The following is a 71,866-nucleotide window of genomic DNA, read 5'->3' on the forward strand; positions in this document are numbered from 1 at the left end:
CTTACAAAAATTCTAAAGTTGATGCTGATGGCCTTCGGCGAATCGGCTGGCTTGGGTAGCGTGAGGAACAGGAGCAGCAGACAATTAGTGACTTGGGTGAATCGGATTCTGATGATGACCTTCGGAAAATCGGCTGGCTTAGGTATTATTGGTAAAGTGAATTTGATTACTATTCTGTAAGATGGTGAGTGCTCGATCACGGGAAGGTTCTCACGTGAGTTTTTAAATTTTTTTAATGACTTGGCTCAAAACGACGTCGTTTTGGCCAAGTCATTTAAAAAAAAAAAAAGGCTTTTTTCTTCCTCCCCTGTTTTGCACAGCGTGCCATGGCTGCTATTCTTCTCGACCGTTGCCCAGACTTGGGTGGTCCTTGAGGATCCTTACGACTATTTATCTGAGCTTCCGGGTGGTCCTGGGACCACCTTGATCCCTTAATAGATCCGCCCCTTGGTACCTATTATCAATAAAAATGATAATGATAATGATTTGTTCTCTTTCTATTGCTTTTTCGTATGCATGTTTTATTTGTGTTAAAACTAGTTGGAAATTAATTAATAGACTTGTTTGGATTATAACATTACATGGGCAAAAAAAATAAAATAATAAATCATATGATTACATGCTAATAATTTTAGCTGGGCCCATGAATCTCCCAATGACCTATTTGCTTCTCCTACATTATCCGTGGAACATCATCAACAATCATTTCAAGCACTTTCACCACGGAACCAAACATGGAAATGATACTAATCAAGGTACCATAATGTGAGTTCCAACGTGTGTCACTGGCACGCTTGGGACTAGTTTCTTGATTTAAACCCTGGCCCGTTATAAGACAATCGTTTTCAAAAGCTTCCATAAGATTCTTTTGTAGTTACTCTCTCAGTGCATCACGACGCTTACAAGATACTCTAACAATAGTAACCACACTATTTGCCAATGTGAAAAAAGTGACAATATCAACATTTCCCTTTGCCACCGCAACAAGAGCTAGTTGAAGTTGAAGTGCAAAACAATGAACATAAAAAGCACAAGGATTTTCTCTTAATATCCTTGACTTAATACATTGAACTCACCTTTCATGTTACTAGCTCCATCATAACCTTGTCCTCGTAGCATGGAAATACTCAAGGTCCAAAACTATGTCGTTTATTTTTTTGGCTCTTGGTGTTTTTTTTTTTTAATTAGACTAAAGGTCCAAAACTATGTCGTTTTGACAAAGTAATATTTATTAAAAAATAATAAGAAGATCCACTCTTCTTTCAAACATTTTATCAAACAGTTAAAGGGCATGTATGGAAAATCGACACCTTTTGCATCCTGCTTGGTGAAGCCAATAATGGGTCCAGGTTGGGTGTCGACTGCTTGGACCTGTGAGACTAGTAGAGCCTGCTGAATCTTCATCTTCGTAGAGTTGCTGGTGGCCCCTAAGTGCTCGGATTTAGCGAAGATGCCATTAATTCGAATCGTCTTGGTTGGCGGCTCCTCGTCATTGTCTGCATTCCTTCTAAGCTACACAACTGACTTGTCCAAATATCTGTCGACCTTACCTTCTTTCACAAGCTTCTCTAGGTAGTTCTTCCAAGTGTAGCAGTCATCAATTGTGTGACCGGGACCTTAGTGGAACGCGCAGTATTTGATGTGATCCAACTTGGAAATATCTCCCTTCGATTGTTTCGGCAGCTTGAACCATAACTCGTTCTTCATGTTGCGAGGATTTGGTGGATCAGAATTGAGAATTTAGAGTAGTTCTTAGTCTTCAAGCCTTCTTTGGTCGTGGGTCGGTTCTTACGTTTAGCCTCTTGCCTGCTTTTGCTGGACTACTTCTCGTCCTCCTTCCTTTGAGCCACTGTCAACTCTTTTCGAGGATGCTTCGGTGCCTTGTCTGCTCGTCGAGCCTCGTCCCAAAGTGCATGCTTCTCTGCTAAAGCAAATGAGTCTACTAGAGTCAGATCTTATTTCATGATCATTTCTCCGAACAACAGGTGGTCTGTTGGGTGTCCTTTTTGAAAGGTTGCACTTGCTATCGAGTCGTTGCATCCGAAGATCTTTGTCTTCTCTGCTTTGAACCTTTTCACGTAGTCGCAGAGCGACTTCTTTAGGTTTTTCTTCACATTGAAAAAGTGGTCGGACTTTTTCTTGATCGAGCAATATGAGGAGTATTCTTTAGTGAAAACTAAGGAAAGATCATCAAAACTCTGGATGGATCGTGGCGGAAAGGTGTGAAACCAATCTTGCGCCTCGCCTTGTAAAATGGTGGCGAATATTTTGCACATAAGGGCATCGTTGTTCCAATAAAGGACCATCGCTCTTCAGTAGTGCTTCAAGTGCCTCTCCAGATCTCCATCTCCTTTGAAAGATGTGAAGTGTGGCATGCTAAACTTGCGTGGAGGCTTTGCCACGCTCCGATAGTCAATATGAGCAGCCTTCTAGGCAAAGCGTTCATTCGCTGTTAGGCCTGCAATGAGCATTATCCATATCACATCGGAGCAGGTAGCACGACAAACGGAGAGAAACAGTCACTCAATCCAGCTCAAGTTCAACCAGCAGCCTACGAAGAAATCCCTCGCCTGCTAGGAATCTACCTCATGCACCGTAGCCGCGGCATAGACGGGTCGAGCATGGAGAAGAGCAGCCTAGACCAGTAGGTTAAAACCGAGGGCTCCGCTACCCCAACAAAGGCAAATTCAGGAAGAGGTAGAGATGTTCCTCAATGAACGGTTGAGTGATTTCCAACGCAACAAAGTGGCCGATGAAGCACTACAGCAGGATATGACCAACATGAGTAGGTCACCCTTCACGAACAAGATCGAGAAGCCAACTCTAATCTTCAAAAATGCAGCGTCAAGGTATCTATGGACATTCACGGAACTTTGGAGGTCAGCACCCAAGTTATCTTTGGACGTTCACCGAAGTTTGGGGGGTCAGCTGACCCTTCCTGCCCCTTAATGCATCAGCCTCTGGTGGAGGAGGGGGGCTTGGGTGGTGGGGGACGGTTTGAGGTGTTAACGGGTTTGGGAGGGTGGGGGGATAGGTTGAGGATGGGACGAGTTGGTATGGGATACTAGGAGGACAAGTGAGGTGGGGAATGGATGGGTTTGGGCGAGAGCAAGAGGGACGATTACAAAATTTTTGAAAATATTAATTACAATTTTAGATATATTATAAATTCGTAGGAAATATTAGAAAATTTTAACAAATATAATATATTTTTTATATATTATAAATTTGTACGAATTATTAGAAATTTTTAGGAAAGTTTGGAATTTTGAAATTGTTTGCAATTTTCCTATAGATATCGAGGTCGCGCAATATCCGCATAAGGTTCGAAGGAAGAGTCATGGTTGAATGCAGCCCACGACATTTGTGTGCGCACACCGAAGTCCATGCAAGGTTGAGTCATGCAATAGGAGCCATAATCCGCATGAGGTGCCCATTACAATCTTTAGATGGAGAAATATCTCCTCTGAGATGAAGCATGTGTTGATGGTAGAACTCTCGGTAAAGGTGTTTTTTTTAATTTAGCATTTTTAATAATCTTAATTATTTGAGATAATTATTTATTTAATAAATGTATTTATAAAAATACACTTCTTGTTTGGGATAAAATCTGAACTTTGGGCCAGAGAGAAAGTCGGCCCAAACCCAAGGCCCAGAGGAAAACTTAGGAGGCAGGAAAGAGGCTTTCGGCTGGGCACAAGTTACAAAGGCCACCTGCTTACCTGCTCAAAGACCACAGGGGGTAGGCTATTCAGTCACTACACAGCCCAATAAAGTACTTTATTGGTGGCATTCATGTAAAAAAGCTAGTGAGTCATCACCAAACCGCATTCGGGCACCACTATTGCTACAGGAACCCAAGCTGAAGTCGTCTATAAAAGGAGGAAGAGAAGACAGAATTAGGGACACTCAAACAAACAAACAAAAGCCAAAACTCTGCTCAAGCCAGATTTGCCTTCAACGAAGCTGTAGTCAGCACAAGCCTTCATCCCATTCGGGATAAACCTTCCCAAACCCCTGTAATAGCTCTGCTACCTTGTTCATGGTGGTATCGATTCATTTTGTATCCTCTTCTCCCCCGTCTACCCCTCTAAAAGCTTTCAGACATCTGACAGAGCCACAAAGATAGATTTTGTAAGAAGTTCAGCCTTGGCCGATAAGGTTCAAACTTACCCGACTATCTTTGCTCTGTCTTTGTCTTTTCTTTCTTTTAAAAGCACAATAACATGTTATATATTCCCAGTTATATACAAGTTATTTCTAGCAAAGTCATAATGAAAATGAGTCTTCAGCACTTGAATCCGATCTGAATCGCGTCAGAGTTCAAATCAGATCTAAGTCTTAAGCCCGGCGGGCATGTAATTTAAAGATCAGTTTAAAAGTCCTTGGCCTCAAGGCATAAAAAAGAACTCTATGTGGACTCAACCCATCCACGACAATCCTTGATAAGCGAGAAGTCCGAAGTTACTTGGGGCGCAAGTAATCAATCTATTTCTCCGTTTTGTTGCTATTATATCTTGATTCGTAGAAAAGGCTTAAGCATGGAGTGAATTCTGATAGAAAGCCTCAAGGCCTACACCTAAGGCCCCACGAAGGCATCTATTTAGCTTCATTTCATGTTGCGGTCTAATTGGTCCAAGTATAAGGATTAACTCTGATAGGAAGCCTCAAGGCCTATACCTAAGGCCCTACAAAGGCACTCATTTGGGTTCGTCCTACCTCTTGGATTCAGATAATCAAAGGTATAATAGTGATAAGACTTTGGCAACCATAAAAGACCAAATATGATACATCCAAGCGCTGGTTTAGTTTGACAGGAAGCCTCAAGGCCTATACCTAAGGCCCCACAAAGGCACCTGTTATATCTAACTTGGTTTCTCGGGCGTATACATATTCAATCAAAGCTTAACACCCATTCAACATCTGCCATACTGAAGATGGCAGTGGCACGCCTGAGCACGACAAAGTTAATCTTGATTGTGAACCTTAAGGCCTACACCTAAGGCCCCACAAAGGCACCCTTTCAAATTAACTCTGTCCTTCTCTTTCAGAATTGCCCGACGAGCCTTGCCCGAAGTGTGTCTTGCCCGACCAAGATCTGCCCGACAAAGGCTTGCCCGAGCGAGCCCGAGAAGAAAGCAGAAGTACGACAGATACCCTCAACCGACGCCATTCTCCCAGGGGAGCTGTGTGCTCGTCCGCCAGGAGATTCCTGCGACGAACACTTCTTTTTTGTCTATCTCAGAACAACTTCAAGATCGACCTAGAAGTATCAAAATACATAACCCAGTTGTGAAATGAACGGTTCATGGAATAGAAGTACGAGTTGTGCAACCACTCGAGGACTTTAGAAATTCATGATCAAGCTTTGACCCATCCGCTCTATTGTTTTGCGTATAGAATGGATGAGTGACACTGGCTCTACGATTATTTTGAGAATTTTTAAATTCTCAAAATGTATGTCTTCTGGAGTAAAGCAGTTGGACGAGTGAAGCAGTTTCCAATCGAGAAAAGTAGTTCGTTGATGGTTTTCAATTTTAATATAATTGTACAAACACTTTGGCATTATTAATGAATAATTTCTTTGTTAATATGATGATATTAATATAATTACATTTAAATATAATTTAATATATTTTTATTTTTTAATATTAAATAATGTTTGCCTGACGAATGTACATTTTCAATTTTATTTTTCTTAATAAAGCTTACCTGGCAAAGGCAAAGCTTTTGTCGGGTAAAATAAGGTTTATAATTTTTTTTTTCGAAAATTTATACTTTGCCCGAGGAACGTAGTTTTGCACGATGAAATGGTCGTCAATATTTGAGTCGGGCAGAACTACTTTGTCCGACAAATTCAAAATCTCGTCGGATAAACCTTCGAGCAATAAGCTTTGTTCAATTAAATTTTGTCGTAAAAGTTTAATTTTAAATTCAGTTAGACAATGGTCTCGTAACCGGTTGTCAACCAGAAATAAAGGGGAATTTTTTGTTGTTGGTGAAATACCTCGCTCACCCTTTCCTGATTCGACTAGGAGAGCTTCTTCTTATTAAGTTCAGATTCCGAAACCCTAGTTACTTCCAATTCCTTTCTCTCCAAGTAACTTAGCAACCCTCCATCCTATTCCTATTCGTAATAGGATGCTCCATCCTATTCCTAATCGTAATAAGATTATTCCTACTCCTATACACAGCGCTTATAAATATCACTAGTCTCTTGCTCTCTCTCCCCATCAAAACTTGGGCAAACATATACAGAAACAAGAACCACGCACGTACTTCACTTTTCTTTTTGTGTTTGTAATGGCCGGACCCCTTGTGCCTTATGCTTTCTGCTTCCAAACCCTGGACCAACAGATCATCAGTTTCTTTCTCTACAAGATGGCGGTTAAGCGTCAGCCGTTAGCGCCACCACACGACGAGTATGTGCATGAGGAGGACCTCTTTGACTTCAAAGAACCATGGGAGATTTGGGAAGAATATGGAGGAGATGAAGACTTATATTTCTTGTGCGAGCTCAAGAAGACCGGTTTGCGCGTCCATCGCAAGATTGGGGAAGGCACTTGGAGCGAAAAAGAACATGAGCTGGTTTACAATGAGAACAGAAACCCTATTGGGTGGAAGAAAAAGTTCCGGTACGAGAATCGAGGGTCAGATGACCACGGAGGGTGGATTTTAGATGAATATAGTCTGCTTGTTGGTGCTGACGGCCGTGCTCAAAAGGCCTCAAAGGATCGCTACGATTTTCCTTTTGTGATTTGCCGGCTGCGGAAGAATCGCAGAAGTTGCGGGAAGAAGAGAAACAACTGATGATTAAGTGATGAGAGATTGTGGATTAAGATACAAATTAACTGATGACATTGAAAATCCGTAACAATCTTTTAGAGGTTGTAATTTCGTTTCTTCAGTAGTATTATTATATGTAATATGTTCAATAATATAAAAGTTACATTTTTTTACACGCAAACCTGAGTTTAATCAAGTTGCGTGGTTAGTGTTGAAATTTCTCATATCGGAAGAATGAGACAGAAAATAAGAGTTTGAATATCCTGAACATACTCCACCTAATACCGAGGTTTTTTTATAATAAAACCCACACATATCGGATGTGAGAATTAACAAACTGGAGATAATATTGGTGTTATTGAAAGTGGGTTTTTGACCCGTCTCTATGATAATTTGACAGTTAGCAATGTGCTTTCACAACAATAACCGAGTACCCAAATTTGAATCCCTACTTCTCATAGTTTAGATGAATTTAATGTAACAAAAATATCTTATACGAGATTTGTCTAAACTTCAAGTTATTCAAGGATTAAGATTTAGTTTTCCATTTCCTTAATCTTTTGTTAATTCTACTTCTATTTTTTTGTCTCACTACCCGCAAACCGTTTGGAACTGTAGTCTACAAACAGTTTGCGGATCATTTGATGCATAAACAGAAGGGACATATTGTTCTTATGTCACGGAAGCACAGCAACTGCATGAAACTCATCTCCTTCAAAAGCCAAAACAAGATTGCTACCAGATTGAAGTTATTCGACGGTCGACCAAATCCATCGAGCAAGGAACAAGGCCTTGCATGGTGGCAATTTCCACTCGTTTGCACAGTTTTCTGAGTTGGCTAACAACTTCTACAACCGGTTGCCTTCGAATTTATCCGGCGCTTGGACTAGGGGCTCACGGACGTAGAGATGGCCATTGCAGCGTACTGCTCGGAACTTCAGTATCTTGCGAACCCTGTGACCACGTACGTGCAAAGTACTGAACAACACAACCAGGATGTGAATCCGTAACGGAGAAATTTGGGAAAATACCAAAATCTATACCTGTATAGAATTATAATCACTATTTTAATCTTATCATAATTATAACCAGACTTTGATATAAAGTCATCTTTTTTTCTTTCGTGTTCTCGATCATCGCTGCTGACATACCTCCCTTTCTCTCGACTGCTTCCTTATGGAACTTGAAACCCTAAATTACAATGCCAAATTAAGGTTGAATTGAATTGCATTGCAGATCAGAGTGATTGCCCAAATTCGAAACAAATTAAACACAACCCTAGAAAATCAAACCGAACCCCAAATTTGCCAACATCATCCAAACAATTTCTTTTCTGGGGACGACTTTGATACAGAGACAGATAGATTCAGGACATGGTTTTGGTTATTACATATTTGGGCTTAAGGTTTTGGTTATTTCTCCAAATTTCCCAATACTACATGCATAAATAAAGAGCTTTGCATAAATGACCTAAACCTTAAACCCAAATAGTAATGTTCATTGCGACCGATTAAGTCTTACGAAAAATGAAAGCGAGTAACAAAGGATTCAAGAAATAAGCATGCTAATCAACTAAGGTGAGATGTAAAAAAATGTAATACTTTTGTCGACAACGTTGTACAAACTCATTTGGCCCTTGGCACCAATTTACGCTGCAGCGAAACAGAGTACGAACTAACTACACAGTTTGATTTTACATCACCATCGTTAGAACACCAGGCATCTCAAGATGTACAGCTATGAACTCGTAGCAGCAAGGACAGCATTACGACACACCTGCCTCTGCCTAGGGCATGTCAAAAGTCACAACCCCCGTGCATAACCCAGAGGAGAAAAGAGACATGGTAAAATGAGTTTCTAAAAAAATAGGAACTGGTTAGTCATCATCTGATAAACAAACTATGTCAGTGGGTCCACCTGTATTTACTGGGTTCACACGAGCACTTCCTGTAACGGGAGGATTAGAAAGGTTCGACAGGTCACGGTTTGGGACCAAATTTGGGAGTGAGGGCGAACTACCTGGTGGACTTGCACCAGACCGAGAGTTCATATTCATAAGCAACCCCAAAGCAGATAAACTACGAAGAGCTGACAGATCCCCTGGATTTTTAGGCTGATGGGCCCTATTATGAGGAACAGATGGCTGTCCGGGGGCTGGAGAACGTGGAATATGAGGAAGTGAGGGAGGTGTTGCAGGGGAGTTGCTATGTGACTGTTGATTAGACATGGACGTTGAAGGTCTAAATGGTTGGAGATGTGGAGCTGGGGCACGAATCGTACCTCCACCTTGGGAGTTTCCTGTGGAGGAGATGGAACTGATGTGCGGCAGTCTTGCTGGGATGCTTGGAATAGGAGAAGTTGAAAGAGGAACAGTCTGCTGAGGTGGAGCTATATAAAGTGGATTTGTCACAGGTGCAGGTGCAGGTGGGCTGGGTAAGGGGGCAGTTGAAGTCTGCAGGTTAGCTGCCGGAGTGCTGGCCAAGGATGAACCAGCAACTGGAGAATTTCTTTGTGTATCATGCATAGATAGCTGAACCAGCTGCTGAGTGAAACTGGAATTCCCATCTGCCAGATAAATAGGAATAAGGAGCGTAAGAGCAATGACAAAAAAGCACAAAATCTGCAAGGATGGGGAAGTCAGAGCCCCTTCCACCAAAAAAATATAAACTTTATACACTTACAACAAATAGGCAGATTCAGTTTGTCAGAGTAGGCATAGTTTATGCTAAAGTGGTTTCGTAACCTATCACATACACCTAACTTCACAGCCAAACAATCAAATATTGAAACTATTTATACAGACAAGTTGAATTTTCCCCCTCGTCTCTCTCCCCACCCCACCCTTTTCTTTTCTCTCTGTTCTCCCTTGTCTGAGAGTGGATCCTTTTTTATGAATCCTTTAACCTTGTTCATTTAACATGCCATTTTTCTTCTTTTTGTACCTTCCCCTAGTTAAGTATTAATGACAGACCTAGCTTAACGTAAGAACCAAGCTATCCCTGAGTCCAAAATCCTCATCTACTACGGCTTTGCACTCCCACCAAGCAACCCATGGAATCTGAAGCTTGAAGTTTAAAATCTAAAATTCTTACCATCCCTCCTTAATCTCAGAAGGTCCAAACATTAAGGTTACTTCCCAAAGAATAAATTTCACAATCTCCAAAAGTCTAAAGGGGGTGGCTGACTTTTAATTACGTTCACTTGTAGCCGTCGTAGTTAGATGAAACTGAAAATTGAACAAAATAAAATCCAATGAAGATCCTTGATCTTCCACGGAAAATGAAAGTACCATCCAAACTACATAATTGGTACATGAATGATAAAACAGATATCTCAAAAGTTGCAATTCAGAAGTCTTCCTACCTTGCTGCACTCCAGATGCACCTGATGCCCGAAGATCCATGCATTTAGACCGGAAAGCCTCAGCCAAAATCTTGTTCATTAAAACTTTGTGGTGTATCGAATCCAATTCCTTCTTTTTAAGGAGAAATTCAGCCTCAACCTCCTGAGATCTAAGTTCATATTTTCGTTGAATTTCAGCAACAGCCTCCTCTATTTCCTTGTCGCAATCACCCTTCAGTCGTAGCTTCTGTTCAAGACAAAAATGACCTCAGCAGAAATTTTTGCTTTGAAGAATAAATAAACAACAATATATTAACTTCAAAACTGACCGCATCTTCATGAGACTTAAGCATATGATCTGTTTGTTTATTCAATCTTTCCAATTCATATTGAAGTGGGTCAGTGTATGAAGGCAGTGGTGCTTGAGATCCCCCCTGGGGTGCAGCATTTATAGGAAGACTATTAAATGCAGATGTAACAGGTGCAGCACTTGTGTCTGAAAATGACAGTTCAAATTCACTAGTAGAGGATGTGACAGGCCGCAAAACAGTTTGATTTGAAAGATCAGAAATGTTCTCAACAAAATGCATTGAAGCATGAGAAACTTGGTTAGAGGTACGGTATTCGCTAGGTCGAATTTCGACTCCACCAGCTGAAGATAACTCAGGAGCACTATTATCAGGTGTATTATAGGATGGCTGTTGCACTACAGTCTCAATGTCTGGCAATTCACGATTAGACAAATTGGATGCTACAGTCGGAGCAGATTCGGGTGCTGTATTTTCAACTTGTTGGCAAGTATTCGACTGTTTGCTGGCTTCTGCATCTTCTTGCTCTGCATCAGATGTTTCTATCAGAGTACCTTTGTCTTGGTATGCCTGGCCAGGTAAGCATTTGTCAGTATGTGAAGGCTAAATCACTCTCTCTCTCTCTGATTTTATTGGAGAACAAATTTATTACTGAACAATGAATATGAATACCTCCTCCTAACATGAAAAAACCAAGTCAAAACAAAATCATATAATGGTGGATCACTTACATGATGTTGTAAATATAAAATTTTCATCGGAAAATTACAAATCTAAGCTTGTCATAATTCTCAAGATAAAACAAGGTGACTACCATATAGATTGACAAATTCCAATAAGCAAATACCTGATCTAGTGTCGCTGAACCACCAGGAACCAAGGCCACAGGATGCACTCCAGGTGAATTTACCAGGGGCATTTCCTGATCAGAGCTTCCATTGGTCATAGTATCAACTCCATTCTGCTGGTAAGCCCCTGGTGCACTACCAGACGCTATAAGATCCACTTCACTGGTTTCTTTTTCAGTAGGTTTTTCACAGATTTGTTCATCAGATGAAGGTGGAACCAGAGAAGCAAGATTCCCTTGCCCATCATCTGAACTGACAGTCTGCAGCACTGACAAATCAACCTCTTTAGTTGGCATGTGTACTGTCACTTCATGGATTTGTTCTTCAGAGGTAGGTGACACAGGCGGAACATTGTGGAGACCATGACTTGAACTGACAGGCTCATATTCTGTTGATTTTTCAGGGATTTCTTCTTCAGATGAAAGTGGATTCACAGAGACACAATATTCCAGTCTATCAGTGGAACTGCTAGTCTCAAGCACTCCCGAATCGACCTCTTTATCTGGTATGGTTACCATCACTTTATGGATTCGTCCTTCAGATGGAGGTGGGTTCACAGAAACGTCATGCAAATCATGACTGGGACTGACAGTCTCATGTTCTGTCACTTTTTCAAGCATCTGTCCTCCAGCCAGTAGATCCACAGAGACAAGATTCCCTAGTGCATCATTCGAACTGACAGTCTCAAACACTTCTGATTCAACCTCTTTATCTGGCATGGTTTGCTTCGCTACGTGGTTTTCTTCCGGTGAAGGTTCCCTCACAGAAATGACGTTTTGCAAGCTATGACTCGAACAGGCAGTCTCAGGCAATCCCAATGGAGCCTCTTTGTCAGGCATGTTTAATGCAGCCCCATCAGAAGGCAGATTTGAGGGATGTGGTCGGCGTGGACTATCAGTTGAACAGACTGCTCTGGGTACATCCAGTCTGACCTCCCCATGATATATGGGTGATGTGTCTGCACTGGGTATCCGTTCTTGAAATGGAAGACTGGAGGTGACAACTTTCTGAAAGCCATCAGTAGAACTGGCAACTTCTAGAACATCCAGCTCCCCATTACCTGCAGCACCTCCATCAGTAATTTGCGCTTTGGCACAAGGATTCACCGATACCACACTCTCTTGAACATCACTTGAACTTTCAGCTTTGTTTTTAGTTTTACCCATGAAATCAGTACATGAAGCTGCCACAGAAGTCATATCTAACGCACCAAGTGGCCTAGCAGGGGTCTCCTCAGTTCTAATGGGGACAGTATGTGCTACAGCTTCAGCAGGAACACTTTCTGGAGTTGGAGATGGTCTTTTAATTCCTCCCGTCCCACTATGCACAATACTGTCAAAGTCATGTACTCTAAAAGTGGCAAAATCTTCATGATCTTCACTACTTTGACAGTCACTAGTTCTTGAGCATTCCAACCAAGGCTTAAGTGTATTTGAGGGTGATCTATCCAACAATTCAGCACGAGCCCAGGCTTGTACTTCCTCTACCCATCGTTTCCCCATCTCCCTCAATTTAGTCCTTGCTTCCAACTGTGAGGCCTCAAGATGCTCAAGACGTAGGTCATGCTGGTTGTTATTTTCTTCTATTTTCTTTTCCAACATCTTAAGCTTATCTGTCCTCATTGATGTACTATTCTGAAAACAAGATCGAATAACAATTGTCTCTGCTTTAAGCTCTCTTTCTAGACGCCCCTTTTCTTCCTCATAAGTTCTCAAAACTTCACTATTATCTTTGCTTTGCTTCTCAATAAGTTTTTTCATCTTCTTCTGGAGCGTTTTCTGAATTCCTTTGATACTTTTTGAGACATCTTCTTGTGCAAAATATTCTTGACTTGGTGGTAAGTCTTTAATGTCTGATTTGACATGCTGCAAGTTAGAAGTTATTGGCTGTGAAGCCTTTGCATCTGAATTCTTCAAAACATCTTTACTTGATAAATTAGAAAACTTTGGAGATTCCACAGCCTTAAAAGCCCCTATACTGTGTAAAAATGTTCTTTTCAGACACCGCAACATCGAATAAACATACTCTGCCTCCTCCTTTTTGCAATTGAAGTTAAGATGCTGCTTTGCAAGTGCAAGAGATTCTTTGTGGTCAACTTTTTGCCTCAGAAATGAAGCTGCAAGCCAACACTGGAATATAGATATCAGAAAGTCGGTTAAAAAATGTTAACATGCACATGTAACCAAGCACTGATGCACACATAAAAGTAAGGATGTTCCCCAACCTAGCATCACACAGAGAAATAAAGAGAGGTAGTACTCATATGTGGTCGAAGTTACAGTCATAGTTACAGCTACAGACATTGTGAAGGAAATGCTTGAGAATTGTGGAGTACTGAGTTTAATTGGAAAATCACAAGAAAATACCGTGTAGATTTCAAGTTTAGTTTTATGTAACTAAGCTCAATACTTCACAATTCTCCAACACCCCTGTTCTCTTTTGAGATTTCCAAACTTCCCCAAATTAACTTAAGAATTGTGGAGTATTAAGCTTAGTTGAAAAATAAAAAAAGAATACAAGATATATGGATTTAAAACACAATTATTTCTTTCAAAAATTAAGCTGTTAGTAACGATAGCATTTTTCTTGACTCAAGAAATTCTTAATATCACCTAATGGGACGAAAACATGAACCAGTTTTGACAATTTAGTGATATTCAAACTACATTGTCTTCATAGAAGTATATCCATCCTTGCTTAGTTTACTTTTTACAAGAAACTTAACCTTTCAACCCATAATAATAGTGACATTTCATGGTGGTCAGCAAATCAAGTGCACTGCAGAAGCATCACCATCACTCGAACATGATTAGCGTAGAATTTGATCAGGTCAAGCTAGGCAGAGTGCAGCACCATCATACAATGCATAATTTATATGTAAAACTGAACCGAGGATTTATAAAAGTTCGCCCATGAGCGGTAGGTCTCGGGTTCGAGACTTGGGAGCAGCCTCTCCATAAATGGGGGTAAGGTTAGCCAACATTCACCTCTCCCAGACCCTGCGTAAAGCGGGAGCCTTGTGCACTGGGTACGACCTTTATCTTATGTCTAGGCAAAGGAAAACAAAATTTATTCTTTCAACAAGCAAGACATGAGGTACCTTCTTGCTATCATTTGTAAGAGGTGTTTGTAAGCCTAAATCAATGAGTCACTATAACATATTCAGTGACAACATATGAACATTTCAGGGTAAAAGGAAAAGCATGAATACCAAGTCAATACTTAAAAAATCATTCACAACCAGTAAGATATATGATTATTGAAGGAAAGTAATATTAAAGAACTTTGCAATTCAACATGCCAACAACAAATAAGAGAAAGTTAGGCTATATAAGTGCATGAAAGAGCAAGACAATTCTAACCAGAGATATCTGAAATGCCTGCAAAATTGTCGCTGGTTCTCTATTAACATGGTGATTACTCATTACATATTCCAGAAACAGTTCGGCCATAACCTTGACAGCATCCTGCAGTGAGTAACCAAGATATCATTAAACGAGAGAACCATGTTTTCCTGGGGTGTATTAATGGAAATACCAGTTAATAACAGCAGCACATATGAACACAAACATGAAGGCAAAAGGTTGTAGACAAAAATCAAATCCATACTGAGACTTGTAAGATTCCACATAGTCTTAATATATCTGGCTTCAGAAGTTCATGGAGACTTTTCTGGGCATCACACAATTTTCTTCTCTCCTCAGACTCGAGCATGTTACGTTCCGGATTATTCACATTATCTGAAGTGGAATCACGAATTGCATCAGTTACTTTATTTGCACAGGCAGTTGACCAGTGAAAAGAATGAAGCAAATTATCTGCCGCAGCCCCAGAAATTCCTGCAAAAGATGTTTTAAGAAACTAGAAATGGGATCCAACAATTCTACAGGACCATGACATTACATCATAATTCTTGGAAAAATGCCATGACAAAATGAAACAATTCACAATATCAGTCATTTACCTTCCTTGCATCCAGGAACTGATTTCACCTCTGATCCAGGCTTCGGATAGGGTGCATCATCATTACCATTTACCACCTTCCCGAGTTTTTTTACAATTTCTGGTTTCTTCAGTAACTCATCAAAAGGTTGTACTCGTTTCCGATTCCTCTGAGACAAACCAGAACAATATTTCCACTGAGGATGCTTTGCTTCCAACAGTTTTGTCCAAAAACTAAGAGGCTGTCCTTCACCAGTATATTCATTTTTCATCTCACTAAGCAACGGAACCTCCAAACTGTATGCTCCTCCAGTTTGTTGAACTCTTAAAATCTTAGAGTAATTACATGAGCCACTGTTCTCGCCATCCTGAGGAAGTATGGAGAAGAACTCCTGGACAACATCTTTCAGAAGTGATTCTTCAGACAAGATATTTCTAGTAGGTGCAGGGGTGTTGCAGCCATGGAACTCATCTAGTTTATCAAGTTGATAAGGTGCCCCCCATAGAAGCATACTACTGCTCACATTCTGTATGTCACTATCAAGAATCTTCCCTTGTTTTGCACAAACTAGAACTTTCTCCTCTACCGTACAAGTTGAATATAAGCGAAATACTTTTATACGTTCAAACTGGGAATCAAGTGATATCTTTTGCAGGGCTTTTATATCATTATGTGGAATCCAGTCACTACCAAATATGATGACAATATCAACTGATGACAGTTTGATGTTGGGGAGACAGGCACGAGCCTCCAGTAAGAACACAAATCTACCAAACTCCTTATTGTTGAACTTGTTCATAGCAGCATCTTTCTTAGAACGAAGGACACCACATTCGACGCGCTCATAGGAATTTTCACCATATCTTAGACGCAGAAAATCATCCAAAATATCTCCCAGAGAAAAAGCTTTTCCTGAACCACCAATTGACTGGTAAAATAAGGGACAAAACCAAAAAGGAAGATGAGAAGAAAGAATAATAAACCAAAGAGAAGGATAAAACTAGATCCCTGTCTACAAATAAAACTCCTCAAGGAAAGAGAGACAAAGTTATACAAACTTTATATGATTTAAAGTGCCCTCAAAATACATCAAGTATCTCAGAAAGTTTTACTGTGTTAGTATTTGCACACTAACGAATCACAACAGTTTAATGACAGCAGAACAAAGGACCTACTATAACACTCTTAACAAAAGAAAAAGAAAAAGATATCTTGTCCATATACCTGTTGTCTATCATTGATTTTTCTGGCCCTTGGATAAATTAAGGAAACTCAGTAAATTCATACTTTATGGATTGCTTGATATTGTAGGGCTGGTCAGGTTCACATCCTTATTCATCTTTAATACTTTATTTGGACAGAAAAAGTGCAACTAGAGGCACATGGCAGAGAGAACACATATAATTAAATCTAAATGTGGAAGCCGGAGCCAGTTGCCAGCTAGAGATCGACTACTTATTCTTGTATGGTGGTTTTGAGCTTGTCGCTCAAGCTGTGTGAGGAGGGAAATGTTGTTTGCTAGCTGATTTTTTGGGTGGTTTGTTAAGCGAAGTAAAAATAATTACTGAATACTACAGAGAAGTACAAATTGTTGCTAGCTGATTTTTTGGGTGGTTTCTTAAGCGAAGTAAAAATAATTATTGAACACTACAGAGCAGTACGAACTGTTGTTGGGGGTGGGTAAAGTTGAGCCTCTGTTTGGCCATAAGTTAGTCAACGTTCAGGATGTTTTGTTTTGGGCGATCTTTTCTGATTGGAGTGCTGCAGTGGTTTCAAGGGAATAAATATTGTTTCTTACATTGATATATATATATATCAATGTTTTAAAAGGGGGTAAGGCTAGCCGACATTCACCTCTCCCAGACCCTGCGTAAAGCGGGAGCCTTGTGCACTGGGTACGACCTTTTTATATATATATCAATGTTTTAAAAGGTGAAGGCAAAGCCAAGGTGTTTCATGGATTGCCTCACCTAGGCGACAGCCTCGCGGTACCTAAAATTATTATAATACTCATATATTACATATAATACTTTGTAAAACAATCAAGCAATCATGCCAAGCAATCAAATATTTGACTATTATTATTATTTCTCTAATTTGCATCATAAAGTCATAAGAAACTATTAGAAACTAAGTTAGAAACATAAAATGCGCATGAATTTTATAAAAACCCAGCCGAAAATTATGTCATTTTGGGTTTGGGCTGTTTAAAAAAAATTTCTAACCCCCAAGTCACCTGAGGTGTTTAGGCTAGTCTATAGCCCACTCCTGCTGGGCAGAGGCGTTTTCTTTATAGCCCCACCCCAAAACCGCCTAGGCGAATCTTAACAACTAGTTTTTTAAAACACAGATATATATATATATATATATATATATATATATAATTTATTGTGTGCGTCTGTTTATATATATCATGTGATTTTTTTATAAGACCAAATAACAGAAAAAGAGATCTCTATAAATTCCAAACCTACAGATGCCCACAAAGAGTCCCAAAAGCGCACCTTTCCCATAAGAACACCACCTCCACACCCACAACATTCTCAAAAATCTTCTTATTCTTTGCCACCGACAAACTTGTTGCTTTTCAGATAATAATGCATTACAAGACATCGAAATGGACAACATAAACCTGCTTCCTCAATTAACCGAGCCAACAAAGAAAAATCCGCTGGAAAGTGCAACAACAAATGATCCAACCAAAATGCATCATATACTCAAAAACTCAAAAATAGGAAGCTAAGCCACATGATCCAATCAACAAATTATCTCATTCCACATGTTTAAAGGATGGGAACAACCTCCCAAAGAAGTCAAGACCAAAACTACCACATTCAATATATATATATACATAACAAATAATACTAAGATTCTAAGAACAACAGTTCTAATAAGGATTAACTACGACAAATCGCATACCTGGAACAGGATAAGTACTCTTAAATTTCGATTCTTTATCTCCTTAAGCATCAAGTCAAGAAGCTGAAGCTTGCCACTTGCTTTGATCCCTACATCCAAATACTCAACTGCTTGAAGGTCTTTAGTAAGCAAGGCTTGTAAGGGTGGGTGCACAATGTAGGGGTGATCACAGCACTGTCAACAGAGGCCATACAAGCGACTTAATTAGAAACTAGTAGGGTGGTGGAGGATGGAGAAGAAAATATGCAAACCATAGGAAAGTCACTTGCTTTGAATACCCATTGCACAAAGCACAAGGAAAGTCAAATTTCAAACAAATTCAAATAATATCTTCCTTTGTTTTAAGTTATCAAGCACAAATTAAAAATAAAAAACAACAATAATTATAGGAAAACAAAATCCAACGAACTTAATAGAAGAGAAGGTTGAAACTAATAAATGAAAACATGTCATTACAGATCTTTTCTAATTCCAATGTGTATTATGTTATATGTATACCATATACAAACAACTTGAATTATAAATCACTAAATTAAATGAAACTAAAATTACTAAATTTCCATAAGATAACTATATTAGTAGTGTTAACTTTTTAAAGGTGCAAAAACCACATATTTTATATTACCTAAACAGAATCAACATAATGAAGGGATAACTCAATAATATAATATAATATAATATAATATAATATATATATATATATATATATATATATATATATATATATATATATATATATATATATATAGATACATACATATATATATGTATGTATGTACAACAAGGACCATATCCGCGCCAACATAGTAAAAGGTCGTACCCAGTGCACAAGGCTCCCGCTTTACGCAGGGTCTGGGAGAGGTGAATGTCGGCTAGCCTTACCCCCATTTATGGAGAGGCTGCTCCCAAGTCTCGAACCCGAGACCTACCGCTCATGGGCGAAGGCACTTGCCATCGCACCAAGTGCGACCTCATAGTAAAGATAGAAAAATCAAAATGAGATGATGGGATGGTATTATCAAACCAAATAAAAAGTATGACAATCTATGACAACATGGAATTCAAAAGTTACAGTAGATGATGAAAAGACACAGAAGTAATGCTTTGATTTACCATCATACTAGAGAAAAGTGCAACCAGCTAACCTTCCGAGCAGCTAGAGTTGCATCATAGAGTGCTTTTTTTGATAAAGTTATATCTGCTCCAACACGATCGTTCTTTGCCAATGAGAGAACTAATGTGGAGTTTGACAGTAAATTTTCACAGTACTGCTCTAGCTGGACAGTTGATATCTGTACAGGAACCCAATACTCCCTAAACCTGGGAGAGTCAGGTTCGCATCCATGAGAAATATACCTTGAAAGCCTGTCCTTTAATTTAACAATAATATCACTGCAACTGCTTAGGAAGTGATCACCAGTTTGTGAATTGCCTTCAGAATCAAGGAGACACAACAAACAGAGGTACTCAGCCCTGCTCTTCTGCAATATTTAGCCTTGCATAAGCCAGCCAGTAGAAAGCAATCTCCACCACCACCCAAAAAATAAAAAGAAATATACTAACATAGAGCACGATAAAATACAAACCTTAAGTACTCCACTGACCAGGAGAAGCCACTTACGGGTACGTAGCATCTTCATCTGCACCAACTGTGTAGAGATAGTAGGGTGGTGGCACGCATCAATTATGATAGTTTCCCATCGTATGTGTTCGAATATATTTTTATCCTGCAGAATAAAAAGACAGTTTAACAACTAAGTCACTATTGTCTAAGGGATCCTACAATCAACGAAAAAGATACCTCAATAATAGCCTCTGGTGAGGTAACAAGTACTTGAAAAATGCCACCAGCCTCATCAAACTCTATTGACCTAATACTTCTCCGTAAATCTTTATTTCCACTGTAAACCACAACATTCATAGATGGTGCCAAACGGGAGAACTCATCCTCCCAATAACAAAGTGTAGAAGGAGTTGAGATGATCAGAAAAGGTTGATAGGCATCAGACTGCAAAGATCGAATAAATGCAATAACCTTCGCAATTCGTTCCTGCAAAAACACAATTTTTTATAAGTTCACTACTTCACATAAAACATTACTAGGTATGGATTTAGTCTAAAAACTAGACGTTTTCTCTTTAGTTCCCATTAAGCACCAGCTTGCTGCTAATATACGAGTGTAAAGAAGATAGTAAATTGTTCTAAAGTCCCTAATCAAACCCTTTTCAGTTAAAAGAACAAAACATATTTCAGAGTAGGAAAATTAAAATGTAAACCAGTTTACCGTTATCATATGTCAGAAAATTATGTGAAAATCCTTCTCTTTCTATACCCAACCCTTTCCTATAATTTGGAAGGTTTAGAGTACCTCCTAATGTAAAAATACTTGAACAGTTGTTCACGGTAGCTGATACAAGTGACTTGATTCAGAGGAGAACTGAAGTGTCTTCTTTTCCCATGGTGTAATGGAGGGAGTGAATGTGCTGATCATCTATTCCTCCAATGACCAATTGCATAGTTCTTGTTGGTGAGAAACACAAGGCTTTTGGTGGGGGGAAGAAGGCAAAAGCTTTAGGAAGTTGAAGTGTGCTAACAGTGCCGTGGTGATTTGTATGGAAAGAAACAAAAATGAGTTTTGAAAACTATAGTAGGGAGGTGGTTGAGATTTTATGTACCAGAGTGGTTTCACCTGACTTTTGGAATGTCCCCTTATCCTTAATTTTAGCATATTGGAAAGCCGTTTTAATTATTTAGAGATGTAAACTACGCCATGCTAGCTCGAGCATGGCACCAACCCAACACAAATAAAACAGGCTCGACACAATTGTTAAAGAGTCTTAGAGAGTTATTAAACACATTTTTCTCTTTGATCAATAATATTGTTCTATTTTCATTTATGATTTGATGAAGTGGACATCTTTCTGTTGTACTTTTATGCGCAAGAGGAAGCAAATTCTAACAAAAGTACCAAATATCAACGTCATAGGTGAAAGCGAAGAAGTAAACAATCTCAAAATAAGAACACAAGGGATTAACGTGGTTCGGCGTACAGCCTACATCCACGGCAAAGCACGGCGAGGAATTTCACTAAACAAACAAAGATTACAAAAGAGTGTTTAAACTCTCACAACCCAAATCCCACAAATTATAAATCCCACAAATTGTTTAAGGAGATTAGAGTTAGTTGGGTCATTCCAAAGGGTTGTTTCGAGCTTCTAAGCACCAATTTTGAGGCTCTAGGAATTGGGAGGAAAGCTAAAGCTTTGAGGGGTTGTCTGGTGTCGGCAGTTTTTTGGAACATTTGGTAGGAGCGTAACAAAAGAATTTTTTAGGCTTATACTGGTGTGGGGGTAGCAGATCTATGGGCAAGAGTAAGATATTGGGCAGCCCTCTGGGCTTCAGTTTCGAATGATTTTAATAATTACTCTCCTTCTCACATACTGTGGGATATGTTAGCAGCCGTAAAGTGATTTTGGTTCTTAAACTCACAAATTGACTCTCACCAAATTGCAAAACAAATGAGCCTTGAATTTGCCACGCACTCATGACTCCAAACAGTGACCTCCACCCAAAACCCAATGAGAGAAAACTCTCCAAACTAATGTTGAGGCACACCAAATAAACTAACTCTAAGGTCCCATTTATAGTGCATAGGACTTGGGTTACAATGAGAATCCTAATCCTAATTGGAAGTAAATCCAAATCGTAATCAAATAGGTAATTAACAAAATCTCTCCACCAAACAAGTAAGCCAACCAAGAGGTCAAATCCAAACCCAAATAGGCCACCCAAACGAAATAGGTAACACAAGCCTAATTTCTGCATCATCCTAATTTTGAGACGTAAATCACAACACTTTCCACCACCGTGGAACTCTATTTTGCTTAACAATAAAATTTGTTTCTCAAGAAAGCAAACAAGTAGAACAGATCAACTGTATGTGAATATATATATATATGAACATCGAATCATAAACCCCACGTCAAGATAATGTTAATGGTGAACCAAAATGTTATCTAAACAGCTGTCTAAAGTAAACTAAGCTTACCTTATCATCAACAACAACAGCATTCTCACCCGTGTGCCACAGCTCGCGTAGCTTGTTAATGTTCTCTAGACATGAATTATCAAATCTGGATGAATCTCCAGCTAGCAGTTCTGATAAATTCACTGTTAAAGACTTTTTGCTTTCAAGTATCTGCAGATAATGCTAGCATTAGCAACAGAAGAATCGTATAGTCATAAGCATACTCATATGAACAAAATGCAGACTCAAAAAGTTCCCTTCAAGGATAATCAATTTTATAAAAGACAAAAGTACTCTATATACTCAAAATCTTAAATGACAGTGAACAAGCAGAAAACACATGAAATCAAGACAGCCCACCCTTGGAACTTTGAAAAAACATAGCATCCTTTAAAGCGCACACAGAGAGTTCAAATCGTTATCCATTATAATCAATCACAGAGAAGCCTTTTGTACTCAAAGAAAAATGATATAGAAGCCCTCCACCAATCATAGAAGGAAACAAAATATCTTACACTTCAAATTTTGGAGATTCCATTATTGGTTTCAACCATGCTTAAGACTAGACAACCAGTAAGTTCCTTCTCACTTCCCACTTACAAATTAATTCAAAACAAATAAGATAGATTTAGATCTCAATGGTAAACAAGTAAAACGTGGAGGAAACTGATACCTTCAACATACTAATCCAAACAGAAATGCATTTAAATCTAGAACTAGGTTTCATATATTTCATCATATAATTCATGCCTTTGGCAGCTTATCCATTTCAGAGGACTTCTTCACCCTCTGCCGGCGCCTTTCATAATCTCTTATAAGGCCCTGACCCTCAGGTGAATCAAAGGATGCAGCATTCTCTAACTCCCAAGTAGCATCGTCATAATCAAGACCGTGCCATTTCACAAGCCATTCATACTGACAAAATAAGGTATCACCAATTTGTTCCCCGAGATAGTTTTCACGCTGCTTGGGAGACATTAATGATCTCCTTTGTAGCAGCCGATGTGGAACTGTCCACTCTTTCCTCCACCTTGTGACCTGAAAACAAAAAGGAACTGCTTAATATACGAAGAATTATTTATCTTAGAACTCCCCAACAGCAGCTGGTGTGCAATGGTCGCTTTTGACTTAAGGTTAAGGGTAAAGAAAAATGATCTAACAAAGCTATAGAGTATGATTTGAATTCTGAAGAAAAAGAAATTTGAATCCATGCAAAGGCATCTCAATCCCATGAATAAATGTCAGATTCCCTTTTTTGGGGTGTTTCACATTTTCCATTGATAGATATAACAAGTATAACAGAACATGTCCACCAAAACAGAAGTTGAGGAAAAAACGGACCTGGTTATTTCGGTTGAACATTGCCACAAGGGTAGGAGCTTCAAGAAGAACTCTACTTCTTGGTACCCATTGGTTGTGAATATGAGCAAGACCTTTGTATTTAACAAAGAACTCCTCCCTCTTTTGCAATCCTACAGGTCAACCAGGAAAAACAAAGGACCAGATATTTGTTATTAAGAATAGTCATCCTACATATAACGATCGCAACACAAAATAAAAACTTGAGAAAATAATCCAAAACACCGATGAAGCTAAAGTCCCATAATTTCTGCATACCATCAACATCAGATACCTCTACTTCTCTAGCATCCCAGATTGACTCTATTCCCTCTGACACCGAATATATACCAGATACTAACTTTTTTCTAACACACATGGGACAGTACCAAAGTCCAAGAGGAACATCATCCATAGGAGAATCTAGACAAGAAAGATGGTAGCTTGTCCTGCATCCTCTTCCATTACAGCACCTGAAATTGAATACAAATTCTAAGAACAAAAAACACATTATAGAAGCAAATGCCAATGAAGCTTAAAGAAAAAAGTTCCATATTGTGAAGGTGTTCATTTATGTGCAAGTACAACCATTACATATGCCTCATTCTAAAAACCGCGGTGTCAGCAAACATGAAGGACTTTAGGCCAGCTAGTCCGGTGTCCAACAAACATAAAAGGACTTTAGGCTGGTTAGTCAGGTGTCCAGCTTTACAAAAACTTATTGTAAAAATGTTGGCCTCATGATTAGGAAAAGTGCTGAGTGATACAATCTCGTGCGCTTAAGGTGGGCTTCAGTGAAAGAGAGGCAGATTTTGGAAGATGTACTAGTGAAGAGGTTGAAGAAGTGGAAAAAACGAAAGTAGGGTGTGTCGAAAAGCTCCATCAGAAAGGCCTTCCGCTGCATATTATAGAGTCATAGACCAATTGATGCAGTAACTTTAGTGGGGTTATTGGTCTTACTAACTTCGATTATGTGTATATTCTGTGGGTGCTGCTTTTTTGGCTCTATTTGTATCTGGATGAAGGTGGGTGCCTTCTCCCCGGATTCTTTGTACTTTGTAATCAGTTTTCAGATTTAATAATTATCGTTTCTCCTAAATGAAAGGAAAAAAAAGATTTTCCATATCATTTAATACTAAAGACACTTGCAATAATCAAATGTCACAAGAAAAGGTTACCCACAAGAGCTTCCCACCAAGAGAACAGATGTGGCATGAATTTTGGTCGCCATTTGTTTGAAATTCTACAGAAAAGTCCTTTTGCTGCATACCATTAAGCTTTTCAGGAACATCTGTCGCACTATCAGCTATGAGTTCTCCCCTATACGGATGCACCTTTTGAGAGAAATGAAAAAGACAAGAAACCACTACAAGATCAACAACTGATATAGCAAACATAAGATGAAACTAAAACCATAAGGTTTTAAGCTAGGTAATGTGCGCTAACTAGAAATTTGACAAGCAAAAGTAATTTGGGGGATCAAAATCAAATAACCGACTAAAGACACTATTATTCACATCCCCCAAACATTATTAATGATCCAAGCAAAATAACATAAACAGTAAAACAGCAAACAAAAGTTTATAAGTACAATCTCCACAGCATAATGGACATGATCCCATAAAATGTTCCATTCAACCATCTGAAGACAATATCTGTGGTAAAAATAAAAATAATGACATACAAACAAGTCATTTGGAACATAAGAAATTTTTTTTTTATATAACAAAATAAACTAGAAGTATGTCAGACTCAACTCCCAAAAATTTCCCCTTCAAATTTCTACAAGGTTACTACTGTCAAAACCATCATTAACAATAACTAATTTCCTTAACACCAAAAAACAAATTCCAAGTCGGCTTCATAATTCATTGTCCTCTACTAACTTACAATGTTTGTATAACACCAAAACTAATTGCTAGATCCAATATAATGCTCCTTTTGACATCGTAGCCACATTTAATTAACTATTATAATCACACCAGCTCTGCATGAAGCAAGAGATAAGAGATCCTCTACAAACCATATCAAAAAAATGACACCAAACATGGAAACACCTCCCCACGAAATGAAACGAGACACATCACCAGAAAGAATATAGAGATTAAAGCGAACGACAGTACAACTACCATAATATAAGCACTGGAAACCAACAAAAAATGTGGCAGGCCATAAAGAGAAATATGCTTCTTCTCTGAGAGAAACAAACTCAAATAAGATGGAACTGAACAATGGATTTTGAAAGCAGTAAAGAGCAAGAAGGTTGTGCCAACCTCAGTTGCTGATGTACTACATAACTCCTGATTTAATTTTGTGCTGCAAGAGTAAATCTCCAGCTTCGTTGGATCATTTTCCACCCTGAAAATATCACATGAGATACAGTCACACTTTCAAAATCAGAATGATATAAGAGTACCATGATTGCTCAACATTTACAAAATCTAAGACAATAGCTCATGAGATACAGTCAATGATGAAATTGAGGTTCCACCATAAAACCAATTGGCAATATGGGGAGTAGCCCAAGACCATATAAGCACATAGCAAACCTTGTCCCTCACCAATGTGGGACAACTCTCAACAGTCAACACTTTCAAAATCAGAATGTTATCAGAGTACCATGCTTGCTCAACATTTACAAAATCTAAGACAATAGCTAAGTATATATACTCGTAAAAATATCACACACCACGTAAAAATGGTTCTGTGATCAGCCTGTGTTTAAAAGATGGGATTCCATTTTGGTTGACCCTTATAACCAGTAGCCAACAGCAATACGTTGCAAAGTACCATCAAGTGGGGATTAAGGATAATGAAGTTACATTTAGCAGAAAAGTATAACCTCGAAAGTAATGTAGGAGACAGCAATAAATCAAGGGACACAAGAAGCGATCTTGATAGATAAACCCAAATAAATTAAAACACCGCACTCATTCTCACGTCCAAACACCTCAGTTGCCCTTTCAGGCAGCCACAAAGAGGGGAGAAAAATAAGTGGAAAATTTTCTGTCTGCACAGCTCCTGCCTATAGTGCAAGAATCACCTAGCCCACAACAAATGTATCACCAGGTAAAAAAATTATAATATATATAATATTCAAACGGAAGTCACATTCAACTCAAGTTTAACCAAGGGTTCAAAGACATTCCAAAAAGGGAATGTGACTCACCACTCCTTGCATTAGCTTTACTCACAAGCCAATTCTTTACTGCAATTAATTTAGATAGAAAACTGAATTTGTTTGTGGTTGGTTTCCATCTGTAATTTGGCAAGTATAACATGACAGAACTTTAGTTCCTTTACAGATTTCGGACAAGAGTTTACAAGCAACACTTATGCAGACAAAGACATACACAACAGTGTCCAAAATACTCCAGATCTCTGCCTATATTATTGTCCTGACTCTCACCGAGTTTCTTTCTTAGTACCCTTTTTCTTAGCTTTCTCGGAAGAGGATCAACTAATGCTTCAAACCCATTATTATCATCACAGCAGCGAAAAGTATTGCCACACGTGTGGGTTTACTCCTCTTTACCAATTATTGGTATCTAACTTGTCTTCCATCCAATTTTAGAAGTAAACAAACTATAGGAAGGAACCCAGAGAGATACAAACAATAGGAGGAGCTTGCTTTCCATGCTTTTATATTCTGAAAAGAGACTTTTTACAAACAGGGGACAAGGAGTCCACTTCCATACTAAAGTCAAAATAACACATTTTACATCATTTGTCAGAGCTTTTGGTCTCCTTTATCTTTTTTCTTTTTTTCCACAAACAAAGTTTGAAAGCAAACCCAGAAAGAAAGATTGCAAAAAGAAGACCCGATTCTCTGATCTTAGACCATGAACAGAACAACTTGAGAGGGATTCAAGATTACCCAAAATCTCGCAAAGGGAGGAAACAAACCATAAACTTTAACCAGTTTTGTAGCAAATACTGAAAGCAAAAAACAGTGTAGCAAGAGATATTCTCTCTATAAAATGTGTGCTCTCTCTCTTAAATCTTTCTTAAGAATCTTATATTCCTGCAATATGTCTGGGAAATTAGGAATGCGAGGCCTTTGAAAGAGAGGAATGGTGAAGTCTGATGAGCTCAAGTGTTAATGAGCTCTTTTTGTCGAAATATTGGGAGTTTTACTCAAACTCCACTTTATTATACAAGTTATAAATTCAACAGTAACCAAACAATATTTTAACACTGTTAGTTGTTGTAGTCGTTTCATGATTACACCTTACCTGTTAGTTGACTCCTTTCTAGAGGAGGATATGTGAAACCATATCTAAACTTGAATTAGCTGGGTTGTAAATTCCAGAAATACGGATTCTAAAGTGGAAAGATGGCAAGTATAATAAATGTGAAAGGGTGTTTTCATACTCTGGGCCTCCAAGTAAATCAGTGGACTAACAGACTAAATTAATTCAATGGCCAGTTGATATAATTTCTTTTGGAAACCAGCACCAACAGATAAAAAGAAAATACGATTATTTTGTGCAAAGGAATACCTTTGTCGTTTCAAACATGCACCGCAAGTTCCAACAGGAGCATCCATTGTGGACCTAGATGGCAATGAGGAGACGGCATCAGCAATCAAGGTGCAGACATCTTTACTTCCATTAACTGCAGAAGAATCAGAACCCTCATCCTCCATGTTCCTTTTTCTCTTTGAGAGTGTAACACAATGACCCGTTTTCAAGCTCATGTGGAGATCATCTATACTTCCATTGACTGTAGGACCTATCAACTCTGGCATCTTCAAATGTTCCTCACCAAGGCAAGACACATGTACCCTTGCAGGTGCATCACTGATCTCTTTTGTCGTGGCATTATAGGACGATGCCAGTGGTTGTTGACCACAAATTTCTAAGCCATCGCCATTTCCAAACTCAGAAGCTTCCTCCATGCAGCTAGGCCTTCGGCTTGAGTGGGACAAGTCCCCTCCCTGATTATCTTCCACTGTTTCGTTTGGAAATTTATTTACAGTGGAATCAGATTCCACTGCTTCAACGCCTTTACCAAGCCCATCAACCATGCCTCCACAATCATTGCCGCCACCCTCAGAAACTTTATTGTGCCTGCTCTGCTCCTTGCTATGTCCTAATATTCAAGAAGAAAAGAATGAGTGAAAACTGTATTGAATAATCAATACTACCGTTTAAAACACAAACAACAACGAAAAAGAAAACATGAACAATAAATTAATCACTCCCAGGAGAAAAGCCAAAACTCAGTTACCTTGTGCTCTAAGCTTCTTTCTTTGTTTCATGAAAAATGCCTTATAAGCTTGAGCATTTCTTATTTTGTTCTTCACACGGCCAGATCCTACACTTTTGCTAACTTCTCGAGTTGCCTCTGTCAATTCTTTTACATTCTTCTCTTTTTGTTCCCTTTTCCGCTTCATCAATGATGAACCTGAGCTTTTCTCTGATTTTTTAGACCCAGAAGAATTTGATGAGTGATTCTTGACTCTATCAGAAATCCTCAGTGGAGTTGGAGTCAACTTCTTCTCAAATCTCTCGGATTTCCTCTTGAATGGAGGAGTTTCAGAAATTTTTTTACCGAGTCTTTCAGAAATTTTTTTACCAAGTCTTTCAGACTTCCTAGTAATAGAAGGGCTCAAAGTTATGTTTTTCTTCAACGATGTTTCTCTAGCAGACCTCCTTAATCCAGATGTATCCGATGCTCCAGAACCTGAAGTACTTGATCCTTTACTGCTGATTTGCCTCCCTTTTGACTTACTATCCTCATCATCCTTCATTTTCCGACTAGATCGTGTATCATGTGCCATAATTATAACTGTATATCAATGGAAAAATGTCCAGATATTTTTGAGTGAGGACATCTGTAAAGCACAATAGTGTGACATCAAACAGGAATATCTAACATCTACACCATCAAGCAGTATTTTAGGTTAGAGTATATTAATACTTACTGAACATATAAACACCACTAGAAGTTCCTCTTTATTGGTGAGAAACACAATTTAATAAAAAAAGTGAGAGACTAATTGACAGATAGTAAACCAAAAGAAAACAATAGATACTTTGAACCTCATTGGATAACCTTATACAACCCGAGAGGCCTACATTATCACAACTATAACTTTAGAACTGACGCATGTCCTAACAAAGTATTTCTTGAACCCTGAATATTTGGAAAAGAACGACTTTGAATGTCGGAGACTTCTAAAATGCTGATAAAATATGTACCATAACTGCAAAAATGTGAGCACTTCATCTCTTCTTCCATCTACTCTCATAAACCCTAAATGGCCTAACCAGCGATATCATCAAACCAGCCTCCCCACCAGTTTCTATATCAACCACTCAGTGTACTATTGCAATTACCTAACAGGCAATGATGGTATTCTCTTTGCGGCAATGTCAATCAGTTCAGATTCCAGAGGAGAAGGTACAGCACCTTGCCATTCCCTGAAGCTAGGCAATACATAAAGCTATCAATGCACCTTGACCCGAAATAGAAAGCACTCCAGAAAGGCTGATCACAGCTGCTAAAGCAAAAGCATGCACGCCACTATGCCAGTCCCTTAAGCTAGGCAATACATAAAGCTGACAATGCACCTTGAACCGAAATAACAACACTTCAAAATGGATGATCACAGCTACTAAAGCAAAAGATGCATTCGCCTGACGTGTGACCGTACGTTCACACCCAAATCACACCAATCTCATGTGTGAACTAAGACATTAATCCCCAACTCACTCTAGCCTATCGCCTTCCGAACAACAGCTAATATAAGAGGCCAAATTCAAAAGAAGCAGATTCAGATCCTAATAGTACAATGCCATAGCTCATGACCCCATAAACGCTTATCGCCTGCCACAAACTACACCAACCCAGAACTTCCCCACCTTTAACACCTTGATTTTCCGTATCAAACCATATAATCCAAACCAAAACCCCAAACCCTAACAAGAACAATTTCAGTTCCAATTTCAATCCAAAACTAGTACAAAATTAAGCAAAATTTCCACAAAAATTAGAACAATATCGAGAGATTTTGACTGACCTGAATGAAAATCTTAGTCCATAAATTTTTTTGTCCTAGGACGATCAGAGAATGCTAGGGCTTTTACTCCAGTCCTCGCACGGAAATCATGGCCCGTGAAAAATTTTCGGAGGAAAATGAGGGACGCAAAGGGCAGGAGAAATGCTGAGGCGGTGAAGCTTTTGAGATTCTACTGCTACAGTGTGATGTTGCGTGCTGCTGCATTGTGGGGGATGAAAACGTCATTTTATTTCTTTTAGTTTATGACCATTTTGCCCTTGAGAAGTAAACCTGCCATTCGTATGGTGTTTTCCATATTCATATCGTTTTCATGATATACCTAATACATTAAATGGTTATGTCTTGTAATACCCGTTAAAGTAAACGGGTAATATGACCAGACCCTAAATCGAGCTGTTAATATTATCAGGTATTATGACCCGATCCGTTACCCATTAAAGAAAATATATTTTAAATTAATAAATAATAAAAATTAAAAACATAATTTGATCCCAAAAAAATTGAAAACATAATAGTAAATTTGTATATGTATATCACATTGGCACATAAATATTACTTCAAAACATAAGAGCAACATTTGTCTTTTAAGTATTACATGCCCCAAAATAAGAGTAATAAAAAACATTATTACATTGTTACAAAATACCAAATGTTCAAGGATGTGCAAAATAAAAGGAGTTGTGTTTCGAGGTTGAGGAAACCTTACATGTTTTTTACAATAAAACCCTTCAATTTTCATAGAGAAATGATATTTGTTTATTTGAACTCCCTTAAAAATACTATTCATGAAGGTTTGTATGATTTTAAAAATTGAAACGATGATATACTATCCTCACAGTGCAGATGATGCGATTACTAGCGTTTACATATTATTTCACATTTTTCGCATTTGTAAATTAATTATTATATTTTTTTAATGTGTTTGGTATTTTTAAATTACTTGATATTTTTACTTTTAATGTGTTTTATAATTTTTTTTAATCTCACTCCTTTCCTATAGTATACTATAAAAATAAATAAAACTTAAATTTTTTTAAAATTTATATAGAATAATAAAACAATAATACATATTTTAATATAAAATATATACATATATACATATACACTATAGCTATTGTATTTTATAGTAAATTTTTTTAAGTAGTTTAAAACATTAAAATCATCAAAATAATTTTTTCCTTAATGTGTACAAATGGGTTATCTGCGTGTCAATCTCGTGTAAACCTATTAAGGATCCATTATTAACGGGCTCTTATCGTGTGACCCGATAATGACCAGATTAGTTATCGTGTTGATACAAAACCCATTATTTTTGTGTCGTGCTAACATGTCGTATAAGAAATTGTCAGGTCTATTCTCAATTGGGTGGTTCCATTTGTGTGTTTTAGTATAGGGGTACAATTTTTTAGGTACAAAGGTACAATTTTTGAAATAAATAGAAAAATAGCACAATAAGTTAAGAGAATTGTTATTGGCAGTCCAAAAATTTCATTTTGCACTCTTTTCAAGTGTTTTTTTTCTTTCTAAATATAGAAAATATGGAGTGTTGAATTGCCAATAACAATTCCCTAAATTAAAAGATTGTTGTGAAGATATTTTATATGATATAATTATGTAAATCTGTTGTAGATTTGGTATAGAATCCTATGAAATCTATAATTATGTGAGTTCATGGTAGTTTTGGTATAGAACCTAACTTTTACACTTTTGAATTATAAACTTTGCTTAAATTGTGTTCACATTATTTTATACAAATACTACTTGTGAATTTGATGATTTTGTGAAAAGAAAAAAAAAACCTAAAATCACAATTAAGCTACGGTTGGAAGTCGCTACTCAACCAAGTTGTCGAGCCAACGTAACTAGTAACTCATGGCGCCAGCACCTATAGAAACGGCATCGTTGACGTTTTTTTTCTCGCCTCATCTACACTTCGATGGAACTAAAGCCCAACTCTTGAAACGCTCGTGTTCACCATGTTTTCTTCTGAATGGTTAAACGACAACCTAAATTAGGTCGAAGCCGTAGTTCGAATCAATGACGATTTCACAAACGAGTTCTGTTGAAACTTGAGTAATCTTGAAACCACACGACTCTGTGGCCATAAGTTTGCTTGAAACCACCCTCCCTGATGAGGATGACAATCTTAAGCTTAAGTCTCGACCTTACTACACCAGACGTCACTTATAATAGTGGGTCTAGTTTTTTTGGCAAAATAAGAATACACCTAACTTCGACTGTAGTGTGTCAAGTGAGACACACCCAACTTCGACCGAGGTATATTGAAGAAAACCCTAATTCCTCGATTGGGGAATACCGAGTAAGCCATTCAAGTTCGATTAGTGCTTACCTAACGAACCCGAGGCATGTGCCTTTGAAAGCAGGTCAACCATCGGGTTTTGCCTGACCTAAGCCCAAATTGGGCATGTTTCCCCTTTTGCCACAGAGTCGTGTTTTGCAACCACTCTATCTTACATTATAACAACAACAATAACCCATTATAACAACAACAATAGCCCATGTTGCTTTTTTAGTTAGGTTATCTTAGCTCATTTTTACTATTTTGGATAGCAACCCAGCAAGTAAAAAACAAAATTTTAGGGCATGTAGCCTATGTCAGCTCCAAAAACTATATTTGGACCGAGACTCTCTTTACATAGTAGGGGTGAGCACTTGAACCCAAAAACCGAAACCGAAACACGAACCAAATCGAACTGCACTGAACGATTTGGTTTTGTGGTTTTAAAACGGTTTTGGTTTGAAACTGAACTGAATGAAGAAAAAACGGTTTGGTTTCGGTTTCGGCCATCTAAAATAGAATCGAAACCGAAACCGCATAACTTTATTAAATGTTAAATTCTAATTGGTTATTTCATTGAGTCCCTATGTTGATGCACAAAACCGGAGGGGTCTTGGAACAACGTAAATCCGACTGTGAATCTGCAAGAAAGTAAAGAACACATGATGTATCGTGGTTCACCCCAATGTTTGGGCTAAGTCCACACTGATATTGTATTTCTCTGAGAGGATTGTGAGGGAGAAAGCCTCTGTAATGTGGGAGCGAGGCTTTGAGAGGGTGAGAGTCAGGCCTAAGAATTGGCCTCTCTAATGAGGAGAGTAAAAAGTCCTTTTATAGAATAAAGGATCCTCACTTATTACATATTTACCCCTTCATTTATTACATAATTACATTTGAGTCTCCCAAGTATTTATACGAGGTCTAAATACGAAGGCCCTAAGTATGGTACAAACACCATACATTTAGTATGGACTCAACCACATCATAACATGGCCACATAATCTCTTTCTTTTCTTTCCTTTAGTCTGCATTATTTCTCATTTGCTGCTCAACTTTATTGATTCTTCATTTAACTCTCTGTTTCGGTCTCCACTCTCCAGAAATTCACAAATTGCATCGTTCCATTTCAGCCTTCAAACTATATTCGCGAATCAATTCAAACCTTCCTCTTCATTCTAACTCTCCAAACTCTTCAGTCTGACTCCAAAAATTCGCAACCCCATACTCGCTCTCTCTGTCGGTCTCCCTTCCGCTTCATTCTAGCTCCTAGCCTCTAAAGTTCACAGTGTTAATATGGTAAGAACTATGATTTATAACTTGTTTTATTTAAATTTACTCATATATTTGAGATTAATTTTATGTTAGGTTTAGGGTTGGGTTTTGAATCAAAAGGGGATTTGGTTTTTCGTTGGTTAGTCTTTAATTTTTCTTTGTTCATGAACATCAGAATGTCAGAATGTTGTTGATTGGTATTCCCATAAAATCCTAAAAATAATTGCACTTATATGTTAGGGGATTTTTATTTTTACTTGGATCAAATGTAATGTGAGTGAATATATGAATACCAAACGATAAATGTGAATTGCAAAAGAATATAAAGTTAGAATATTTTTGTCCATTGGTGTTGATGTTAATTGTTGATTTCAAAGTGAGCCATTAATTAGTTAGCAAGATAGCATGTGTTTGCCGCTTATCAAAATGAATTAGGGGAGAGATTCTACACATCCATAAATAATTTGTGCTTGCTGTTAATTGTTGCTTGCTTTTAATGGTTGGTTGTTGCTTCTTGCTTGTGTATAAATAATTTCTACACATCCATTACCATATATATGCCGCTGATCATTTACGTTGCTTGTTGTTGATGTTAATTGTTGTTAGTTGTTGTGCTTGCTGTTAAATATTTCTTTTAATTGTTGTTAATTGTTGTTGTTGCTTACTTTTATTTTATGTTGGCTTTTTAGCCAAAATGGTCTCTGAGATTGAAAATCAATAGAAATGGTCCGTGAGATTGTCTACTATCCATTATTTTGGTCGTTCCGTTAAAAACTCCGTTACGTATCCCGAAGCTTTTGGCCGAAAATTTGGACAATTTTCAAAGTTTCGTAACTCAATCGTTTCTTAATCAAATTCGAACCATAATGTATTAAAATGAAGATAGGAAAGTGTAGAACAAGATCTTACCTATTTGGAAACCCAATGGTTACCAGAGATGCCCAGAAAATAGCCTGAAAGGTGACTCGTCCGCTGGAAAACTAGAAAACTCGCCGGAAACTGGGTAAACTTTAAACGTTCATAACTTCTTCAATACTCAACGAAATTTAGTGATTCAAAAACAAAAATCATACGTCTCGATGAGATGAAGAGAATAGTACCTTTCTCGATGGAAAATTCATCATGGTTTGGCCGTAAAATGGCTCGAAATTGGCTATCTTGGTTTCGAGTTAGCCACTTTCGAGCCATTTTATGGCCAAACCACGGAGAATTTGCCATCGAGAAAGGTACCATTCTCTTTTTCTAGTCGAGAAGTATGATTTTTGTTTTTGAATCACTCGATTTTGTTGAGTATTGAAGAAGTTATGAACGTTTAAAGTTTACCTAGTTTCGGGTGAGTTTTCCAATTTTCCAGCGGACCAGTCACCTTTCAGGCTATTTTCTGGTCATCTCCAGTAACTATTGGGCTTCCAAATAGGTATAATCTTGTTCTACACTTTCCTGTCTTCATTTTGATATATTATGGGTCGAATTTGGTTAAGAAACAATTGAGTTACAAAGCTTTGAAAATTGCCCAAACTTCCGACCAAGAGCTCTAGGACACTTAATGGAGTTTTTAATGGAATGACCAAAATAATGGATGGTGGACAATCTCAGGAACCAAAGTGATGTGTTATGTAAATCTCAGGGATCATTTTGGCTAAAAACCCTTTTATGTTTCAGTCAAGATTTAATGAATCCAAAACATAGTTGGGTGGCTTGCTCTTCTACAAGTGAATCCCTTGAGAAGCCGGAGGATAAGGCAATATAAATTGACCTAGAAAATGAAGAAAACGTTGAAGGTGACCCATAAAATGATGGAAATCAATCTGAAGGTGAAGATGATGCACAAGTAACTCTGATTCAAGAAAACGTAGTTAGGTTTGGGAGCATTTTATAACATATTATGTGACGAAAAAAGTGAAGACAATCAATGACAAGGGGGAGGAAGTTTGGGTGGATAAAAAACTTAGGAGCTAAATGTAATTATTACCCAAAAAAGAACAATGGCGGTGATTATGCAGCTAAACCGAAAGTAAATGGCACCTCAACTATGCAACACCACATTGAAAAATGTTGTATATTTTATCAAGTAAACAAATGTAAAAAGCAAAAAGTGTTAGTTGGGGATAAAAGTAAAGGTAACAATCTAGTCGCTATTGGCTTTTTTCACAAGCTAGTGTATTAGAAGCATGTGTCAAGATGGTAGTCATAGATGAGATGTCATTTAGTACCGTTGATAAGATGGGGTTTCGACTTTTTTGTGTTATAGGTGTTCCATTGTTTAATGTGCCTTCTAGAATAACACTTGTTAGAACTTATCTCAACATGTATGAAGAATGGAAAACTTCTCTGAAGAAAAACTTAAGTGGGCGCAGAATTTGTCTCACCATAGACACTTGGACAAGCACACTAAACATCAATTATGTGGTTCTTTCTGCACACTTCATTGATGATGAATGAAATATGCACAAGAGGATCATAAACTTTTGTGTTATTCCTAACCACTATAAAACCACAATTGCAAAGTTAATTGAAAATTGCTTGTTGGAATGAGGGATAGACATAGTTAGAGCAACTTCAGTGGGATGAGTTGCTCGAGGGACAGTGGGCGGAATAGGGCTTGATTGCCTAAGGGAGGAAGCCCAGCTTTGACTGGCGAGGGAGCCTGAGCAGGCCCAAGGAAGAGGCCCATGGATTCATGCCGGCCCGAGCGTGCTGAAGTGGGTCTAACATCAGCTGACGTCAGATGCCTTTTTAAAAAAAAATTTCGGTATGGGTGACGTCAGCCATCTCTTTTCTGTTTTTCTGGGTGATGTCTCTGGCCTCATCTCCACCTCCATCCGCTCCGCCCTCGACTGCTCCCTCAATTATGCTCGATCCTACCTCACCGAACTTCTCCCCCTTTGCGTCTGTCGCGTCGTCTACCTCGACTTCGGCTTCATCCTCGTCGACGACATCGCCAAGCTCTCTGCCATTCCCCTCCTAGCCGCCCCGGAGTACTACAATGCCAACTTCACCTCCTACTTCATCTCTGCCTTCTTGTCCAACCCCTCCCTCTCCCTCACCTTCGCCGACCACCACGCTTGCTACTTTAACACTGGTGTGTTGCTCTGCTATGTGTCGCAAGTGCAGCAAAAAAAAATGGTAGAAGTTTCTAGGAAGACATTTCAAAAGGAAGAGATAAAATAATAATATAATATTAATTTATACAAAATAAATAATATAATATTAATTATAAATAAAAAAATACTAATATTTTATTACCTATTGCAGGGTTATTGAAGTGCAACGGTGGAGATACAAAAGGCGATTACTGTTCATTAAGGGCAGTTACTGTTCACTAGGTGGATAACATAGTGTATTGCCTGGGAGGGCCTTTCCCACGGTGGAACTGCTCTTATGACAATCACAGTGGACAACGTTTCCGCAAATAAAGTTGCTTTGGATCAACGTATGGCAAAAAATGAATAGGTGGAAAAATTCACAAGCTATTTTAGGTGGCAAGTATTTACTTGTACAATGCATCGCTCACATAACCATCATAATTGTGAGTTATGGGATAAATAGGCTAAATAATGGTCTTTTAGCTATACAAAATTGTGTGAGGTATGTGAGGAGCTCTCCACAAAGATTGGAGTTTTTTAGGCAAGCCGTGAATTTGGTGATTTGACGTGCAAAGCAACGGTTTGCCTTGATTGTCCTACTCGGTGGAATTCTACATTTGTTACGTTGGATGTAGCCTTGAAGTTTAAGGTCTTTGCTACTATGGCGGAGGATGTAGAAAGTCCCCTTGTGGCTTACTTTAAGGAAGTTGAAGATGAAAAAGATGAAGATGGGTGATTATTGCTTGCCAAACTAAGGGGAGGAAAAGGGTTGGACCACCTACAGAAGAAGATTGGTTTAAGGCGAAAGTTTTGTTAAATTTGTACGGGTGTTCTATGAGGTGACTTTGAGAATGCTTCTACACATCCTAAGGTTCATACCGGCCTTCATGGTATCATAAAAATAGAGACCACTATAAATAATTTGGATTCTCGAGTCAACATGAAAGTTGGTCAACCTTTGGAGCAATTATTGAAGGCAATGGCTTCCGACATAAGATAAAATATGAAAAATATTTTGACTCATATCATATATTGAACCCTCTAGTTGTGATTGGACTTGTTTTAGATCCAATGTTCAAGTTGAGGCATGTCACACAACTCTTTAAAAAGAAACTTTCCAATTTTGAGGCACAATTGAAAACTAATGAAGTAAAAGATCTATTGCATGCCCTTTATGATGCATATGCCCCAAATGTTGAAGGTGGAAAACATATGAAAAAAAACCCTTCACAAGCACAACATTCTTCTACTTCATCCAATGTGGCGTCAATGGAAGATGATCTTGTTGATGAATGGAGGCATTTTGTTGAAGACTGTTGAGAAAGTGGCAAGAGATGAGGTGGACTCTTATTTGTTGGATCCTTTGGTAAAAATTACAAAAGAGGAGTCCACAAAGTATTTTAACATTATCTTATGGTGGAAGATGAGTGGTACTATGTATCCTATCCTGGCTGCCATTGTAAAAAATATTTTTGCTATTCAAGTCTCTACTGTAGCATCGGATAGTGCTTTTAGCACTGGGGTCGAGTAATTTTAGATTTTAGGAGTTCTTTGACTCCTAAATCAGTAGAGGTCTTGATATGCATGCAAAATTGGTTGATGGGTGATAACATTATTACTTTAAAGGATGATGCACCTTTGGTTGATCACATTGAGCTCTATGAAAGTATTGGATTGGGATTGGGTAAGTATATCATTTCAAGTTAAAGAACCTTCTTAATTTTCTTTTTCAATATATTTTGTTACTTTTGTAGGCTTTTTAAAATTTATAACAACTAATGTGATTTATATTGTTTATGTTTTGTATTATGTAGAGTTGGCCAAATCAGCTTCAAGTCTCACCTCTCTTACTCTTAATCTACAATCACAACAAGCTTCAAGCCAATTAAAAGGTTCTAGTTCACAAGGATCAATGACTTCCTATCCATTGGTTTTAAATTCACAATGTGCAAGGTCTTCCCAAGTATCGGCTTCTCAAGCCCGTTCACAAGTTCAAAGACCTCCTAAACCTTCGGCTAGTAAGTGTGCAAAAAGAAAAGGAAAGGCAAATGTTTGAAACTGGAATGATGCAAAGTAAGTTGAAACACCAAAACTTTTTTATTGAATTGGATGAACAATTTATTTTTTGGGTTGTACTAATGTCATCACGCATTTTGACGTTAAATTTTGTTTGAAGTTTGAACTTGGATTTTAATTGGTAAACTTAACAATTCAATTGGGTTGTACTAAAGTAGTGCCATAGGGCATTTTGATTTTTAATGTTTAACTTTATTTCAAGTTAAATTTTAATATTGTCATCAAGTTGAATTATTCTATTGTGGTCCTTGTAAATGTGAATTCTGTTGTCGCTGACTCGTTGCCCAGGGGAGCATAGTTGAGTGTAATAATGTATGTTGTATGCATGCTTGATTATAATTAAAACCATACTTGATTGAATTTTAGTATTGCATGCATGCTTGAACAATGAAGTAATAGAAGACATGCAAAATGAAAAACAAACATTAAATGTTGCTCATAGAAGAGAATTGAAGTGTATATCAAAGGAAAATGAAATGAGATACAACTAGGTAACTATAATAGTTTTTTTCAAACAATGAAACCAAACCAAAACTGTTTAAAACCAAACCAAACCAAACCAAATGGTTTGGTTTCATTTTAGTTTTAGCCTCAAAACCGCACCGAACCAAACCGCAAAAACTTACGGTTTTGGTTTTAGTTTCACTTAAAACCGCACCAAACTAAACCAGGCCCACCCCTAATAAATAGGTTCCAAAAGTATCTACTTGATTAATTAAATGACTTTGGTTGGGATTATATGTTTGCAATTTTACTATTTTTTTTTTCAATTGAATTGCATAATATATAATATTTGTAATATTGTATTGCCATTAAGAATGCATGTATAGTGAACTTGAAGTCCATACTTTTAATTTGACCCACAATTTTGGAAAAATGTCATAGAAACTAGAAGTTTTCTAACGTTCACCACAGATGTTGAAACCTAAAGTTCTCCATAATTAATCCGTTTAGACCGAACCCGAATGTTCAAACTTTGATGCTTATCCATGTTTATTTCTCATAGCACAAATCACAATCTTGTTCTCTCCATTCAATGGGTTGTCGAACCATAACAATTTCGATTCCACTTATTTGGATGTTTCGGACATAAACTACTTATGTGGGTACAAACGTGAAACTCTACTTGACTATCAAGAAGTTGAGAACCCATTGAAGCCAACAATGGCGTGGAAGAGCTGAATAAGCCACCACCATGCTCTGCATTAAAAGACTTATACTTGAAGTATTAAAAACGGAGGTACCTCATTAAGAGGATTATATGGCTCTTTGACTCTCTCTGTTGACCTTTTAATTATTAGAGATGATCTTGCTTGAAGTAAAACATGATTGAAACCTTTATGTTCGTGAATATGTACAATTATGAAGTTTATAGCAATGTTCTAAAAAACGACCTAGGCGGTGGTGAGCCGATGCGTTTTCTTGCAAATTGGTTGGAAAAATCGGATGGGCTCTAGGCGGGGCTATGCGGTTTTTTTAATGAAATTAAAAAAAAAAATCCTATCTAAGTCTAAGTGGTTTAAAATTGTGAACTTGTTGTACATGTGTCATCCTACAATACTCATCACTATGGTTATATGACATATATTCTTAATGTGTTTTTAAATTTTGGACTTGTTGGATAATTTTTGCATTTTATCATTTTTTTTATTATCTTATCTATGGATTTTATACAAGTATAATTTTTTTTGTAAGTGTCAATATGCACTTATTTACAAGATATACAAGAAATTTACCTAAATCCACATAGGTGCTCGCCTAGCTGCCTAGGCACTAGGCGCCAGCCTGCCGCCCGACTAGCGCCTAACATTTTTTTAGAACCTTGGTTTATAGAATATGATTGAATTTCTACCGAAGAAGATTTTTCTCTTCCTTCAATGTCTCTAACTTACTCATGAAGCATCAATGTAGCGAAAGTTTACCAAATTCTCATATTTGATTACTACCACGTTCTCGCTGAAAATCACAATAGTGAGAGAGAAGTACCCCAGTGATTCGGCTGAGAGGTACCTAACTATATAGACCCAACTTCAGCTGGCGTTTACCAAATGGTGTGACCCAGTTTCAGCTAAAGCCCACCGAAAGGCATGCGCTGCTACGTTAGGGATGTGCCGAATGACATGTTCTGCTTCGAAAAACACCTATTGAATATGCTCATCCAACTTCAGTTAGAGAGTACCGAACATACTCGCCAAGGTTCGACTAGAACCTTCTAAACCCATGGATTTTAATGGAGTTTAATTGATTTGTAGAGATTCCATATAAAATTTTAATTCAATTCCCTCGAAATCTTAGGGGACGGGTGATATTTGTGAATGCTTAAATTACACTGCGAAAACTCTCCAATTCCCTTAAATTCTTCAACTTTTTAAAATTCTTTAAAATCAATTCTTAATTGAATACACTTGAAATGTTATAAACTTCTTTAAAAATCTTAATTGAGTACACCCGATTTTTAAGGATTTTAATAAACTATCTAAAATTCATTTTTCCGACCTAGTAGTTGTTGTCATTTGGGTTCTTTTAATCTTTTTAACACTAAACTAACCCATTAAAACTTATATTTCCAAAAGAAAAATACCCACGCCAATGAAAACGTACTCATGCCAAATGAACATGTACCAACATCAAATGAAAGCATATTTATGCTGAATAAAATGTACAACGCCAAATGACACGTACCAATGTCAAATGAAACGTACCAATATCAAATGAAAACGTATTTATGTTGAGTAAAACGTACACAGGCCAAATGAAAACGCACCAACATCAAATAAAATTTATTAAACGTCAAATGAAAATGTATTTATGTTGAATAAAACGTACACCCGCCAAATGTAAACGTATCTTGCCAAAGTGTATCAATTACAAAAAAATTTTTTTTAGTAAATATTTTATCGTTTGGGTATTTAGTGAATTATTATTTTCTAAAAATTGTTTAACTTCTAGATAATGATGGAGAATAATTTTGCTTTTCATAAATAAGTATGGAAACACATGTGATCCTAAACTTCTAAAAGAAGCAAGTGGCCCTTTACAATTGTGGTGGAAATGTGTTGAGCCCTTGCATGATAGCGTTAGCTTGACAAAAAAAAAAAAGTTCCAAAAGAAAAAATTAATAATGATAGAGGATACTGCAATTAGTGATGAATAAACACAAAGAACTCTTTTACAGTAAAATACGAAATGAGTAAATACATAAAATAAAATAAAAATGTCACTTTACTAAAAAAATAAGCAGCCAATTTTTTAAATTTTTTTATTTTTATTTTTAAATACGCGAATTATATGTATATTATTAAGAAAATATTAAATGTGAAATATGTGTAGGTAGTGTATTATACATTGAACTTATAAAAAATGTGAAATTTAACAAATCATTGAGACATTTACAAAAATATTTTAGACCAAAACATACAAACGTGTATAATACACGCGAATTTAAAAGCAATGAGAAGGGTGGCCATTGATACATCTCTTCAAAGCGACCAGCGACCGCCCTAGGTGCCTCCGGCGGCGTTGATAGCCTACTTCCATAGCAAAACTGAAGATGGCCTTATAGCCTACAATTTAGCCACCAACATGTTCAATTTGGCCACCAAGTATAATTTTTGACAAACCAACTGGAACGCGTCGCAGCTCAGGCAAATGATAAGAGTACAAACTACAGAATCGATATTTTAAACTACATTCATTAGATCAAAAGGCATTTGATAATGTTCATATACAAACTCCTAGCAGCTAGGTAACTGTTAGAACTTTCTACCTGTGCTGATACCATGTCGCAGCCCCGCGCCTTATCCCATAGCAACAAGGACACATGGTGAAACTACGTTAATTAGAACCGGGAACCTGTATCCTGTAACTGATTAGTCATCGTCCGATAAACAAACTACGTCTGTGCGTCCAGCAGTATGTACTTGGTTGAAACATGTTCCGATGGTAGGGGCAGGACTAGAAAGGTGCAATTGGTCACGGCTTAAAGCCAAATTCAGCAATGAGGGAAAAATACCAGGTGGGCTAGCACCAGATTGGCTGTTCATTAGTAACTCCAACGCGGATATATTACAACGAAGACCAGACAATCCTCCTGCAGTTTCAGGATGGTGAGCCCTATTATAAGGAAGAGATTGTTGTGTGGGGGTTGGAAGTCGTGGCATATGAGGAAGTGACTGGGACATTGCAGAAGAGTTGCTATGTGACTGCCAATTTGACATGGATGTTGAGGGTCTAAAAGGTTGGAGATGTGGAGCTGGGGCACGAATATCACCTCCACCTCGGGGGATTCCAATGGAAGCGAAGGAACCAATGTGAGGCGGTCTTGCTGGAATGCTGGGATATTGAGCAGGCAAAAAAGGAAGAGTCTGTGTAGGTGGAACTGTACAATGCGGATTGGTTGCAGGTGCACATGCAGGCGCAGGTGCAGGTGGGGTTGCCTGGAGGCTGCGTGTGAGTGCAATTGAAGTTGCCAGGCTAGCTGCAGGAGGGCTTGCCAAAGATGAACCGGCAACTGTAGAACTTCTTTGTGCATTTTGCAGCATAGAGAGCTGGTGCAGCTGCTGGACGAAATTGGAATTGCCATCTGCAGGGGAATAAAGGCGAGGAGCATAAGAGCAATGCATAAAAGTAATTGATATATAGAATAAAGCATGTATTGATTCATGGACTGCATGATCCTTTATGGCATACAAGTGGATCAAGACATGTACATGTTTAAAATTTATAACATGCAAGAGGCTCAGATTACCTATATTACAAATTCCGCTTCAAGCTATAATTAAAATTCAGATTCCAAAAATAAAGCCTAAAGGGGGTGGTTAGCATTCTATTAGGTTTAGCATTAGCCTGTACAAACACTGTTGGTAGTCATATACCTTCTACTTACCATCCCCTTCCTCCCTATTTGCCTATGCAAGTCTAACGATAACTTTTTCTGAACACTTTGCAGATTTACATAAAACCTACACACTTTATAATTAGACGAAGCTAATGTATTATGCAATTTGCAAAATGAAACAAAAAGCTAAAGAAACGCCCAATGATGATTCTTGGTCTTCCACGAGAAAAATACCATCAAAACCACGCCTCTGGTATATGAAAAAAAGAAAGAGAGAACAAAAAACAACTCAAAACGTATGATGCAGAAATTTCAAACCTTTCTGCACTCCAGATGCACTCGATGCCCTAATAAGATCCATGTATTTACAGAAAGCCCAGGAGAGAATCTTATTCCTTATAACCTGGTCACGGATTGCATCCTGTTCCTTCTTTTTACTGTGAAATTCAGCTTCAGTCTCCAGTAATCTAATTTCATACTTGCGACGAATTTCAGTAGTAGCCTCCTCTATCTCCTTTTCACAATCAGATTTCAGGCGCTGCTTCTGTTAAAAAAAAAAGGTCTTTCAGAAAAATATTTTGTTTAATAGAGGAAAAAAAAAATTACAAAAAGATATTAACTTCGAAACCGACCATATCTTCATGAGACTTATGGTTTTGGTCTGTTTCCTTCTTCAATCTTTCCAATTCATATTGAAGAGGGTCAGGGGATGAGGTCAGAGGCATCCCATATGCCATATGAGGTGCAGCATGTATAGGATGAGTATTAAATGCATAAGTAGCAGATGTAGCCCATGTGTCTGGCAAAAGCTGTCCAAATCCACTAGTAGGGATATTAACAGACCTATGCAATGTCAGAGGCTGCAAAAAAGTTTGATCTGAAAGATCAGGTAAGTTCGCAGCATTTTCATATGAACCCTGAGCAGTTTGGTCAACAGTATGATATTCAATACTTGGCTGAATTTCAATTCCACCAACTGAAGTTAACTCAAGAGGATTACAATCAGGTGCATTAGAGTATGGTGGCTGTGGCACTTGTACCACAGGCTCATTGTCCACAGCAAGATCAGAATGAACGTATGCTACTGTTGCGACTGATTGGGATACTTGAATTTCAACTGGTTGGGCAGTATTCTGCATTTCTCTAGCTTGTGCATCTCCACATTGAACTTCTCGCAATGTGGCTAACAGAGTACCTTTGTCTTGGTGTGCCTGGACAGGTTACAAATGTGTCAGTAAAAGCCAAACCACTTACTCCTTTTGTCTTTATTTCATTTATTAGAATCAACTTTATTAACAAGCTTGAATACCATGTCCTCATAAAAACCAAGACAAAACTCACAGAATAATAAACAAAGTTCTTTTGTATAGATTTACAAAACCCATATAAATCTCAGAGATTTAACCTCATAATTCTCTGGATAGTATAAAAAAGTAGTGCAGACAATGTTCCCATACAAAGCACAATGTCATTTTGCAGCAAGAGAATAATGATCAAAACAAGGTGAATAGCATACAGTGAGAATATCTAACAATTTTATACCTGATGTAGTGTCACTGAACCGGCATCCACCACGGCTGTCACAAGCTCCACTGCTGGTGAGTTTACCAGGGTATTTTTCCCAGAAAAGTTTTCATTTGCTGCAATATCCACTCCATTCTGTTGGTTGACCCTAGTTGCACTATCAGATGCCACAGCGTTCAATTCACTGTTCTCCTTTTCTGTGGATTTTTCGGGGTTTTGTTCAACGAATGAAGGTGAATCCAGATGCTCAAGATTATGCAAACCATGACTTGAAATGACAGTATCATGTTTAGTGGTTTTTTCAGGGGTTTGTCCTACAGATGAAGCTGGACCCACAGAGACAAGATTCCCCAGGTCATCAATTGGAGAGACAGTCTCAAGAACTTCTGAACCGACCACTTTATCAGGAATATTTACTGTCACTGCCCGGAATTCTTCTTCAGATGAAGGTGGGCTCATAGACACAACATATTGCAAATCAGGACTTAAACTGACAGTCTCATGTTCTGTTATGTTTTCATAGATTTGTTCTTCAGATGAACGTAGATCCACCGACACAAGGTTCTGTAGACAATCATTCAAACTGACAGGCTCAAGGACACCCAGCTCTACATCTTTAGGTGCCACGGTTACTGTCACTATGCGGGTTCGTTCTTCAGATGAAGGAGAGCTCAGAGACTCAAGATTATGCAAACCATTACTTGAACTAACAATCCCATGTTTTGAGGCTTTTTCAGGGATTTGTTGTTCAGATGAAGGTGGATTGACAAAGGCAAAATCCTTCAAGACATCATTTGAACTGACAGTCTCAAGCCGTCCCGAATCGACCACTTTATCTGAACTGGCTACCGTCACTGCATGGATTTGTTCTTCAGATGAAGGTGGGCTTATAGAAACAACTTTATGCAAACCATTACTTGAACTGACACTCTCGTGCAATCCTGTTGGAGTCGTCACTTTTTTAATGGGACCACTACATGCTACAGCTTCATCAGAATTCCTTTCTGGAGTTCCAGACAGTCCTATCACTCCCTTTGTCATGCTCGGCACAATCTTGTCAAGATCATGCTCTCTTAGCGAGGCAAAATCATCCAGATCTTTGTTAACTCTAATTTGTTCACTAGTCTGTGAGCATTCCAACTCAGGCTCAGGTTTATTTGAAGATGATCTATTTGGCAATTTGAGCCGTGCCCAGGATCCCACTTTCTCTAACAATTGTTTCTGCTTATCCATCAACTTATACAATGCTTCCTGCTGCAGTGCCTCAAGACGCTCAAGATCTATGTCCACACGTTGTTGATGTTCTTCAATTTCCTTTTCCAACTTCTTGAGCTTATCTGATCTCATTGAAGTATTAATCTGGAAACAAGATTGAATAACGGCCAACTCTGTTTTGTGCTCTCTTTCTAGACACCCCTTTTCTTCCTCGTAATTTTTCAAAAACTCAATTTTCTCTTTTTTATGCTTCTCGGTAAGTTTTGTCATCTTCTTCTTGAACTTTTTACGAATTCCTTTGATACTTTTTGAGACATCTTTGTGTGCTACATATTCTGGATTCACAGTCAAGTCTTTGACCTCTGATTGGACCTTCTGCAAGTTAGAAGTCGTTGATTGTGTACCCTTCGCATTTAAATGGTCCTGAGCACTTTTACCTGATAACTTAGCGAACTTTAGAGACTCTGCATCCTTAAAAGTCCCTGTATGTAGTAAAAAGGTTGTCTTCAAACACTGCAGCATTGAATAAAAAGAGTATGCCTCGTCCTTTGTGCAAGTAAAGTTAAGGTGCTGCTTTGCAAGCAAAAGTGATTCTTTGTGGTTGACTTTTTGCTTGAGAAATGAAGCTGCAGCCCAACACTGGATTTATAGATATCAGTAAGTCAGTTAAGAAAAGAAAAAAAATAGTTAAAGTGGCATTTTGAACACAAACATGCATGCAGAAGCCAAAGACAATAAAAAATTAAGGGTTGAGCGTTTACCATGCAGATGGAACCAATTTTGAAACAAAACTATAGACATGATGGATTTTGATGCTATCATTTATCACAGTTATTTTGAGCCAAAATCAAAGCACTGCTATTTTCTCTTCAGTGAAAATATATCAGAGTAAAAGGAGACCAGGAAGACAAAGCAAAATCCAACCATACAGGATCTTGCAAGACCATATCAGTAAAAATCATTCAATACCAGAATGAAATATGAGTGTTGCAGCCAAGTAACATAAAAGAAAGCATGCATCTAAGAATTTTCCAGTTCAGCATGCCAATAACAAAAAGAATTGCACTTTTCTTAAGAGCACCAAAAAAAAAAGGCCGAAAGACTGAAACACAAGTGCATGAAAGATGAAGACAATTCTAACCAGAGATATCTGAAATGCCTGCAGTATTGTTGCTGGTTTTGTATCTACTCTGTGATTACTCATGACATATTCAAGAAGCATTCTGACCGTATCCTTCAGATCTTCCTGCATTTTACTGAGAAGTTAATGGAACAGAAAACTGTGTTTTACTGAGAAGTTAATGGAATATTGAGTAAAGAAAGCCACACACAAGAACACAAATGGAAAGTAAATGTCAGAATAGAGAAAATCAATTTCATACAGAGAGTTGTAGGATTTCACATAATTTTGACATCCGTGGCTTCAAAAGCAGATGGAGACTCTTCTGGCCATCACACAATTTTCTTCTCTCCTCAGATTCAAACAGGTTACTCTCCGGTTTTTCTAATCCATTTTTATCTACATTATGAGAAGTAGAGGCACAATTTTCATCAGTTACTGTATTTTCACAACCAGTTGTCCTGGTAGAAGAATCAGGCACAATATCTGCTGGAGTTACAGAAGCTCCTGCAATATTAGAGATGCTTTCAGAAGCAAAAAGTGGTAACTCAGAAATCGACAACCTAACCCTAACATTCCACTAAGCAATAACTCTTGGAAAAATAAATACCATGAAAAAATGAAATTACTTTACAGCATCAGCCATTTACCTTTCTTACATCCAGGACTTGATTTCCCCTCTGATCCCGGTTTTAGATGGGGTGAATCATCATTTCTATTTACAACCGTCCTGCGCTTTTTCACAACTTTACCACTTTCAACTTCCCATATCGCTGACAATACATCAAGCTGTTGTTCCCCTTTCCGTTTCCCCTGAGACAAACCGGAACAAGATGTCCACTGTTTGTACTCTCCCTCCACCACCTTTTTCTGAAACCTAAGGTGTTGCTCTTCATCCTTAGGCTGACTTTCCCGCTCACCGCTACGCAACACCTTCAACAACTAACAAAAGTTTCATAATGAAATCAATAAAAAAATAAAAAATTTAAGTACAACAAACACGAAAAAGGCCGGTAAGCAAATTCCATCCCTTCAACTACACACAAACAGACTACCACAAAACTAAAGCCGGTAAGCAAATTTTGTCCCTTCAACTACACACCAACAGCCTATCACAAAACTAAACTAATTCAATGGTTGATGAAAATCATTTGGGTTAATCTAAAAGCAGACAAAATCACAACTTAGCGCATGATAATACCTTTTCACAATCGCCTTTGCTTTCATTTACTGCAAAACAACCACAAATTACAACAAAGACAGATACATTATTATAAGAAAATCACAATTAGGGCCAAAACTAGAAACGAGAGAAACCGGCCAGTTACCTGCTGCATTATCCTTCTTTCCATTTTTCAGAAACATTGCCTTGTAACTTCTATAATCCAGTATCTTCTTTCCCACTACATTATTCTTCTGGCTCTTCCCTACTTCCCTCCTTCTCACTTCCATATTCCGCAGCTCCATTAACGACGACGCCGAGCTTTTACCGTCAGACAATTTCGAACCAGACGAAGTCGACGAGTGGTTCTTCGCCCTCGGCGACCGCCGCAGCGGGCTCTGCGTCGACTTCTTCATCTCAAATCTCTCGGATTTCCTCTTCGCTGGCGGAGGAGTCTTCGCCATTTTAGTTTTGCAACCCAAATTTCCGCAAACGTTAGAGCAACGCGGAAGAATTTGGCGCCCAATTTCAATTTTCCGGCAGTAATCGGAGAATGCTAGGGTTTCTACTTTCGAATTTCCGGTGAGAAAGTGAAATATTTTCTCAGGAAAATTAAAGGGATGTGAAAGAAAAAGGAGAGGCGGCCCGGTTGGTTTTCTGCTTTTTTGATTTTTTTGGTGACAGAATTAATCATTCATAGAGGTAGTGCGAGAGTGTGAGAGTGTGCCGTACAGACTGGCAGACTGCCTGTGCCAGTTGTCTAATTTAAATTTTTGTCTTTTGACCCTTCTGCCCCGTCGGATTTAACCAAACAAAATTGGGCTGAAAAGCAAAAGAGGACACGATTGCCTTTCAATGGTCAAAAGTCCAATTGGCACAATTGGCTTTCATCGGTTACGGTCTTGACAGTACCCGTATTCAAGCTCGTAAATCGTGTTCGTTCATCATATATTATGCGGTCAGTTTTCGTCATGTACTGTTTGTGTTCAATTTAAAATAATTTCTGACCGTACGATGTACGATGAACGGATAAGATACGTGGATTCCTGGAATCCTCACAAAGACGATCCTTATTCGCATGGAAGGGTTGGCTATTATTGTACAATTTTGTTCTAATAGAGTAAAATTATATATACGTTTCTCATCGCATGATATTTTGAATGTTAAATTAGGACGTTGTGTGATTGTGAACCATTTTGTTTAGGTTGTTTTTCTAATGCACAATAGGGTGTAGTCGGGTTGTGTTTATCTCTTGTCGTGTTCATGTAACAAAGCATATTGACCAACACGTGTATCAATTAAATGGTAATACTATTGTTTGTACCATACTTAGGGTCTCTGTATTTAGACCTCGTATAAATACTCAGGGGACTCAAATGTAATTATGTAATAAATGGAGGGGCAAATATGTAAAAAGGGGAGGAGCCCTTATTCTATAAAAGTGCCTCCTCACCCTCACAAACCTCAAGCCCTCTCACCCTCACAAAGCTCATCTATCTCAAGCTTTCATGCTCACAAACAAAGAGCCCTCTCAAACTCTCTCTTTCTCTGAGGGACTCCCCCTCACCCTTGTAATCCATAAATACAGTCAGAGAAATACAATCAGTGTGGACATAGCCCAAACATTGGTGTGAACCACGATACATCTTGTGTTATTTACTTTCATGCAGATTCACGGTTGGATTTACGCTGTTCCAAGACCTCCGGTTTTGTGCATCAACATTTGGCACCGTCTGTGGGAATTGACACGAAAAACTATGTCGGTTCTCTTTCATTTTTTCACCTTCGCCATGAATCAGCAAAGAAAACCCAGGAACCAAACAACCCAACACCCACACTCAGAGACACACCCATTCAATTTACAGAGAGAAAGAGAAAAACTCAAACACAATACTCTCTCTCAGATCCAAATCTCTCATTCTCTCACAGAAGCATGCACACTCTATTATTCTTCACGAGTGAACTGAACGTGCGAGCCCACAGAGACTGACACCTCCATTCGCGCTCTGCTTGCGAACTCAATTTGCTTCGATCTCTCCACCGCCGAGTCTTACCATCTTCCCTCTGCGGAGCTCCGCACCGACTTCCTCAAGCTCTCAAAAAAATGCCTCTCAGGCTCGACATCAAGCGGAAATTTATGGTTTAGGGATCTACATCTATCTAAGCCATGGATCATTATGAGTCTGTATTCAGGAACTGTGTACATCTTCAATTACCAGTCACAGAGCACGGCAAAGTCTTTTGAGGTCTCTGATTTGCCAGTTCGGTTAGCAATGTGGGAGTGCCGACGACGAAGCCGTACATCACGTTTCAAGGAGCCGGGAAATATGCGACGGTGATCGAATGGCATAACCGTGCCAGTGACCCTGGACCCAATAGCTAGCAGCTCAGAACTTACCAGAACCCCACCTGAGGCTGAAGACGATTGAGGCTCTGGTGTGCCGGAAATTGGGCGACCTGACACAACCCATATCAGACGGAGATGCGGAGAAAGCGATCATTGTGGAGAAGAACCACCCAATTCTAGAATTGGGTTCTCCGACATCGGTAAGAGTGAGAGTGAAAGCTACGAGCTTGAACTACGCCAATTATCTGCAAATACTGGGCAAGTACCAAGAGAAGCTGCCCCTCCCTTTCATACCAGGCTCCGACTACTCCGGGACCGTCGACGTCGTTAGACCTGCCGTATCCAAGTTCAAATTTGACGACCTTGTTTGCTCTGTTGCCGCCCTCGGCTCTTTTGCCCAATTTATCGTCGCCGATCAGGAAGAGCTGTTTGGAGTGCCGGAAAGGTGTGATCTGGTGGCTGCCGGTGCACTGCCTTTTGCATTTGGGACCTCGCACGTGGCACTTGTTCATAGGGCCAATTTATCCTCCAGTCAAGTATTGCTGGTTCTTGGTACAGCTGGAGGAGTTGGCCTTGCGGCCATACAAATTGGCAAGGTTGTGGGAGCCATTGTTATCGCCGTAGTTAGGGGAGCTGAAAAGGTGAAGTATTTGAAGCAATTGGGGGTTGATCATGTGGTGGACTTAAGCAGCGAAAATGTTATCCTAAGTGTGAAGGATTTCTTGAAATCCCGAAAGCTTAAAGGGGTTGATGTTTTGTATGATCCGATTGGAGGCAAGCTTACGAAAGATGCCATGAAGGTTATGAGTTGGGGAGCCAACATCTTGGTCATAGGTTTTGCAAATGGAGAGGTGATAGGAGCATATTTATGCAACTCAGTTAGCTCGTTTCTTGGCATTTACTTAGTTTAATTCTAGTTATTTTGGTACTTTAAGCTATTTTCGTGTGTTTGTAGGTTCAAATACAAAGTTGGCAACAAAGTGCTATTTGGAGCATTTTGGAGCATTTTTGGGCCAAGATTGGATAGTGCAAGCATGGAGACATGAGGATGGACGTTTTTGAAGATTAGAAGGCTAGAAATCAGCATGTATGTGTGCAAGTGTGTTGACCATCCACTACACCCATTACTAAACATCCATCCATTACACCCATTACATCCACTCATTACCACAACACTCACCCACTACACCCATTACATCCACTCATTACCAAACACTCATCCACTACACCCATTACATCCACTCATTACCAAACATTCATCCACTACACCCATTACATCCACTCATTACCAAACATTCACCCACTACACCCATTATATCCACTCATTACCAAACACTCACCCACTATACCCATTACATCCACTCATTACCACAACACTCATCCACTTCACCCATTACATCCACTAATTACCAAACATCCATCCACTACACCCATTACATCCACTCATTACCAAACATCCATCCACCACACCCATTACATCCACTCATTACCAAACATCCATCCACCATACCCATTACATCCACTCATTACCACAACACTCATCACTACCACCTTAATTAGATGGTGGTCCTCTCTCTAGCCTATAAATACATCCACCCTTCACCATAACAAATGAGAAAAGAAAAAACAGAAAAAATCCATCCAAAGACACTACATTCACATCTCACAACTCCATACACTTACACTTTCATTCCTTGGCCGTGAGCACCATCCATTCATCCATTCATCCATTCATCCATCCATTTCCCATATATCTCAAAACACAACTCCATTCACTCTCTTCCTTTGGCCGAGACATTCACCAATCCTAAATACATTCATAACCTTTCCATATATCCATACACATCCTTAGACACTTGTGCTGCAACAAGGTGGTGAAAACGAAGGTCCTTGGCGTTTCAAGCTTGAAACTTTGGAGCGTTTTAGGTGTACTTCGTTCTTGCTTTCAATGTCTACTTTGTTATTTTCTAATTTTGTTGCAATTATGAGTAACTAAACCCTCATTAGCTAGAGGGAATTCGAAACCATGTTCATGCTTGCAATATGATTTGATTACTTTCAGTTGTGATTCATAAGTTGTGAATTCAATTTACTTATCCATTTGAATTAAAACTGATTTGTGTATGTTGGTTGAGAGTGCACGCTTAATTTTCATGCATAAATCTGATGCTAGGATATAAGGGAGTTTCACCTAATCTTTATGAACTTATATTCACAAGTAGTAAAGGTTTCTCGTCACAACCGTGTTAAGTAAATTCTTGGCATAAGTTTTATGCAATTCATAGTTACAAGTGTTTCGTCAATGCTTATGATTTTCATAGAACTTAATGATTCTTGCTTGTATCTCTATTATGCAATTCATGTAGGGAACTTGTGGGGAATGCTTTGGGTTGTTGTATGCAATCATCCAATTCAATGAAATTAGGAAAATCTGAGGGTTAATTAGTGCAATTCACAGTTAATCTAGGGCGTTGAGAATTCGTAGTTTATTGAAAAGCAACTGGAAATCGTTTTGTTTGCAAGTGTGTCATGTGTGGAGAAGAACCTCCTAGCTAGCCTTCCATCCATTCAATCTACTCAAATTCGTGCAAATTTCATTATTTCTTTAATTTACTTGTTTTGTTTTCAAATTCGTCAAAACCAAAACCCCCTTTACCTTGTTGCGTCATATTAGTTAGAAACTGATTTAGTTTGTGTTTTTAAGTATTTTGAACCAAGTTAAAACCAAAATTCGTCCAAAAGTGTGTTTAGAGTCCAAATCTGCCCAGTTTGTGTTTTTAGGCAGATTTGAGCGTTTTTAGTTTGTTTTGAGTTCTTTGAGTTTGTTTTGAATTCTTTGAGTCTAGTTTAGTGTTTTTAACTTTGTTTATATGTTTTTAAGTCAGTTTCAGGTGTTTTAGCAATCCCTCCTAATCCCCGGCCTAGAACGATCCTTACTTACATTCTTTACTACAATTGACAACAAGAGGGTTTAATTTGTGTGTTAAGTTAATTTTCGCATCAAATTTTTGGCGCCGTTGCCGGGGATTAGCAACTTTGCTAATCCCTTGTTATTTCTTTTTGTATATTTTCGTGTCTTTTGTTTTTAGTTACTGACTTTGTTTCTGTTTGTGTTTTTTTTTTTGTTTTTTTTTACTTTTGATATTTGATTTAGTTTTGTTTCTTTGATTTCAGGTACTAGAGAAGTAAGACATGGATTTTGCTACCATTCAAGCTCAATTGGCGAAACTTACTTCTCAATTGTCACAATATCCCAAAAGGACCACAATGCAAAGTGTCCCTACATATGGTGTGTCTTATAGGCAAGGATATCCAACTCATCAATGTTCTCAATTCGCTGCGAATGAAGATGCTTGGGGTTATCAAGGCCATAGCCAATCATGGGACAACATGTTTTCCAACGCTTACTATTCGGATTGGAGAGATTATTCAGATTACATGTGGGGAGAACCTCAACAATTCCAACAAGATGGATATTGGCAGCAAGAAGATGAGTTCTATTCAAGACCTATGCAGCCACCACAACCTCATCCATAACAATTCCAATCAAATTCAAGTATGCCTATGAGTTATGATGAAATTCTTGATGTACTAACCTCTTTGACACAGGGCTCACAACAAGAAGAAAATTGAAACAAAGAGATGCAAAATCAAGCCAAGAAGACGGGTGAATTGGAGAAGCAAATTGGGCAGATTATGGAGTTCATGGCACAAATTCAAGAGCCAAGTGAACTCTCCAACTCAACTATTGAAAATTTGAAGGAAGATTTTGAAATCCATGATGCTATCACTTTAGGAAGTGCTATGGAGGTTGGAGGTGAACCCAAGACATCCAAACCAAGCTAAAACATGGATGAACAACTGCTGCTTGAAGAAGAAGAGAATAACAAGGCCATGGCAAGGGAAGAACCACCATTGCCGCAACCGCATATGCCCTCTATACCGTCCACTACAACCAAGGTAAGCCTAAATTCAATTTGTCCTGACCCCGTTTCACTAAATGTCCTTATTCCTTGCAGGATCATGCAATCCAAGGAAGAAGAGGGTGAGAAAGGCATATTCGAAACCTTTCCAAAGAATCAAGAGCAAGAAGTGGATGGGGAATGTCTAGAATTCATCAAAGAAGATACACTTGAGATGAAAATTCCCAAAGAAGTTAGATTTTATGACACGGGAAAAGTCATAACTCTCAAAACACCAAATCTGGCCAAGTCTCATATCCTTGCAACCTTCAAAGATGTGGTGTTCGTAATTGAGTTTGTGTTGAAGCAAGCAAGTAAGCCATATTCTCCAACTTCGATTTTATTATATACTAACTTGCTGATTTTGATGATTCAGGCACCTACACTAGAATTTAAACCATTGCTGGATCACGTCAAGTATCACATTCCATTCAAGGATCAATTCCATGCTATGGGCCCTATCCAAGTTTAGAAGGAAGTTTCGTCCGGCTGGAAGACGTTAAAGCAAGCGCTTATTGGGAGGCAACCCATGTATTCAAATGAGGAAGATTTTTGAATTGCTCCACAATCAGTTTTGAGTTTCTAAAAACCTTCCATTTTTTGCATTTTATTTTTCCACGATTGTCATTTTTATTTGTTGCTTGTTTAATTTTTTTTTGTGTGGGTTTATTTTTTAAACATTGACAGATATGCAAGGTATTTTTACATTAAAATTCGTTGAAAATGAACAGGAGGCAGAAAAATGCAAGAGGAAGCCTTCACAAAGGCTGCTTAGGAGAAGTCTCAGTAGTCGGCGGCACCTCAGCAGTCGGCGGAGCCCTAGAAGGAGGAGGCATCGGAGGTTGATCATTTGGAGCTTCATTACGCGGTACAGCCCCAGAAGATGAAGGTAAATGTTGTTGGAACAAACCCACAAACCTCTGATGATCAAGTAAAATCTGACCATCAGATTCCTGCATCTGGTCAATCTTCCTCTTCATGTTTATAGCATAGTTATGTGCGAGCCTGTGCAATTGTTTATTCTCATGCTTGAGCCCTCTAATATCTTGTTTGAGACTCATCACTTCAGCCGCCAATGATTCAACTTGATGGGTTCGAGCAAATAGGCGTTGGGTCATATTAGACACAAAACATGCACACTGCACACTGAGAGCCAGAGAATCCTTAACAGCCAACTCATCAGACCGTTTGGAAAACAGTCTGTTATCTTTGGGAGTGACAAGGTTCCGGGCCACAACCGCAGCGGTTATATCATTTTTCATCACCGAATCCCCAACGGTAAGAGAACCAGTAGGGATGAAGGATGGACGCCATATGTTGTCTGTAGAAGGCATGGCTGCCTCTTCACCAAGGTTCAGGTTAAAACGACGGTCGAAGGGGCTAGACATTTTCAAAGGTGTTGAAGAAAGAAGAGGTCGGACAAGTCAAGATCGTAGAAGTGCAAGAAGGGAGTTTCTACAGGCAGAAATTCAAATGTGCTTTGAAACGTACTACGTACCTCTATAAAAATCAGCACTCGACGGGATTTTAGAGATCGAAGAGGCGAGCTCAGAAATTGAAGAGGGAAATTCAAAAATCGAAGAGGCGCTAGCTTTCTCAAAAGCTGGGCTTGCTCAGAAACCACAGGCCAATCTTCTTTTCCAGATTTGTCCGCACTTGTCACATGCAACCTCTGCACTCGACGAAGCTCAAAACTCGAAGAGGCGAGCTTAGAACTCGAAGAGGCAAGCTCAGAAATCGGAGAAGCATCTGCTTTTCCAGACGTGTCAGCATGTGTCACATGCACACTCAGCTTTGCGAAAATCATGGGCAGTTTGTCGAAGCACTTATTCCAGATATTGAAGAGGCATTTGCTTTTCCAGATGTGTCAGTGCCTGTCACATGCACAGTCAGCTTTGCGGAAATCATGGGCAGTTTGTCAAAGCGCCGATTCCAGATATCGAAGAGGCACTTGCTTTTCCAGACGTGTCAGCACCTGTCACATGCACAATCAGCCTTGCGAAAATTACGGGTAATCTGTTGAAGATTTCTTATGAAGTAGAAGGCACGTGAAGTTTACTGTTAAATCATCCAACGGTTGCCGATAAGAGTGAAAGAATAGTACCGGTTATTAATTCTTATAAATGTCAACCTTCACCCTCCATTGCAAGGCAGACATGCATAACCTTTCTTCATCTCCGAGAATGCCTTCCCAACGAAGCCTCTCAAGTCACTCAGTGTTCCTTATTCCTTGGGGTACCTCTGTAAACAACTCATCCAAAGCAAAAGTATTTCATATCATGAAGGTTGAAAGCAAGAGTATCTCATATCATGCTTTCTCCCTGTCATTCTCCTTGTCGTTGTTTTCATCTGCGGGACAAGGAGAAAGAGAGCAATCAGCCAGCACTTGGTATCAATCTTCCAATTTGGAACCGACTGCCTGGAACCCTTTCCTGATTACTTACCTAGCCTTGCTCTTGAGTACTCATCTTCAACATCTTATACTTTCTCTTCGTCTACCATATCTGCTTGGGGAACATATAAGAGAAGTGAAAATGATACCTCGAAGCATGTGGAGACAATGTGCTAATTCATCCTCAATCAGGGAAAAAGAGAAAGAAAACAAATGGTGGGCACTTGGAAAGATTGAAGAAAGAAACAGACTATCACCTCTACCTCGTGCCTGCCTGCCGTGTAGAAGAAACAAGCAGAGAAGAATGCAAACTGCATAATCAAATCAACCCAGCAGAAGGAGTCTGATTTGAAACCAAGGAACTCTGATATTCCTCGCTCAGAATTCCAAACCAATTCGAGATCAAAGCTGTGGAAAGTCGCCAAGATCATCTATCTCCAAAACTAGATTTGCGTTCTTAAACTCTACTCTGTCTGGTTTTTACTTTACCATACTTGTCATGTTTATTCGTTGTTTGTTTGTTTGCTTGTTTTTGTGTGAGTTTATGCTTGAAACATTGAGGATAATGTTTGATTTAAGTGTTGGGGGGGTAACCAAGTTGTTTTGCATGAAATTCGTAGGAGTTTATCACCCATTACTTCTAGTGTTGTTCCTTGCTGTTTTTAAGTGTTTTTTAAGCTGTTTTGGAGTGTTTTAGTGTGTTTTGACATAAAAATCCAAAAATCTCATAAAAATTTATAAAAAAAAAATTGTTTTGAAAAACCCAAAAAGAGTTGTTTTTGTGTGTTTATTTGTAGGGCTGGGTTTGGTTTATAACGGTTCCGTTTTTTGCCAAAACCGAAACCGAACCAAAATTTCAGTTCGGTTCGGTTCGGTTTGTTTTTTTTCGATTTTTTTTCGGTTCGGTTTTTTTCGGTTTCGATTTTTTCCGGTTCGGGTTTCGGTTTTTTTTTTTTTTCTCAAAAACTATCAACCTCCCAGTTCTCATATATCAGCGAAGTGAGAGCCTCAAAATCCTGAATATATTCAAGCATTTAAACTACTTATGATCAAGCAAATCGAATTCAAAATTTCAAAACTTAAGCAAATACAGAAACATATATTCTTCAAGGAAATGTACAGGATTCGAAATTCTAAAACTTTAAAATTTGCAAAATCATGAAATAATTTAACAAATTAACTGATGCAGATCGAAAAAAAAAAAAAGCAAATGAGTTCATCTAAATGCCATAATCGAACTCCAATATCGCATGCCCAGTGCCCACATTCAAATTCATAGTCAAGTCCACAATAGATCTAGAAAAATACAAAACATATTCAGAGAAAAATACAAACTTTTCCACCTTAAATTACATAAATTTCAAATGGGTAACCATAAAATTAAAAACCCATAAACTGAAAAATAAATAAAACCCACAACCTTTGCTGCAGTGACATCGCAGTGATTGTCGCAAGCTCTTACAATTCCTCTTTTCGTCGGGTCTCGAAAGGGGTGAGGGAAAATCATTGTTTGGAAGAAAGAATCCGCGAGGAGGACAAGAGAACACTGGAGAGAGAGTGATTTGGAGGAAGAGAGGAAGGAGAGGGAGAGAGAGAGAGAGAGACTGAGGAAGCAAGGCAGAAAGGAAGCAGCGGCGGGGAGAGAGAGCGAGTATTTGAGTCTCAAACTTTGAGATCTGAAAATGAAATGGGAGTGGGACACAGAGACGGCTAGGGTTTTAAGCTTAAGAAATTTTATAAAGCATTCAATATAAGAAACCTATAAATAATATACTGGTACAATTATAACAACATAAAGCCTACTGTCAAGTTGGCTTGCAGCACCTAAACCCAACCTGCAGGTCAGGGGTTCAAACCCTAACGACAGCAGGTTTTTTAGTATTTATATATATATATATTTTTTTCGGTTCTGTTCGGTCCGGTTCGGTTTCCGGACCTCAAAAATCGAAACCGAACCAGCCAGATTCGGTTCGGTTCGGTTTGACAGTTTCGATTCGGTTTTTTTTCGGTTCGATTTTTTTCGACCTCGGTTCGGTTTGGTTTTCGGTTTTCGGTTATTTGAACCCACCCCTATTTATTTGTGTCTTAGGGTACCTTCCAACACAATGATGAGGATTTGGTTTTTAATTACATGACTGTTAAAGAGAGTTATAAACATGGATGAAAATTGATTTACTCTTTGGTGTATGCTTGGTTGTGGTTATAATTTATGAATTCACATGCAATCATAAAGGAAAAATCAGTTTTTGTAACATGCTTGAAGGAAGGAACTCAAATGAATGCTACAACCTTGTGAGACTTGAGCCTAAACGTTTATTTGGAGAGTTAATAATATGTGCATCATTGTTTTCTAAAGTCGTTGCATGATCTCATTATTCTTTGCTTGGTTGCTACTTTGAAGGCGTTTCATCATTTAGTTCCAAATGCTAGAACTCATGCCTATTTCATTCAAAGCATGCTATTGATTTGCTTAACACATATTCAAGATGAAGTTGCGTAGTGACCACCAAAGCCAAATTGTCGTGCCCCTATTTCATTATGTGTTTAAGTTTAACCCCGTTGAGCCTTGTTAAGCCTATGTTCTTTGTTAACTCACACTATCCTTACCTAGCCTGGTTTTAGGATCATCCATACCCTTGTTCTTGAAGCATAGTAAAGCATGACCTAAAATGAACTCCTTTTTTATCAATGTATTGCAGAAAGCAAGTGTGGGGGAAGTGATTCTTGTGTGTGTGTACCAAAGTCCTTAATAAGGCACGGGTAGAGAACAGAAAAAAAAAAAAAGGTATGAAAAAGAGCTCTAAAGTGTTGTTTGTTAAAAAAGGGTCCAAAACATTGAATTCGGCCCTAAGTGTTGCATGAATCTTCCCTTTGTATGTAAAAGTTGATTCTGCATTCTAAAGTGAATTCCAAGTGTCTATTTCATTGCTTTGCTTGCTATCGCTTTAAGAACGTTTGTCATTCCTATCATTTCTTTGTTAGCCATTACCCCCAAGCCCTGTTACAACCCTTGACTTCAATCTTGAGTGTTGTGCGTTTCAATTTGTGGAGTTCGAAATTGGTATGAGCATATGGTGTCACTGGTTCTCGCATCTAAGTAGTAGCATACCATTCATGAGATCATATCTAAACATGCTTAACTCTAGAAAATTGCTTCCTTTGTTTTAACATATGTGAGTCCCAGTCTTTAGTGTAGGGTGTGTGTCAGAAAATGTGTGTGAAAATAGAGAGTATCTTGTAAGGAATTGAGCAAATTCTCTAAGGCATGTTACTACATTCAAAACATTGTTTTAATTGGTTAATTGTGAACTAGTAAGTAGTGACTGTGATTAAGTTTGTGCTCAAGTGTGAAGATAACCAAAATCTGTGTGAATGATGATTTTTAACATGTCATGTGCATTGGAAATCCCTGAGGCAAATGTTCGAAGGTTAGGTTGTGTTTTGTTTGTTTTGTTTCGTTTTGTTTCTTTTGTTTCGCTCGAGGACTAGCAAAAGCTAAGTATGAGAGAATTTGATAGGAGCATATTTATGCGACTTAGTTAGCTTGTTTCTTGGCATTTACATAGTTTAATTCTAGTTATTTTAGTACTTTAAGCTATTTTCGTGTGTTTGTAGGTTCAAATAACAAAGTTGGCAACAAAGTGCTATTTGGAGCATTTTTGAGCCAAGATTAGATAGTGCAAGCATGGAGACATGAGGATGGACGTTTTTGAAGATTAGAAGGCTAGAAATCAGCATGTGTGTGTGCAAGTGTGTTGACCATCCATTACACCCATTACATCCACTCATTACCACAACACTTACCCACTACACCCATTACATCCACTCATTACCAAACACTCACCCACTACACCCATTACATCCACTCATTACCACAACACTCATCCACTACACCCATTACATCCACTCATTACCAAACATCCATCCACCACACCCACTCATTACCACAACACTCATCCACTACACCCATTACATCCACTCATTACCAAACATTCATCCACCACACCCATTACATCCACTCATTACCACAACACTCATCACTACCACCTTAATTAGATGGTGGTCCTTTCCCTAGCCTATAAATACATCCACCCTTCACCATAACAAAGGAGAAAAGAAAAAACAGAAAAAATCCATCCAAAAACACTACATTCACATCTCACAACTCCATACACTTACACTTTTATTCCTTGGCCGTGAGCACTATCCATTCATCCATTCATCCATCCATTTCCCATATATCTCAAAACACAACTCCATTCACTCTCTTCCCTTGGCCGAGACATTCACCAATCCTAAATACATTCATAACATTTCCATATATCCATACACATCCTTAGACACTTGTGCTGCAACAAGGTGGTGAAAACGAAGGTCCTTGGCGTTTTAAGCTTGAAACTTTGGAGCATTTTAGGTGTACTTCGTTCTTGCTTTCAATGTCTACTTTGTTATTTTCTGATTTTGTTGCAATTAGGAGTAACTAAACCCCCCTTAGCTAGGGGGAATTCAAACCATGTTCATGCTTGCAATATGATTTGATTACTTTCAGTTGTGATTCATAAGTTGTGAATTCAATTTACTTATCCATTTGAATTAAAACTGATTTGTGTATGTTGGTTGAGAGTGCACGCTTAATTTTCATGCATAAATCTGATGCTAGGATATAAGGGAGTTTCACCTAATCGTTATGAACTTATATTCACAAGTAGTAAATGTTGCTCGTCACAACAGTGTTAAGTAAATTCTTGGCATAAGTTTCATGCAATTCATAGTTACAAATGTTTCGTCAATGCTTATGATTTTCATAAAACTTAATGATTCTTGCTTATATCTCTATTATGCAATTCATGTAGGGAACTTGTGGGGAATGCTTTGGGTTGTTGTATGCAATCATTCAATTCAATGAAATTAGGAAAATCTGAGGGTTAATTAGTGCAATTCACAGTTAATCTGGGACATTGAGAATTCGTAGTTTATTGAAAAGGAACTGGAAATCGTTTTGTTTGCAAGTGTGTCATGTGTGGAGAAGAACCTCCTAGCTAGCCTTCCATCCATTCAATCTACTCAAATTCGTGCAGATTTCATTAGTTCTTTAATTTACTTGTTTTGTTTTCAAATTCGTCAAAACCAAAACCCCCTTTACCTTGTTGCGTCATATTAGTTAGAAACTGATTTAGTTTGTGTTTTTAAGTATTTCGAACCAAGTTAAAACCAAAATTCGTCCAAAAGTGTGTTTAGAGTCCAAATCTGCCCAGTTTGTGTTTTTAGGCAGATTTGAGCGTTTTTAGCTTGTTTTGAGTTCTTTGAGTTTGTTTTGAATTCTTTGATTCTAGTTTAGTGTTTTTAACTTTGTTTATATGTTTTTAAGTCAATTTCAGGTGTTTTAGCAATCTCTCCTAATCCCCGGCCTAGAACGATCCCTACTAATATTCTTTACTACAATGGACAACAAGAGGATCTAATTTGTGTGTTAAGTTAATTTTCGCATCAAGAGGTCCCTGTCATTCCTGCAAATATTGTACTCGTTAAGGAAATGAAAAGAAAAAGCAAGGGATGTCTGGAGAAAGCAAAAGCAAAAAGAAGACGCAGTGGAAAGAGAAGAGAAAAAAGCAAATGAGGTCTGGAGAAAGCAAAAGCAAAAGAAAAAGAAAAAGAAAAGGGAGACCACCAGTAAAGCTACAGGAAAAGAAACAAAAACAGAAAAGAGAAAGTAAAAGCAAAAGAAAGCAGAAAAGGAAAAGCCGAAAAGAAGATGCTCCACTATTCCACTATTCCACTATCTCACGGGATAACATGATTAAAGATAAGAAGATGCCCACCAAGGTTCCTCGTCTCCACTTTCTATTGGACTAGAAGATGCCCATCAACATGTTGAAAACATGTAATTTATTTTTCTTATCGAGAAGCCAATCCCAAAATAAAAAATATAAAAAAAATATAAAATTAAAAATTAAATAAAATTAAAAAAAAAACGTCAAGCCCAAAATAATGGGCTGGAATGTTATGTGGAGGGTCAAGGCCCATATGCCCAAAAGAGCCAGGCCCTATGGCTCCAAATTTATTTGGCACCCTACCGCTATTATTATCAACCAGGTGATCAAAAGTACGCCCAGTACTTTCAAAATTATTCGGCAACCTACCGCCCTTATCACCAACCAGGTAATCAAAAGTACGTCCAGTACTCCAAAATTATTTGGCAACCTGCCGCTATTATCACCCATTAGGTGATCAAAAGTACGTCTAGTATTCCAAAATTATACATAAGCATCACTCATGTCAATCATACATAAACATTCATGAGCATCATTCATGTCAATCATACATAAACATTCATAACCATCATTCATGTCAACATTCATGAGCATCACTTATGTCAACATTCATGAGCATCACTCATGTCAACATCTAGGGGTGGTTCAGTATGGGATAACATACCCAAACTAGTATCCCGAATCCCAAACCGAAAATTTTTGGGACGGGAATTTGAAGACCATTCCTAAACTAAATTTTCGGGAATCCCAAATTTCAGGAATCCCGAAATATTTTTGGGATTTTGGGACAAATCGGGAATCCCAAATTGAAATATGAAATTATGAATTGTTCTTCAAATATATAATTCAAGAACACATTCATGAACTAGGAATGGCATTTCATTCACACTACCATTTAATCGAACACTGGCATGCCTGATTGTTTTTATCAGAGTCAAAATTCAAATTAATTAAACCCTTTTTGCAATCTGTTGAGAGACAAAAGAATCAAGCCTTCTAAAATCATCAGCCATGGTAGCAGCAATAATAAAATCCAAATGAATATCAAACAAAACATGAAAAATATGCAAGGTGTAGGACATTCCAGGTTGCAGAGCATGAATTAGAAACTACTAGCATCAATTATAAAAGAATAATATATATAATATATATGTATAAATATATATAATAATAATTAATATTATATATTTTTGGTTCAGTATGGGATTCCCGAAATATCGAGAAGCCAATCCCGAATCCCGTATCGAAATTTCAGGATGGGTACGGGATAGCATCCCGAAAATTTTGAGAATTTCGGTTTGGGATCGAGATTTTTTCGGTTTGGTTCGGGATTTTTGGGAATTTTTCCACCCCTATTAACATCCATGAGCATCACTCATGTCAATCAACATAAACATTCATGAGCATCATTCATGTCAATTAGCTTCGAAAGCTTCATTTACAGAGCTCCAGCTTCGAAAGCTTCATTTACAGAGCTTTAGCTTCAAAAGCTTCATTTACAAAAGCTCTAGCTTCGAAAGCTTCATTTACAGAGCTCTAGCTTCAAAAGCTTCATTTACAGAGCTCCAGCTTCAAAAACTTCATTTACAGAGCTCCAACTTCGAGAGCTCAATCTTCAAAAGCTTCATTTACAGAGCTTCAGCTTCAAAAGCTTCATTTACACAAGGTCCAACTTCGAGAGCTCCAGCTTCAAAAGCTTCATTTACAAAAGCTTCAACTTCAAAAGCTTCACTTGCAAAGCTTCACCTACAAAGCTTCAGTGCAGGGTATATAAATACCGACTCCGAATAACCGCCACTTCGGCTCATACATGGATTCAATTTGAAGTCTCCAGCCAACAGACTCTATTGACCAAAGACTTGGGGGACTACATTATGTACCATATATTGGGCCTCAACTGGGCCTCATGAAAAATACTTGGGGAGACTTAGCCTATTATTTATGTACTGAGGAGTGAGCCCTTATTTTATAAAAGGGACTTCCTCACCTTCATTAGAGAGCATCGCCGCCAACTGAGCAACCGCCTCACCACGAGCATCACTCCTAACCCATTATTTATGTACTAAGGAGCGAGCCCTTATTTTATAAAAGGGACTCCCTCACCTTCATTAGAGAGCATCTCGCCAGCTAAGCAACCGCCTCGCCGCGAGTATCACTCTTAACCCATCACTTATGTATTGAGGAGCGAGCCTTTATTCTATAAAAGGGACTCTCTCACCATCATTAGAGAGCATCGCCGCCTGCTGAGCAACCGCCTCGCCGCGAGCATCGCTCTTAACCCATCACTTATGTATTGAGGAGCGAACCCTTATTCTATAAAAGGGACTCCCTCACCATTATTAAAGAACATCGCCGCCTGCTGAGCAACCGCCTCGCCGCTAGCATCGACTCTAGCCCATAATTTTTTGTATAGCCCTTATTCTATAAAAGGGACTCCATCACCTTCAACGCCACAAGCAGAGCCAACCAAGGCAACATAAGCCACAAGCAGAGCAGCCTCGCAACATGTGCTACTTCTAGTTGAGCATCATTTCAGATTGAGCACCGCCTCTTATCGAGTATCAGTCCTAGACAACATCTAGTTACTTCGGCCCACACATGGACTGAATTTCAAGTCTCCAGCCAAAAGATTCTTTTGACTGAAGACTTGGGGGATTACTGTTTGTACCATACTTAGGGCCTCCGTATTTAGACCTCGTATAAATACTCGGGAGACTAAAATATAATTATGTAATAAATGGAGGGGCAAATATGTAAAAAGGGGATGAGCCCTTATTCTATAAAAGGGCCTCCTCACCCTCACAAACCTCAAGCCCTCTCACCCTCACAAAGCTCATCTCTCTCAAGCTCTCATGCTCACAAACAGATAGCCCTCTCAAACTCTCTCTTTCTATGGGGGGGACTCCTCCTCACCCTTGTAATCCATACATACAGTTAGAGAAATACAATCAGTGTGGACGTAGCCCAAACATTGGGGTGAACCACGATACATCTTGTGTTATTTACTCCCACATCAGTATCTTCGAGTCCTCTCGGTGTAGGACTTATCTCTTTGTTCATTCAATTTTATATTATTCCTTTTTAGTGTCTCAGATTAGTTGTATGCTCTGAACACATTCCACAATTGCATATTCATTATAATTAAGTTTACAAGTTTTATTTATGTTAGTTATTTCTTTCTAGTTCTCATGCATCCTAATATGGCTTCATCACCTTCAGGTGTCGGCCAGCACATGCCTACCCTGGTGTTTAGTGAATATTAGGGTTGGGCGTGTCAACGTGGCTTAATCGTAACCGTTGAAATATAAGGGGAGGGAAAGGGAGAGAAATTAAGGGAGCAGCGAATCATACTCCCTTATAAGTATCTTATATTTATTAAAAAGTAAATCAAGTACAGTGTTGGCCTATAGATTTAAAGTAACATAACATTAGAAACACCAAATCCTTTTTTGGCTTTAATTTGATAGACATATTGGTTGCGGTCTTTAGTGCTAGTTTGGCATTGTTGTGCTTTTTAAAAAAAATTGCTTACATAAAATTGTTGTGAATATATTAAATGATCAAAAAATTCAATGAATGAGCACTCTTCACTAAGCTTTGAAAAAAAACACATTTCTTAGAAGCATGGTAAACTCTTTTACAGATAAGCTGAGGGCTTCATCGAGTTTCAGCCACCACAAACTTTGCTATTTCAGCGAGTTCTAGTAGCCACTAACAGAAACGAGAGCAGAGCTCACTAGCGCGAACGCGGACCGAGGACGACTTTGTTTCAAATTCAGTTTTTTCCAATGAAATTTTCCCGTTCACGACTAAGGTAAACCTCGAAACTAACCCAAATTTTAGATTGTTGTTTTGTGTAAGATTCTGGTCTTGGATGTGAAAAACGAGTATAATTTGGTGCAGTTTCAGCAAGGGACACGTGATTTTCAGGCCGTTTTCAGGTCGCCTCCGGCAATCTTTTTGCCAGACTTTATGTTTCTATTCCTTACTTCACAAACTTCGATTTGATAGATTGCTTGCTAATTTTGGTTGAGATTTAAGCTCGAATTGAGCTCTGGAAAGTTTTCTAGAAAACTAGCACTTTCAGCCTCGTTAGGGAAGGTCGGTACTGTTGAATGAAGTGTCATGTCAGCATCGTTGTTAGACTGATTTGTTAGAAGTCGGTTATATAGTTAGATTAGTAGTGTAGCTGCTAAGTCTTGATAGAGTATATATATAACAGTCTTAGCTATGTAATTGTAATGATTTAGAATCATCAATACAAAAGATTTCATTTCCCTCTCTTGCTTTTCTCTTCTCTGTAAAACTTCATTTCTTGGCTTTACAATTGTTCATCTTTGCTTCTTCTCCAATGTAGTTAACATGGTATCAGAGCCACCAGGCTTATGCCATTGATTCTGGTGGTTCCGTTTTTCATTAGATTTTGTCATTTTCATCGTTTTTTAATTCATTAGGTTTTCTCTTCAAATTTTCTTGAAATTTCTGTCAAGTTCTTTGGTGCTTCCGCTCTCTAACAGATGAGCAATGCGACGAGAAGGTCCTGCTCCAACGAGATCACTCGCGCTCTGCTCCAATCCATTGTTCAATTCAAGCTCGTCCACGACATGCAGTCCAATATCAAGAAGATCGTCTCTGGGTTGTCATGCCGCTGCAATCTATCACTGCATTGGTGCACTTATAGCCTTATACTGCTTTTGGTCATCAATTTATGAAGCGTTCTTTTGAAGATCCTTAGTGCCACTAGCATGTTCCAGTCGGCTCTGTTTCTTGAAGGGGTCCATATTCTCGGGAAGTAGAAATTGCCACCCAGAAAACGGTTTCGATCTTCGGGGCTTGTTTTTCCATTGTGCTTGTATCTGCTCATTGGTGATTTGCTAAGTTTTTCCCGATAGGGTTTTCCGATATAAAAAAAAAACTCAAGTTTCAGGTTTTGTTCTTGGCTCTATACTCCATCTGTTTGCTTAAATGTTACAGTGAAAATTTATTTCTCCGATGGGGTTTTCATATATGTCGGTTTCTCTGTTAAGGCCAATAGCCATTTTCTAAGAGTTTGTTGAAGGAATACAAAGGCCGATAGCCATTCCCTTCTGTTGTTTGATTTGTGCACTTGAAGGCCGATTGCCAAGAGTGTGTTGAATACAAATTGTTTCCTCCATAAGGCCGATAGCCGGAGTGAAAAGTTCTTGTTCAGATATTGTGTGTTACTCCTTAAAGGCCGATAGCCGGAGTAACGTTGTTGAAATGTTTTGTTTATTGTTAGTGTGTGCAACTCCATTAAGGTCGATTGCCGGAGTGCAGTTCTTGTTCCCTTTCTTCATTAAAGGCCGATTGCCGAAGAGGGATGTGTTTCTTGATTTCTGTGGTTGTAAAGCTTGTTGACTATGCAATATTGGAAACCTTATCGCAAAGAAAACAGTAGCTACAGCGGTGTAGAAATAAGTTTGAGGGGCTGAAATTCTTTGGGAAGTTGATTGATAAGTATGAAATTGCATTGATGAGTATGAAATTGCACTGCTATTGAGTAATTTTTCAATGTTTGCAGCCATGGAGGATTAATTGATGATGGGAGCAGAGGATTCATTGATAATGCAGATGCATGATGACACCTTTAAACACCAAGAACAGCGGATTAATTGATGGTGGGAGCGGGGTTAGGAGTACATGCACAAGAAGGATTTCATTGTTCTGCATTTCTCAAGCATTGTTACAATCTAAAGCTTAGAAATCCCAGCTTAGATTGAGGGGGGATGTTCAATGAAGTGCCATGTCAGCATGGTTGTTAGACTAATTTGTTAGAAGTCGGTTATATATTTAGATTAGTAGCGTAGCTGCTAAGTCTTGATAGAGTATATATATAACAGTCTTAGCTATGTAATTGTAATGATTCAGAATCATCAATACAAAAGATTTCATTTCTCTCTCTTGCTTTTCTCTTCTCTGTAAAACTTCATTTCTTTGCTTTACAATTGTTCATCTTTGCTTCTTCTCCAATGTAGTTAACAGGTACAAGCCGTACTCATGGCGCGTTGGGCTACGTGCAGAGCCGCAATGGTCAATGTGTGAAAACACGCACCTTCTACTAGAAGTACTCTGCTTTGCCTCGGGCCACAGTAGTGACCAAGCAGAGTATGCCCAACTTTTCAACAACTCGACTAGACGGGTGGCGGCGCGTGAGTGCCATATGTGGCAGCGCATAGAGCAACCTGAGGTCCTTCCTTAGGTTTCTCGAGTGTCGAATTCGAAACCGCCATCTGTTTGTCAAATTCAACCATTTTAATGTAGTTTTTTTCAATAGTCGTATTTTGTACAAATATGTGAAGTACATTTATGCTTAGCATTTACATTGGTATTTTCGCATTTAGGTGAAACCAAGGGTCTAAAAGGCGCTAGACAGACTAGGTGAGTTTGAGAAAATTTATCATATATTATATAATTGATTTCAATTTACTATATAATACATGTAATAAATATTAAATAACATGTTATTTAAAAAAAAAAGAATATATGTATGTAGTGTTCTAAAAATCGGCCTAGGTGGCCACCTAGGCACTCGACGGCGGTCCACCGCTGCTATTAGGCCATGCCTAGACGGTCGTCTGGGAGGGCTAGGTGGCTTCGGCAACCTCTGGGTGGTTCTGTAACTTCAAAAAGTATCCCTGCAAAGGTTGTGAATCTTTGGCGTCTTGCTGCAATTTCATCGTGTTGCTACGCCTTGTCCCCTTTATGCGTGCGTAGAAGAAGAGTCGGCATTAAAGATTTGATGAGAGAGAAAGCTCTGTAAATCTGCAATTGTAGAGAAGAAGAAGTGCGACGACGCTCTGTTGGCTAGGGTTAGAGTTAGGGATTTTAATGTTAGTTGATAGTTCCTTTAGAATTAGGGAATAAGTTATTTATTTATTTTATTTTATTTAATGTGAAATCAAAGGCCTAATACTTTTTTAAAGAAAACTAAAAAGTAAAGCCCAACAATGAGTAAAACATATTAGGCTTAGAAAAAAATTTACAAAACCAAGAGTCCCTTAACTTTTGCGCACAAGTCATATTTTATGTAAATATATATATATTTACTTAAATAATTTATGTGTTATTTTATTTTGTAATTTATGTATCTCAGTACAATTATGTATTTTTTTAAGTATAAATAGATACTTATTTATACGATTTTACGTAAATCCGCCTAATCCACCTAGGCCCCACCTAGCTGCCTAGGCACTAGACCCTAGTCCGCCGCCCGACTAGGGCCTAGTATTTTTTACAACATTGTCTTATTTGTAAGCATAAACTTGTAGCATGACATCATTGCATCCTATCTACTTATTATTACTTGATATGCATGGTGTTTATCAAATTACGGTACTAGTCTAAGCAAGGACCAACTTCACATGTATGTTCACATTGCACCATTCACATCCGCTTTGGAACTAGAGTTATGTGGCAAAGCTCTTGTGACTATAAGGATTTTTGAAAAAAGCTGACATAAATGAGGTTTCTTCTTATGGTATAAGCCTATACTTTTACTACACATTATTGTGCCCTAACATCACTTGTGTGATAAGGGTTTAACCCCACTCACATATGCATTCTAGTATTAGTTACTTTAAATTTTAAATTAGTAGCATTTTCGACATCACCATGACTTTATTGCCTTCGACATAAATCATGAAGATTTGCTCAAAAAACGTGAAAATTTAAAATGAAGCTTTAGTGAATGTCATATCAAACCATAATACATGTATTAATCAAGAATTAATGATTAAATATTATACAACTTGTCCATCTTTTGTGCATATTAGAGACACGAGTCATTATCCAACTAATCATATTTCTTTTGTTGACTCTTATCTCACTAATCTACAATTCAAATAATCTTCACTGATCCCAGAAGTATACTCACTTAACCTTAATGGACCATTTTTTTCTACTATTAGGAGCATTTTTGCCATTGGGTTTTTACAACCTAGCAAGGTTTTAATGAGACACCTATCTCGGGTTGGTCATACCCTTATGAGCATTTTACTTGTGTCCCGAAGACCTTTAGTTTTGATTAAATGCAAACTTCTCACATTTCTCCTTAGAACATGGGGGTTTCTCCCATAATGGGTTTTAAGATTTTACTAGAGCGAGGTTTTGTGAATTTTACCTTTTTATGCATTATTCCGTTGATCTAAGACTTGCATTTGCACATTGTGCCGATGACTTCATCAATTGAACTTACTTCATCACTGAAGACCTGATGCGCCATTTACTTGAGTATTTACACACTCA

General features: G+C 38.3%; 4 protein-coding genes and 2 long non-coding RNA genes across 11 annotated transcripts in view; 3 read left to right on the forward strand and 3 right to left on the reverse strand.

Moving 5' to 3' along the window:
• The window catches only part of LOC126591380 (uncharacterized), a 1,399-nt gene extending 1,203 nt beyond the window's left edge, over positions 1 to 196 (reverse strand). Inside the window, exon 1 of the long non-coding RNA XR_007612368.1 lies at positions 6 to 196. This is a non-coding gene — a long non-coding RNA (uncharacterized LOC126591380). The remainder of the gene's footprint in view (positions 1 to 5) is intronic.
• Positions 197 to 6,251: 6,055 nt separating this feature from the next.
• LOC126591546 (uncharacterized) lies at positions 6,252 to 6,866 on the forward strand. Its single transcript, XM_050257262.1, has one exon. The coding sequence runs from the start codon at positions 6,304 to 6,306 to the stop codon at positions 6,808 to 6,810; it is 507 nt and encodes a 168-aa protein (XP_050113219.1). The 5' UTR covers positions 6,252 to 6,303; the 3' UTR covers positions 6,811 to 6,866.
• A 1,467-nt stretch (positions 6,867 to 8,333) lies between these two features.
• Positions 8,334 to 30,727, reverse strand: LOC126588724 (helicase protein MOM1-like). 4 transcript variants are annotated; one of them, XM_050253829.1, is made up of 20 exons: positions 30,539 to 30,727; positions 28,744 to 29,304; positions 28,014 to 28,605; positions 25,785 to 25,869; positions 24,694 to 24,845; positions 23,791 to 23,984; positions 23,515 to 23,645; positions 22,924 to 23,211; positions 22,195 to 22,344; positions 19,948 to 20,196; positions 19,733 to 19,873; positions 19,292 to 19,627; positions 18,147 to 18,320; positions 15,249 to 16,155; positions 14,894 to 15,024; positions 14,647 to 14,751; positions 11,284 to 13,413; positions 10,458 to 11,006; positions 10,150 to 10,375; positions 8,334 to 9,351 (listed from the first exon to the last, which is right to left on the reverse strand). In XM_050253829.1, exons 2-20 carry the CDS (start codon positions 29,294 to 29,296, stop codon positions 8,663 to 8,665), a joined length of 7,782 nt encoding a protein of 2,593 aa, XP_050109786.1. In that variant the 5' UTR covers positions 29,297 to 29,304; positions 30,539 to 30,727; the 3' UTR covers positions 8,334 to 8,662. The 4 variants fall into 4 exon arrangements, with proteins under 4 accessions (XP_050109786.1, XP_050109784.1, XP_050109785.1 ...); XM_050253827.1 differs by having other exon boundaries at positions 14,894 to 15,123; XM_050253828.1 differs by having other exon boundaries at positions 14,894 to 15,123; positions 28,744 to 29,350.
• An 11,869-nt stretch (positions 30,728 to 42,596) lies between these two features.
• On the reverse strand, positions 42,597 to 49,814 carry LOC126588725 (helicase protein MOM1-like). 3 transcript variants are annotated; one of them, XR_007611573.1, is made up of 10 exons: positions 49,296 to 49,814; positions 49,169 to 49,197; positions 48,618 to 48,909; positions 48,230 to 48,474; positions 47,989 to 48,093; positions 45,651 to 47,486; positions 44,741 to 45,319; positions 44,427 to 44,652; positions 43,038 to 43,853; positions 42,597 to 42,834 (listed from the first exon to the last, which is right to left on the reverse strand). XR_007611573.1 is itself a non-coding variant. In XM_050253831.1 (9 exons), exons 1-9 carry the CDS (start codon positions 49,591 to 49,593, stop codon positions 43,141 to 43,143), a joined length of 4,323 nt encoding a protein of 1,440 aa, XP_050109788.1. In that variant the 5' UTR covers positions 49,594 to 49,814; the 3' UTR covers positions 42,946 to 43,140. The 3 variants fall into 3 exon arrangements, 1 of the variants encoding a protein (XP_050109788.1); XR_007611572.1 differs by having other exon boundaries at positions 42,597 to 42,935; XM_050253831.1 differs by lacking the exon at positions 42,597 to 42,834 and having other exon boundaries at positions 42,946 to 43,853.
• Positions 49,815 to 51,306: 1,492 nt separating this feature from the next.
• On the forward strand, positions 51,307 to 52,387 carry LOC126590241 (uncharacterized). The gene is made up of 2 exons (XM_050255745.1): positions 51,307 to 51,375; positions 51,509 to 52,387. The coding sequence occupies exons 1-2, from the start codon at positions 51,307 to 51,309 to the stop codon at positions 52,385 to 52,387; spliced, it is 948 nt and encodes a 315-aa protein (XP_050111702.1).
• Positions 52,388 to 67,749: 15,362 nt separating this feature from the next.
• On the forward strand, positions 67,750 to 69,526 carry LOC126588577 (uncharacterized). Its single transcript, XR_007611525.1, has 2 exons — positions 67,750 to 68,528; positions 69,144 to 69,526. It is a non-coding gene; the product is annotated as an uncharacterized LOC126588577 (long non-coding RNA).
• The last annotated feature ends 2,340 nt before the right edge of the window (positions 69,527 to 71,866 follow it).

The sequence above is a fragment of the Malus sylvestris genome, chromosome 11 (genome assembly GCF_916048215.2).
Source record: "Malus sylvestris chromosome 11, drMalSylv7.2, whole genome shotgun sequence".
In the NCBI taxonomy this organism is placed as follows: Eukaryota; Viridiplantae; Streptophyta; class Magnoliopsida; order Rosales; family Rosaceae; genus Malus; species Malus sylvestris.

Coding starts and splice junctions, on each gene's coding strand:
- LOC126591546 (XM_050257262.1), top strand. CDS start 6,304: ATGGCCGGACCCCTTGTGCCTTATGCTTTCTGCTTCCAAACCCTGGAC.
- LOC126588724 (XM_050253827.1), bottom strand. CDS start 29,296: ATGGCACATGATACACGATCTAGTCGGAAAATGAAGGATGATGAGGAT. Junction 20,197..22,194: donor CTGTTGTTGTTGATGATAAG/GTAAGCTTAGTT, acceptor GTGTTTTTGCAG/GAACGAATTGCGAAGGTTAT. Junction 10,376..10,457: donor TTAAGTCTCATGAAGATGCG/GTCAGTTTTGAA, acceptor TGTCTTGAACAG/AAGCTACGACTGAAGGGTGA.
- LOC126588725 (XM_050253831.1), bottom strand. CDS start 49,593: ATGGCGAAGACTCCTCCGCCAGCGAAGAGGAAATCCGAGAGATTTGAG. Junction 48,475..48,617: donor AAGTCCTGGATGTAAGAAAG/GTAAATGGCTGA, acceptor CTAATATTGCAG/GAGCTTCTGTAACTCCAGCA. Junction 47,487..47,988: donor AGGCATTTCAGATATCTCTG/GTTAGAATTGTC, acceptor CTATAAATCCAG/TGTTGGGCTGCAGCTTCATT.
- LOC126590241 (XM_050255745.1), top strand. CDS start 51,307: ATGAGTCTGTATTCAGGAACTGTGTACATCTTCAATTACCAGTCACAG. Junction 51,376..51,508: donor GCACGGCAAAGTCTTTTGAG/GTCTCTGATTTG, acceptor TGGACCCAATAG/CTAGCAGCTCAGAACTTACC.